This window comes from Mauremys mutica, chromosome 10 (assembly GCF_020497125.1).
Source record: "Mauremys mutica isolate MM-2020 ecotype Southern chromosome 10, ASM2049712v1, whole genome shotgun sequence".
NCBI classification, from domain to species: domain Eukaryota; kingdom Metazoa; phylum Chordata; order Testudines; family Geoemydidae; genus Mauremys; species Mauremys mutica.
The window spans coordinates 82,807,095-82,876,986 of NC_059081.1; the positions used below are offsets into that span (position 1 = coordinate 82,807,095).

Below are 69,892 nucleotides of genomic sequence, written 5' to 3' on the forward strand. Positions count from 1 at the left end.
TCTGCACGCTGCTCTGGATCCCCTGTGATAACTGACTTGGCTCGCGGGAGCAGTGAGGCCACCAGGCCAGCGCCATAGACATCTTGTGCAGAACAGGGCCTGAGACGCTGTGCAGGGCTGTGCAGCCCCATGGTGTCCTAGACGCAATGTTTGTCTGGAGAGCACAGAATCCTAGACCCCTAGAAGATGAGGGGAGAGGGAGGGAAGGCTGCTGGAGACCGGTCTGGGGAAGGGGAGGAGCGGCTGCTGGAGCCTTTCAGGGAGGTGCTGCTACAAAACACAGCAGTTCTTTTGCTCCTCGGTGCCCCTGAGAGCTGGGCCATTCCCGACCCACCTCTTTCCTGCTGGGAATCTCCACCGCTTTGGGGGCCGGTGTTCTCCAGACAGCTGGTCGTCTGCCCAGTGCCAGGCCCCTCTCCCCCAGGCCAGGCTGCAGCAGGGGCTGGGAGCATGGCGCTGAGGCTGAGGTTTGCGGAGAAGAGCTCTGACAGGGAGGTGGCTGAGCAGGAGATTCCCCACCCATGGCAGGGGCACCCCTTGGCTGCTCCATGGCAGGGCTGAGGGGTGGGAGACAAGGGGATGGGGAGAGCGAGACAAGGGCACCAGAGAGAGGCGGAGGGGGGGGCACTGGGGTTCTCCTGTGTTTCCCAGCCTTACGTCATCAATGAAGGGACGAAGGCTGACTGCAATGTCCTGGGAGATGGAGCCAAGCCCCTCCCCATTCAGGAGGTAGATGATGTGTCCAGCTTGATGCATGGCCCCCATGACACGCACTCTATCCGTGTCACAGAACATGTCCATGATCGCTGGCAGCTGGGCCCGTAACGATTGCACCTGCAGCAATGGAGAAGGCAGCTCATTACCATCCTGGATGACAGCCTGGGGCATATGCTGGCCCATCCCACTCCCACCTATGAGACACCACGGCTGGCATAGCCGCCCAACGGGGCACAAAGTCATTCTCCTGTCACTCTCTGCCAGCTGCTCACTGTAACCTTTGTCTTTGCTCACCCGCCTCCCCCATTGCATCACATCTGCAATCAGGGGTCAGCTCACGGGAGCAGGGACCACGTCGTGCCTTGATTTGCTCAGTAAAGCACCTCCAACATTCGAGTGCTGTGTGTTAAACAACAACAAGGCTTGGGTGGGGATCTCGCTCTCATTTCTGAGCGATTCGATAGACATCGGCTTCCTTGGTCCCCCGGGCAATCCACGCTTCTTACCCTTTCTGGCTGGAGCACAATACTGCCAAGGCCTCGCAGACTGAGCTGACGTACAATGGGATTTTTGTCTTGGGTCCATTCCATGAGCTGCGCCTGGAGCTCTGATTTTGTCATTATTGTCTCAATGGAAGGACTCTGGAGAAACTGGAAAGAGCCAAATCAACATCGGGTTGAGGAGCAGAGGTCTTCCTGTGGGGTCTGTTCCCTGGACACTCATCTTTACCAAAAGGCCACTTACTCCCATACAACGTCTCCGGTGTGTAGGGAGCCAGGTGCTGCTCTTTCAGTTGGTTCATTCCCAGAACTTAGACTAATGCACAAGTCACAAATAAACCCCCAGGGAAAGGGAAATCTCCAGGCCCCACTGAGTGCCATGGAGCGACCCCTGGGGCAGAAGAAAAGCAGAACCCCAGGAAAAGGTGAGGAGAGAAGCATGGCCTTGGGGCACCGGAGAAACATCTCCTCTTGTCACATGATCCCACCTAGGCACATCCAGCCAGGAGCGATCTCACCCTGTCTCTCCCTCCCTCTCTGTGCCGTGCCCCACCACCATCCATGTGCGGAGAGGAGCTAGCTGGCTGGAAGGCTGCTGAGCTGCTGACAATGTGCCCACAGCTTACTGGCCTCAGCTGCTTTCCAGAAAGCCCACTTGTGCCTGTCAAGTAAAGAATCTCACCTCAGTGCAGAAAGTCATGGCGATATTTCTCTGCTCCTCCTCCTTCTCCCTTTGAACAGTGGTGACGGCCTCTCTGAAAACGGCAGGGAGCTGAGGGTTCTCAAACTCGATCATGGCTCTGGAACATGGAGCAGAAAGTCCCTTGTGGTTATCAAGGGGGAGAGAGAGTTCCTCTCTAGTTGCTGGGCTGAGATGGCAGCCTGGAACAGAGGAACATTTCACACGGAAATCCCATTCCCAAGAGAGACCCACTGAAGAGGAACCTTTGGGCTCCTACCTTGCAATCACGCCAACACCTTGCGAATAGTAATATCGTGAAGATATCATGTCCCAACCCTGATGAAATTGGATGCTGGCAAATTCCTTCCAGTATCCGGGCATGGAAAAAAGAGTCTTCACAGCCTCCACCGACGTGCTAAAGACAAAAAATACCAGTGTCAGGTAAAGAGATCAGCCCCGAGCATGGCAAATCTGCACACGCCCTGGCACACACAGCATGGACAGCAGGAGCTAGCCTCCCCGAGGATAGATCCAGTGTGATATCATGGTGCTTCCCTGCCCAATGGGCCCTGTCGACACTGCAGTTCCATTGAGTTTGTAACCAGTTAGTGACACTGTAGCTTCTGAAGATGGTTGGTGTCATCACTCAATGCGGTTGAATACTTGATTCTTTACTGTGACAGGTAACAGGCTCAAGCGGGCATGTGGGGCCAGATCCTTAGTTGGTGTAAGCGAGCCTGGGCTAACTATAGCACCCGAACCAATGATGGCCATGAACAGCCCACATGTGTTTAGCAGCAGAACACATCTGTTCTTCCTTTTCCTTTCAGTCATTACCTTAGGGGGTTGAGGCAGCTGGATCCCTCCTTGGGGCTGGATGTCGTGCTGGCCATGTAGGTCCCTGGCAAGTGCAGATCCATCACATACTGCACTTGCCTGACGCAGAGGATGAGCATCTGGGGATACATTTCCAGGATGGCTTCTCGGTATCCCCATAGGAAAAGGACCTCGTAAATGGTCCTCATTGCCTGGAGGGGGGAAAGACTTTCACTCCACTAGCCCAATCTGCCACCTGCCCCCATTGCCACTCGCTATTGTCCTTTTCTCGGGTCTCATTTCCTCCCCAGCCTATTACAAAAGAGGATTGTCTCCTGAGAGGGGAGGAGACATTTGGAGGGTCCTGAACCTTCCCCCATTCCTGGAACGGAAGCAGGATGGAGCCCTACGGAACGGTCAGAAGAGTCTGGATGACGTTATTCCCCATTATTTCGCTTAAAGGTGCAGACTCTGTGCTTTGGGTTTCCAGCCATGACTGGACGGGCTGAAACCATCCTGAGGAGATCTGTTCTCATAGCCCCAGTGTTTCTGGCCCAGTCAAAAGTACCGGACATCTCATGATCCCGTGCTGGGAAGATTTCTAGTCACAATTTAGAGAGCCAAAAACCTGGATACTTCCAAGAGACACCCGAACTGCACCTGCTCACTAAAGGGCCACCTAGAGCAGCAGCAAACAGAGCCAGGGTACCAGCAGATAAACCGCTTCAGATCGGTAACTTTTCCTGGGCGAAGCTTTATTTACACCTCTTTGGTTTGCTAGGAGGTGGCCAGGACACACCAAGGCCTGGTCTGCATTACAGAGTTATGTCAACGCAAGGCCCCCTCACCCAGCATCACCCTGACGATGGAATTTCCTTCCCATCGGCAGAACTGCCCCTTGGTGCCAAATTCATAACTCCACCTCCACAAGTGGCAGAGAATCCAGGTGGATGCAGTTAGGTCGATACAGTGTCAGTGTAGACACAACGTCGCGTACGTCAACTGGCTTTCAGGAGCCTTCCCACAATGCCCCACCCTGATCGTACAATCGAGACGAGCGCTTCTGGTGAGGACGGGCACTGCCGACACAAGCAGCAAAGTGCAGACACACACAAGGGGTGGAATTGCTGTGGCGGCTGTATGCCGAGGTTACGCAGGTCGGCTTCATTGTGTAGTGGAGCCGTGGCCTGAAGCTAAGAAGGGGTGAAGCTCCCCCCCACACACAGATGCACCATCCTCCCTGCGGTGGCGGGTTCTCAAAGTGACATCTCAAATCTCACTTACAGCCAGAGACACGTTGCCGCTCTTCTCCTCCCGGCGTCTCTGCTGGAGCTTGTCCAGCAGCTGCTGCAGCACCTCCCTGGGGAGCTGTGGTTCTTCCCCCAAGGCCTTCCACAGCTCAATGGCACATCTGCAGATTCAGAAAGAGAAGTCAGACCTTCCCTGCTTGGCCACCTCTTGCCCTCCCCAGGGAGAGGCTTGGAAAGCGGGCAGGAAAGGTGTCTCTGAGAGGAGACACCGATTGGTGCAGGGAAGCTGAGGCAGGGCATGTCCCGTCAGAGAAGATTGTATTTATTCCTTTCCCCTAATGGGTTATTGTTCCTGAAGCTAGCACCGCTGTTTCCAGGACAGTGACCATGATCTGACCACGAGTGACCACCACCGTGTGACCACCAGACTGTGCAACATTCTGCTCTGTTACGCTAGGGTCAGTCCCGAGGAACTTGCCTGACCTCACTGGAGTTACTCTGGCTATTTGGGGGTGTAACTGAGACCCAGCATTTGGCCAAGTGTCTCTTAGCAGCTGAATCCTACTGCAGTGTGGTGGACGGGGTCAGACACTGACTCAGAACATGCCCTGATAGGAGAGGATTCAGGAGCTTGGAAAGGGAGATTGTACTGCCCAGTGTGACAGAGCTGGAAGGAAACTAGTACTGAAATCCCCCTCCTCTCTTCTCTCCATTGTTGCTGATCTAACCGCTCCTGGTCACCCCAGGCATCTGCCGAGGAAGACTGCAGACAGATCCAAAAGGCTTCCAGTCATTTGACTTCCAAGTTTGGTGAGGAAGGTCGGACATGGTGGTCAAGCCCTGGGGACACTGAGAACAAGAGCAAATGGCCTGGATTTAAGGTCTTCAGGAAGCTTGACTGAAATTCTGTGCCAACGCTGCCGAGTTTCTATAGATTCTGAGCACAGGCCCTGGAAAGCACTGGGGCTGCTTCAAGGAATTCAAATCTGAAAGGTTTACAAATCAAACATTCAAATCAATATGAAAACCAACACTGTATTCCTCTGGTAACTGAACTGGGTAAGAAATTCAGTGTCTTTCATGCTGCTCTTCAATTCTCTCTCCCATGTGACACAGATTTGTCTATGGTCAGTGCAGAACTGCATTGCAGAGGATGCTGAGGAAAGATGGAGTTTTGACCTCTGGCGAGGGTCCAGCTGGGTTTCACGGCCCCTAGGCACATGCAGTGGTGAGCTCCAGCCGGTTCGCAGCGGTTCGCACGAACCAGTTGTTAAATTTAGAAGCCTTTTTAAAACCGGTTGTTCCAGGACAACCAGGTTCTAAAAAGTTTTTAAATTTAACAAAGCTCGGGCAGCTGTCCACCCGGCCCCGGCCCCAGCTCACCTCCCCCTCTCCCCTGAACGCTCTGCCCTCCTTCTCCTCCCCCTCCCCTGCTTCCCGCGAATCAGATGTTCATGCAGGAAGCCTGAAACAAGCAGCGGCAGGTAAGCCGGGTGGGGCGGACGGCACGTGTGGCCCAGTCCAGCTCCACTTTGAGCGGCTCCCCCTGGCCCCAGCCAAGCTCCTCAGCCCGGTCTGGTCCCGGCTGAGCGGCTCCGACACGGCCCAGCTCGGGACCCGCGGCACCGGCTCCGGTGCCGGCCCGGGGAGTCGGGCCCCACGGCTCCGGCCCCGCTGCCGGCCGAGCGGCTCCAGCCCGACCCGGCCCGGAGAGTCGGGTCCTGCGGCTCCAGCCGAGCGGCTCGGCCCCGGCCCGGCCCGGGGAGTCGGGCCCCGCGGTTCCGGCCAAGTGGCTCGGCCCCGGCCCTGCCCGGGGAGTCGGGTCCCGCGGCTCCAGCCGAGCAGCTCCGGCTCCGGTGCCAGCCCGGGGAGTCGGGCCCCACGGGTCCGGCCCCGCTGCCGGGCGAGTGGCTCCGGCCCCGGTGCCAGCCCGGGGCGTCGGGTCCCGCGGTTCTGGCCGAGCGGCTCGGCCCCGGCCCCGGCCTGGGGAGTCGGGTCCCGCGGCTCCAGCCGAGCAGCTCCGGCTCCGGTGCCAGCCCGGGGAGTCGGGCCCCACGGGTCCGGCCCCGCTGCCGGGCGAGTGGCTCCGGCCCCGGTGCCAGCCCGGGGCGTCGGGTCCCGCGGTTCTGGCCGAGCGGCTCTGGCCCCGGTGCCGGCCCGGGGAGTTGGGCCCCGCTGCCGGCCGAGCGGCTCCAGCCAGACCCGGCCTGGAGAGTCGGGCCCGCGGTTCCAGCCGAGCGGCTCCAGCCCCGGTGCCGGCCCGGGGAGTCGGGCCCCGCGGTTCCGGCCGAGCGGCTCGGCCCCGGTGCCGGCCTGGGGAGTCGGGCCCCGCGGCGCCGGTTGTGGTCCTGGCGGAGTGGACCCGGTCCGGCTCCAGGCAGTGTGGTAAGGGGGCGGGGGGGGGTTGGATAAGGGTCAGGGCGGTCAGAGGGCAGGGAACAGGGTGAATGAATGGGGGCAAAGGTCCCGTGGAGCAGTCAGGAAAGAGCAGGGTTGGATGAGGTGGTGGGGGCACTCAGGGACAGAGAGAAGGGGTGGTTGGATGGGGTAGGGATCCTGGGGGGCCATCGAGAATGAGAGGCGGGGTTGGGTGGGTGGCAAGGGGCAGTCAGGGGACAGGGAAGGGGGGGATGGGTCAGAGGTCCTGGGGGGGGGTGTCAAGGAACATGAGGGGTTGGATGGAGCACGACCCCCCCGGGGGGGGAGGAGGGAACTGGTTGTTAATATTTTGGCAGCTCATCACTGGGCACATGGGGACTGTGTTATAAACACCTCAGCTGGATGGCTCTGCAAAGTGATCGGCAATAACCAGCAGGACTCAGAGTTCACAACGTATTGAGATGAAAAGAGGCACTCACCCCTCTCAGAGCTGTTATTGCCAGCTGTCTGCAGACTCAGGCAGGCTGCACTGCATTTACGCTATGGTCACGTGTGGATCATTTATTTATTTTGCAACAATTAGGTCTTGAACTTTCTGTCTTAAGAGATTTACCTCTGCTGTGCAGCTCCATAAGGATGAGTGTGTTTTTTCACCACTTCCTCAGCCACGGAATAACTAGGGATCTGACTACAGGTAACAATCCTGCACTGGTCCCCAGAGGACAGACAGATGGACCTCATGGGCCTTTTCCATCTCTGCCTTCTCTCACACAATAGGGAGCAGCCAGACCTCATGAGCCAGGGATGTGGAGTGAGCCCCAAAGTCATTTATTGGCCCTGTACTGGATGGGAGAGGAAGTGGGGTGACCCATAGAAATCAGGACAGTGCTGGAATTCTTCAGAAAACTGGCACGTCTCCATCCTGGGGAGTGCAGGAGGAGGGTTGGCTCCTCAGTGGTTGGGCCTGGGCATCTCCTCTTAGTGAGCATGGACAGCTCTCTGCACAGCAGGAAACTCCCTCCAACTGCATGAGCCCGACGGACCCTTCCCGGACTGTGGCCTGTCAGTAGGAGCAGGAAGAGAAATAATGGCCTGAGGTGATAACAGAGCAGCTCCCTACCTGTCCGAGGACAGCGTGTGCGCCACACAGCTCAGAACCACGTCCTGGGGGTGGGAATGAGCCAGCAAGGCCGTGGCCCTCAGCGCTGCTTTTCTGGCTCTGGGATCACAGACGTTGTCCAGCCAGGTTAAGATACGTCCCACGATGTCTCCAACCTGGAAGAATGCCAGAAAGTTGAGGGATGGATTTATCCATGAGTGGCCTTCTCCCAGGTAACCCCTCCTGGCAGCCCTGCAAGCCGCCTCTCACCTCGGTTGCCCATCTCGGCTCCTCCATAATGTCAAGAAAGAGGCTTTGACAAGTCCAGGAACCCCAGCCTTCCTGAGGTCTGGTTTAGCACCTTAAAGCTCAGAAACACACACAAAAGCCTTCCCCAAAACCTTACTGTGGGCACAGCCCAAACTCCCCTGCTGTCCCAGGGCCTTCCCTGCCTTAGCAAACTGCTCTCAGCCCTGCTCTCAAGGGCTTCCCTGCAGGAGCCTTTCCTCCATCTCTGCAACTTCCTGCTGATCTCTCTAGCACAATCAGTTCCTCCAGGCCCGTGCTTCTCAAGCCAGTTTCCATTGTGGGCCCCATATGTCTTGTGTGGGGCACGTCCAATACCCCCTGTTTGGCCCTGAGGATGTCCCAGGTAGAGAAGCGCTGCTCCAGACCCAGCTGGTTCCACTGATGTACCCCAGAGCCCATCCCAGAGATGGCAGGCAGGGCTAGTTGGACGGGGCTAGCCAGCTCCAGGCCCCAGCCCTAAGGAGAACCTCTGCACTGCGGGATGTTAAAACCTGCCGTAACCAATCTCAAAGCCGGGTCTCTAACCTCGGGCTCAGGCGATGGCACTGGGAACAGCAGTGCAGACCTGGAGACTTGGGCTGGAGCCCAGGCTCTGGAGCCCCCTCCTCCCCAGGCTTCAGAGCTCCAGTTCCAGCCCAAGCCCAGAAGAGGCTGCGTTGCCGTTTGGCCCCACAGTGCCAGCCCTGGGAGCCCACGTCCGTAGGGCCAGGCTTTCCGGCTCCTGCTGCAGGGTTTGCAGCACGGGGTAGACAGACCCGAAAGGGACAAGCCGCCCCCTCGGGCTCTTCCATGAGGAACTGGCCATTGCTCTTTCCTCTCTCCAACAAGGAGCAGGAGCTACAACCCGGGTGGCTGGATTCTGGTGCCCTGTTCTGCTAGCAGGAGTTAGAGCCCTGCACAAATCAATCTGCTGATTGCGGGCCATTTGTTAACTTCCCGCTGGGACCTGCTGGAAACAGGGAACTCGGCCAGAGACAGGGACGACCTGCAGGAAACCCCAGGAACAGGCAGGTTTGGGGAGGAAGCTCAGGCTCAGGAGTCTGTTCGTTTATGAGTCTCCGAGTTTCCAGGAAAGCCAAAGCCCAGGAAGGGAATAAGTCTGCACTTAGGCGCCATGGGCAGGCGGTATCTGGGGAAGGGCAGGAATGTCACCTATTTCCAGGCCGAGCGATTGAAGGCAACGTTTAAAGGACTGTAGGGAACGTGAACCCTGATTCCTTTCTGGATAACCCCACCTGCGCAGGCTTGGGCAAATCAAGGAGCTCTCTGGGCTTCAGTTTCCCCAGGTGTCAAACGGGTTGAATTCCTACCTCCCAGGAGGGCGGTGGAGCTTCATTAATCAGGGGGAATAATGACTCTGAGAGCCTCCTACCCAGGGGATGTCGAAATGAAGTCTGCCAGAAACCTCCCTAGGCCAGTCTAACTCACGGGGGAGGCACTCAGAACCTGTGGGGATGGGCAACAGGATCAGAGCTTGGGAGAGACAGAGAGAAAAGTGCAAAGCCAAATTCCTCCTGATCCTTCACCTGGAAAAACAAGGCCCCGCAGCATGTCTGAGGAAACCAGTGTGGAGGCCCATGGGCAGACTAGGTAAGTGCTGCGCTGCCAGGGCCGGGGCTATCACTCGCCTTCAGTGGGGCTGGGCTGTCCTCAGGGACGTGTCAGAGCTCCAGCGGGCAGAGAACACGTCAAACACCGGACGTCGCGGATCCCCGCGGCCAAGCGATGAAGGGAAAGGGGCTCAGCCACCCTTCACAGCACCATGCCCGTGTGTCCCAGGAACGGTTTCCTAGGAGAGGAAATTCTCCCCTCCCCCTCTCTGCGCAGCATCCCCCTGCCCCACGGCGGGAGTCTCTTACTCTCTCCATCTTGTCTCCATGTAGAGATACGATGGTCCTCAGCTCTTCCTCGGCGGCTTGAAATTGCTCCAGGGTGGGTGTCGTCAGACCCTTCACGGCTCTCATCAGCACAGCTTGGAGCTGGGCTGAGGGAAGCTGCTCCCCGGGGGTCTGCAATGAAGAGGGACAGAGCCTGTCGGGACTGAGTATTTCCATTGCTCAGCTGCCCTGGAACAGTCTGTCCCGGCGGGAGGCTGGCAGCGCCCAGTGAGCGTGGAGACTCCGGCTGAGCCCTTTTCTTGACAAACCTCAACAGGTGCCGAGGTTTCCTCGGTCTTTCATACGCTTCCCCCTCCCCCTCTGCCTGAGCAGAGATGGGAGCCTCTCAGCCGGTGCTGGGACCCCAAGGGCACCCCATTTCCTCCCTCTAGCCCCTCCCCCCAGGAAGCCCAGCTTTTGCTGAGAAAGCCTCATTGGCCTGCAAAGCCCAGTCAAGTTGCTTGTTGAGTGCAGCCGAGGGGTCACTGCAGAACCTGCCCCGTGTCCCATCCCACCCCGAGCGCCGGAGCAGATTGGCTCAGCAACTCTAGCAGCCCACAGTGTCTGCGAGGAAAGGACTGAGAACAGGGCCCAAACGGAAATGCCTCTTCCTTCCCCACCCTGCAGCGTGTGGTGCTGCCACAAAACAGGCAGGAGTCGCCGGCAGGACAGAAAGTAGCTTCGACTGAAGGAGCAAGTCTGCCTGGCTGAGGAGAATCCCAAACTGTGGGTCTCTGGGGCCAGCCCCCCATGGGTCAGAACTCACTGGGCACAATGTTACTGCAGGGGGGCTGGTTCCAGGGTCACCTAAACCCAGGGCCTGGGGTGCTGGAGGCCTTTGCCCTGGTGTCTCAGGCACCTCCTGAGTGTTACTGCAGCTGGCCTGCGCGGCTGGATTAGCCCCATCTGTCCTGGACGCCAGCAGCTGAGGATGCAGTAGAGCACACCAGAGCGACACACTCGCATAGATACTCCTGGCACAGGGGATCCAACCTGGGACCTCGGGAGCTTAGTGCAGGAGCCTCTCCCGCAGGAGCTAAAACCCAACCGGCTGTTAGCTAAGGCTCTAGAGCAGACTCCTTTGATCTCTGTCTCTAAGTGGTCCTGGTGCCCCTAGACGGGCCAGAACACCACCCCCAGCAGGTGTGTGGGTTACCCCTACAAGTGCAGGGAGGGGCCTGGTAGGATTTTCAGCAGTGCCTGTGTCCCATGGAGACTGCATCAGAATCAGGCACCTGAGTCAGGCACTTCTGCGAATCCCACCAAGCACCTCTGAACTTCCTGAGGTGCCTGAACCCCTTTGTCAACCTGGGCCTCGTTCAAGCAACCCAGAGAAACTCGTAAAGACTGGCTGGAGTCGATCACACTTGAAGAGTGTTTCCTTTCAGCTCCCTGAGCCAGGGGCAGGTAGGTCTCCTGTCAGAGATCCCAGCTCCGGGAGATATTAATACACCCAGCAGGGGAGGCTTTCCAATAGCACAGTCACAAAGCGTCATTACCATGGTCATATGGGAGCTGCTTGGTAATGAGGGGGTGGGAGTGCGCTCTTCTTCCTGCTCTTCTGGGCTCCCTTCTTCTTCCCACTTCCCCTGCGACTCCGACGCCTCCTTCTTCGTCCCTGGAGCAGAAAGAAACATTCGTAACATTTCCCTTTTCCATGTAGTATCCCTGCTTTACAGAGGATGGAAGTCGGGCCCAGAGCCCTGAAGCCACTTGCCCAGGGTCAGACTGAAGGTTGTTGGCAGCTAAGCAGAGAACTCCGATCTCATGGCTCTTCGCTGGGGGTTTTACCACACGAGGCTTCCTTGGACCTAGGGGCCTTTTTCTTTTCCATGGTGTTTTCTACTTGTCCCCTCCCCTTGCACACCTTTCCTGTCAGTGATGGGCAACAGGCCTCATTTGCCTTTAACCCCCCAAGAAGTAATGGCTCAGCTCTGCTACGGTTCCCAGCTGGGACCTGCTGAGACCTCTGGAGCATTTTACTGATGAAACGGACCCGATCCAGGAGGAAAGAAATGATTTCCTACAACGTCCAGCCTCTCTGTTCTCCTTACAGCCGGAGCAATGTTAGTACTCCTCACCCCACAGTGCCAGACCCCCAGAGGGGGGTGACCTGACACACACAGCTCTCCCCACCTCAGCGATGGACCTTGGCCACCCTCGCCAAGAGGATCTGGCACTAAATGGATTCCAGAGTCTGAGGTACCCATCAGGGCCGGCTCCAGGCACCAGCCGAGCAAGCTGGTGCTTGGGGCGGCAGATTCCAAGGGGCGGCTTCCGCCCAATCCCATTTGGGGGGGGGGGGGGCTTTGCTGCTTCCGCCGCCTCGGCAGGTTTTTTTCTTTTTGGTTTGCTGCTCCGGCGGCCCTGTAGGGGGCGGCAGCGCGGAGGAGGGGAGCTGCTGGGAGCGGTGCCAGGGCTGCAGCCAGCCCGGCACGGCAGCCCGCCCACCGGAGTGGCGTGGAGCCCTCCCAGCAGGCGGCGCGAGCACCCCGCCTAAGGAAGCCCTGGCCGCCCCCCTTGTCTCCACCCCCCGCGCTAGCTGGAGTGTGCACTCCGCTGCCCGGGGGCTGCAGGGCTCGGAGTCCCCCTGCACCCGCGCTCCCCTCGCCCCGCAGGGATTTTTTTTTCTTTTTGGTTTTTTATTTTTTCTTCCCTTCGGTGCTCCGGCCGGGTGGGCGGTTTGTTTCACGCCCCCCCTCCCCCCCCCCGCTGCTCCGACTGGCTGGTAGGTTTCCTGCTGCCCCCTCCTTTGCTGCTATGGCCGGCAGGTTGGTTTCCCGCCCCCCCCACTTCGCTGCTCCGGCCGGCCGGTTTGTTTTGCGCCCCCCCCTTGTTGCTCCGACCGGACGGCAGGTTTCCCGACCCCCCCCCTTTGATGCTCCGGCCGGCTGGCTGGCAGGTTGGTTTCCCCCCTTTGCTGTTTCCGCTGGCTGGCAGGTTTGTCCCCCACACCCCATCGCCACTTCGGCCCCTGCACAATTTTTTTTTTTTTTTTTGCTTGGGTGGCAAAAAAGCCAGAGCCGGCCCTGGTACCCATCGCTGTCCCGTGAGAAGGCCCTGATGTGTAAGGCTTGTAGGGTGACTGGTGTGAGTATTCCTCACATGCTCCTCGCTAACCACGTGGATTGAATCCTCACCTGTAGGATCCAGTTCAACTTTCTCTGTATCCTCCTGCAGCTTCACCTCCTCTGACTCCACCTGGTTCTCAGCTGCTATCTTCTTCCGGGACAAGTGCCTCCACCTTCTTTGTGAGGAAATTGTTCTCTCCTCATCCCTGTCTGCCATCGAGGTGTCAGATTGGCTACAGACACAGAGTCTTTTCATGCCTGACAGGATGGACCATGAACATTTCCTTCTCTGGGGCTTCTCTGGCAAGGCCTGTTCTTGCTGGCTAAAGTCAGAGCATGCCCCCATTGCTACAGGTTGGACAAGCACTTTGTGCACATGGATCTCTCTGTGCTCCCTAGAGGCGAGTCTTTGGAAAAAGGAACGAAGCCTGGAATAGAAAGAAGGAGGAAATGGGTTTTTCTGTCATTCTCTAAAGGAAGGGAATTAGTTTGCCCAGGATTCACAGGTCCAGGAGACCGGTCTTTTGAAGCCATCTGCTCCTCTAATAGCCAGGACTGGTTCATACAACCGAGAACATAAGCAACCCAAGACTGCCCATCCTGGGTCCAACCAAAGGTCCATCTAGCCCAGTATCCTGTGTTCAGACAGTAGCCAGTGCCCCAGAGGGAATGAACAATACACCTACATTAGACAATCATTACATGAGACAAAAGGTTTCTATTCACAACGGGAAGGCAAGGAGTGCATTGGGGCAACTCCAGAGGAAATACTATTTATGGAGATATCAGTCTAAATTCTACACCAGTTTTGTTATCTTCCCTTTAGGTGATACCCTGGAAATTCACCCCCACTCGTCTGCTGCAAGAGAAAACAGTGGAAATCTGCCTCCAGAGAAGGTGAAAGGCTGGCGCAGGAGGGAGCTGAAAGATTCCGATGTTCAAATCAAAACGGAACGTTGAGACCTGACTGTTGCAACCCTGGCCCCCACCAGTCCCTAGGACGTGGGTGGCCGACCTGACCCTGAGAAGGAGCCAGAATTTACCAATGAACATTGCCAAAGAGCCACAGTAATATGTCAGCAGTCCCCCATCCGCTACCGCCCCAGCCCCCAGCATCTCCCTCCCACTGGCAGCCCCCCCCAATCAGCGCCTCCCCCTCCCTCCCCACTCCTCCCGCCCGCTGCAATCAGCTGTTTCGCAGTGAGCAGGAGGCTGTGGTGGGGAGGGGGGAGGATCGAGGGCATGGCAGGCTCGGGGGAAGGGGCAGGGGCCTTGGGGGAAGGGGTGGGGTGGTGGCAGGAGCTGGGGCAGAGCAGGGGGTTGAGCAGTGAGCACCCCACAGCATATTGGAAAGTTAGCATCTGTAGCTACAGCCTGGGAGTCAGCGCCTATGCAAGGAGCTGCATAGTAACCTCTGAAGAGCCACATGCGGCTCCGGAGCCACAGGTTGGCCACCCCTGGGCTAGGAGAAGGAGGCACCAACCTGTCACGTGCGATCTAAGGAGCAGGAAAAGAATCTGGGAATTACCTTCTGTAAAAACTCATCTTCTTTCGAACACCTGTGGAAATAGCTGATTCAAGAAGTTGTTGAGAGATGGCTAGTACGCGTCTATCAGCAGCTCCTTGGGTCACCAGCCGTTGTCAACCAAGCCAGTTGGCAGACTGAAGGCAGGGCAAGAATGCTGAAGCAGAACATTCTTTGCTGTTGGGATATGTGACATCACAATAAATTTAACCATAAACAGCCCTGGACACTCACCCAGAGAGACACACACACAGAAAAGTTTGTAACATTAACAACACTGATAGACTCACCAGAAATCTCTATGAATTTTGATTTTGGGAAGGAGGATTATAGACTCCAATTGCACGGGTGCTCTGGGCGTGAAGCACCCACAAGGAAAAATTAGTGGGTGCTTAGCACCCAGTGACAGCCAAGCTCTGCCCTGCCTGCAGTGCATCTCGCATGCAAGTGGCCCCAGTGAGCAACTCCTCCCGCTCCCTCCCAGCACTTCCTGCCCACCACAAAACAGCTCTTTCATGGAATTCAGGATGCTCCAGGAGGGTCGGGGCGGAGGGGGACATGGCATACTTGGAGGAGGAGATGGGGAAGAGGCGGGGTGGGGGTTGTGGGAAGGGGTGGGATAGAAGTGGGGCGAGGGTGGAACAGGGTTAGGAAGAGAGGGGGCAGGGGTTTAGAGGAAGGGGTTGATTTGGGGGTGTGGCGGGGCAGACCAGGGAAAAGGTGGGGCGGTGCTTTGGGGAAGAGGTGGAGGGGGGAGGGGCCTGGGGCGGAGCGGAGTTGAGCACCACTGGCCAGAGGGGAAGTTGGTGCCTACTGAGGGGATGGACAAAGGACTGATAGACGGGATCTCAGGAGGTCATCCAGTCCAACCCCCTGCTCATGGCAGGACCAAAAATCATCCCAGCCAGGGCTTTGTCAAGCTGGGCCTTAAAAACCTCTAAGGATGGAGATTCCACCACCTCCCTAGGGAACCCATTCCAGTGCTTCACCACCCTCCTAGTGAAATAGTGTTTCCTAATATCCAACCTAGACCTCCCCCACTGCAACTTGAGACCATTGCTCCTTGTTCTGTCATCTGCCACCACTGAGAACAGCCTAGCTCCATTCTCTTTGGACGCCTCCCTCAGGTAGTTGAAGGCTGCTATCAAATCCCGCCTCACACTTCTCTTCTGTAAACTAAATAAGCCCAGTTCCCTCAGCCTCTCCTCATACATCATCTGCCCCAGCCCCCTGATCATTTTCCTTGACCTCTGCTGGACTGTCTCCAATTTTTCCACATCGTTTCTGTACGGGGGGGGGGGCCCAAAACAGACACAATACTCCAGATTTGGCCTCATCAGTGTTGAATAGAGGGGAAAAATCACCTCCCTCGATCTGCTGGCAATGCTCCTGCTAATGCAGCCCAATATGCCGTTAGCCTTCTTGGCAACAAGGGCACACTGAGAAGCTTGATAAGCGTTAGCATCCACTGTAATCCTCACGACACTTTCCACAGAACTGCCGCTTAGCCGGTTGGTCCCCAGCCTGTAGCGGTGCCTGGGATTCTTCCGTCCTAAGTGCAGGACTCTGCACTTGTCCTTCTTGAACCTCATTAGATTTTTTTTTGGCCCAATCCTGTAATTTGTGTAGGTCACTCTGGACTTTATCCCTAGCCTCCAGAGTATCTACCCCTCCCCCCAGCTTAGTGTCATCTGCGAACTTGCTGAGGGTGCAGTCCACACCATCCTCCAGATCGTTAATGAAGATGTTGAATAAATCGGCCCCAGGACTGACCCAGCGGGGGAGGGGGTGGAGGAGAGGCGGCACACAGTGAGCAGCGGGGACCCCAGAGAGGGGGTGCAGCGGAGGAGAGGGGGAACACGGCCAGGCAGTGGTGGGCAGATGGGGCTGGGAGAAGTGGGGAAGCAGATACAGGAAGAGATGGAGCACAGGCTGGGCACCAGGACCCAGGCATCCGGGGCCTGGTTGGCAGCGGCTGTGCCAGGGGAGGCTTAGCCTCCCCGCCTATTATACCCACCGCCTGTGCTTCCACTGAGGGGTCTCTGGAGTCTCAATGTTCCCCGGAGCTCGCCTTCCCTGACAGGCCTGAGCAACCAGAGCTTGTCACTAGACCACTCCCAGCCTCCCCGCGGGGAGCGTATGGACCCAAACAGGCTGGAGACAAGTTGGCACAGAAATCACTGGGGACTCGGGGAGCATCTTCAGCTGTGGAGGGTGACACACCCCACAGGAGCTGAATTTCTGACTCGGGGCTGAGCAGTGCAGGGTGGATGCGCAGCACAGCTGTGAGGCTGTTTGCTGCGATCGATGCACCAGGGTCGATTTAGTGGGGGTCTAGTGGGATGGACACAGCCTGAGGCCTGAGTCTCCACTGCCGTCTGGATGCTCAAACCCCGGCCTGGCAACACAAGTCACCAAGCCCAGGCCACACAGAGACAGGCTCAGTGTGCAGTGTGGACACCCCCTCAGACAAGCCCAGGAGTGTCACATGAGGAAATCAGTCCTTTCGTTGGACTTGCTGGTAGAAGAGCCCAGTGATGGTGGAGCTCCCCGAGCGTCAGTGACAAACGCAGCGCTCCAGCAACTGAGCTCTAGGGCTCGCTGCTGAAAGAAAAGCATCACGAGTGACAAAAGGCAAAGGGAGGTGCTGGTCTTTGGCCAAGGGCAGGGAGCTCCACCCTCCAACACAGACCATTTCCCTCGTTGTCTGTCTGTGCTGGGGCAGGAGCAATAACACGGCCTCCTGCTTTTGCTATTGCAGAGAGTCGGTTATGATGGTCTCCTCAAACACAGGGTGCGAAACAGGCCTCAGAGCTGACTGGGTGTAAAGAAGAACTATGCAGCTAGACTGAGCCAGCTGGGAATTCAGATGTGCCCCTTTCCTGGAGGGATGGACTGACCTGTGTGGGGCTGAAACCGGAGCTACCAATGTTTAACTTGCACTCGTTCAGCATCTTTCCTCCGAGTGCCGTCACTGTAGGTTAAATACTCCAGCCCCGGGCTCCCCGCCAGCTCTGGGCCTGACAAGCTTTCCTTGTGATTGAATTCTGTACAGCAGGGGTGCAGGGAACCAGCAGGTGCATCTGATTCCTTGGTGAGGTTTTGCGTGCAAGGTGTGTGTGTGAGTCTTTGTGTGTCGGAAGCAATGAGTGTGGCACTCGCACCGAACCGACAGAGGGCGAGGGTCATCGGAGAGAGACAGTGGAAGAATAAAGGGGCAACGATGGGCATAACGATGATGATTGTGTTGTGTTTCATTCCTTAGATCTGGTGCTACTGCCCGTCCCTTTAGCCTTGTAGTTTACCAAGAATGAAACAAAATATCTGTTCACATACAAGGGAGTGTCTGTGTCCATTCCTGCTAGTTGCACAGGGGTTTGATGTTGCTGCTTTCAATCCTCCGGCTCTGCCAGGATAAGGAACAATTGAAGCCATCACTGAACTGAAGGAGGGAGATGATTTTCTGACAGGGAGGGACGGCTCCTCTTAAAGGTGTTTGGCAGGCAGCCTCCTTCCCAGGTCTGTCCCGACAACACCCAGTTGAAAAGGGCCCCTCCCCAGCCCTCCTCAGCCCGGTGAAAACGAGCGAGTGAGTGAGCGGGGGGAGAGCGAGCGACGGAGGGAGATGGAGTGAGCGAGCCAGGACCTCGGCGAAGGGGCGGGATGAGGGTGTTCGGTTTTGTTGGGTCAGAAAGTTGGCAACCCCAGATCCAGGGGGAACAAGTCAAACACCCAACGAGTCTGGCCAGGGCAGGACCTCAGCTTTGAGGGGAGGGGTGGGTGTGGCAGTGACATCACAAAGGCCTTTTGCAGGAACTCGGCCTATTGGGCAAAGGTGGTGGGGAGGGGGTGACCTCACAGAGAGACCCCGACATCAGCCGGGCAGGACCGAGGTGCAGGGCCAGGCCAGTCTCTGAGACCCCCTGCCCCCCCCGGCTTTGCTGCCGCAAGTCTCCTTCGCGAGGTCTCTCCTCGAGGGCTGAGAGAGAATTAGGTTTCACGGCTGTGAGCATGAGGAGGAACCTCTGTGGAGTTTTCTCCTTTCCTGCCACTGACTGTGCTGAAAACAAACTTCCCTTTGAGAAGGTAAGAGGCTCAGAGAGGGTTGGAACCTGTTCAGTCTGATCCACCTGGTGCAGGCAGCGTTCTAGGCCCAGGAAACACTGGCTTCAGGTGGCAGAATTTGATTCCCTACCTAGGGTTTGATGGTTGGAATCCCTGGGGACATTGGGGTTTGTCCTTTTTGGTTTCCCTTTTCCTCTTTCCTCCCTCCTTTCGCCTCTTCTCTTGCTTCTTTCCCCCCTTTCCCCAGCTTCCCTCCCTCTACCAAGGAGGGACGTGTGTGAGTGTGGGCGGGGGAGGGGGATTGCTCTCCTTGCAGAGGTCCTCACCAAGAGGTGGGGCTGGGTCTGAGAGTGATCCCCTCTGGTGGTGGCCTGGGCCGTCCTTTGGGACATCTGGTGAGACCCCTCAGCCTCCCGCCCCTCAGAGGGGCTCAGAGCTGGAGCAAAGGGTTGGGGTGCAGGGGTGTGAGGGCTCCAGCTAGGGATGCGGGCTCTGGGGTGGGGCTGGGAATGAGGAGATTGGGGAGCAGGTTGCCCCAGGGAGAGAGGACTCCCCCCCAGCTCTCTCTCCCCATAGCAGATCAGGGCCAGGTGAGAGGGCACCTGTCTCCTGGCCACAGCAGCTCTGCAGGGGCTGGGCTGGGTTGGGGTTGGGGCAGGGGGAGGGAACAGGATTTATTTTTCCTAAGTCAAAAGGGGGATGGGAAGGAGTTATGCGTCAGTGTTTACCTCATAAACTTAAGTCCTGTCTAATCTGCAAGACGCTCTGGGAAGAAGACACCATGTCATGTGGTGACATCACAAGAGCAGAGGGTGTGAGAACTGCAGCAACGGAGATGGCAGGGGGGTTAGAATCAGATTGTTTCAAATGCTGCATCCGTCGGCTGACATTTAACAGCAACGCTTAGCTAACACAATGGAGAAAGGAATTCTCTGCTAAAGATTCGACCTGCTCCTTTGGCCAACTCCGCCCCTTCCCTGACTGGAGTGTGCTCAGAACAGCCCCCCCCACACCCGCCACAAGCCCACAGCTGGGCCCCCAGCACAAAGCAAGGGAGGGGGTTGCTTGGCTTGTTTTACTTTTTACTTTGCCAAAGGATTTTTAAAAAGCATTTTCTGCCCCTGTTCCCCATGGTGAGGAAGCGGATGGTTGTGGGGAAGGGACCCTGCGAGTGGTGGAGTCGGGAACTTGGGGAGAGGCAGAGGGAGGGGAGTGTGTGTGCGGGGGGGGTCAGGTGAGGCAGCTGGGTGAGGGGTTTGGGGGGAGGCTGAAGGGGGCAGTTGGACGTAGGGGGGGAGTGAAAGGGCAGCTGGGAAGGAGCCTGGGGGGCAGGGGAAAGCTGAGGGGGGCAATGAGGGGAAGGGGACCGGGGCAGTTGGGGGAGGCTGAAGGGTACGATGGGGCAGTTGGGGGAGGCTGAAGGGGGCGATGGGGGCAGTAGTGGGAGGCTGAAGGGGGCGATGGGGGCAGTTGTGGGAGGCAGAAGGGGGCCATGGGGGCAGTTGGGGGAGGCTGAAGGGGGCGATGGGGGAAGTTGGGGGAGGCTGAAGGGTACGATGGGGCAGTTGGGGGAGGCTGAAGGGGGCGATGGGGGCAGTTGGGGGAGCCAGAAGGGGGCGATGGGGGCAGTTGGGGGAGGCAGAAGGGGGCGATGGGGGCAGTGGTGGGAGGCTGAAGGTCGCAAGGGGGCAGTTGGGGGAGGCTGAAGGGGGCGATGGGGGAAGTTGGGGGAGGCTGAAGGGTACGATGGGGCAGTTGGGGGAGGCTGAAGGGTACGATGGGGCAGTTGGGGGAGGCTGAAGGGGGCGATGGGGGCAGTTGGGGGAGGCTGAAGGGGGCGATGGGGGCAGTTGGGGGAGGCTGAAGGGGGCGATGGGGGCAGTTGGGGGAGGCTGAAGGGGGCGATGGGGGCAGTTGTGGGAGGCAGAAGGGGGCCATGGGGGCAGTTGGGGGAGGCTGAAGGGGGCGATGGGGGCAGTTGTGGGAGGCAGAAGGGGGCCATGGGGGCAGTTGGGGGAGGCTGAAGGGGGCAATGGGGGAAGTTGGGGGAGGCTGAAGGGGGCGATGGGGGCAGTTGGGGGAGGCTGAAGGGGGCAATGGGGGAAGTTGGGGGAGGCTGAAGGGGGCGATGGGGGCAGTTGGGGGAGGCTGAAGGGGGTGATGGGGGCAGTTGGGGGAGGCTGAAGGGGGCGATGGGGGCAGTTGGGGGAGGCTGAAGGGGCGATGGGGGCAGTTGGGGGAGGCAGAAGGGGGCCATGGAGCAGTTGGGGGAGGCTGAAGGGGGCCATGGGGGCAGTTGGGGGAGGCTGAAGGGGGCGATGGGGGCAGTTGGGGGAGGCTGAAGGGGGCGATGGGGGAAGTTGGGGGAGGCTGAAGGGGGCGATGGGGGCAGTTGGGGGAGGCTGAAGGGGGCGATGGGGGAAGTTAGGGGAGGCTGAAGGGTACGATGGGGCAGTTGGGGGAGGCTGAAGGGGGCCATGGGGGCAGTTGTGGGAGGCTGAAGGGGGCGATGGGGGCAGTTGTGGGAGGCAGAAGGGGGCCAAGGGGCAGTTGGGGGAGGCTGAAGGGGGCGATGGGGGCAGTTGGGGGAGGCAGAAGGGGGCCATGGGGCAGTTGGGGGAGGCTGAAGGGGGCGATGGGGGCAGTTGGGGGAGGCTGAAGGGGGCAATGGGGGAAGTTGGGGGAGGCTGAAGGGGGCGATGGGGGCAGTTGGGGGAGGCTGAAGGGGGCCATGGGGGCAGTTGGGGGAGGCTGAAGGGGGCAATGGGGGCAGTTGGGGGAGGCTGAAAGGGGCGATGGGGGCAGTTGGGGGAGGCTGAAGGGGGCAATGGGGGAAGTTGGGGGAGGCTGAAGGGGGCGATGGGGGCAGTTGGGGGAGGCAGAAGGGGGCCATGGGGGCAGTTGGGGGAGGCTGAAGGGGGCTATGGGGGAAGTTGGGGGAGGCTGAAGGGTACGATGGGGCAGTTGGGGGAGGCTGAAGGGGGCGATGGGGGCAGTTCGGGGAGGCTGAAGGGGGCGATGGGGGCAGTTGGGCTAGGCTGAAGGGGGCGATGGGGGCAGTTGGGGGAGGCAGAAGGGGGCCATGGGGGGAGTTGTGGGAGGCAGAAGGGGGCCATGGGGGCAGTTGGGGGAGGCTGAAGGGGGCGATGGGGGAAGTTGGGGGAGGCTGAAGGGGGCGATGGGGGCAGTTGGGGGAGGCTGAAGGGTACGATGGGGCAGTTGGGGGAGGCTGAAGGGGGCGATGGGGGCAGTTGGGGGAGGCTGAAGGGGGCGATGGGGGCAGTTGGGGGAGGCTGAAGGGTACGATGGGGCAGTTGGGGGAGGCTGAAGGGGGCGATGGGGGCAGTTGGGGGAGGCTGAAGGGGGCAATGGGGGAAGTTGGGGGAGGCTGAATGGGGCGATGGGGGCAGTTGGGGGAGGCTGAAGGGGGCGATGGGGGCAGTTGGGGGAGGCAGAAGGGGGCCATGGGGGCAGTTGGGGGAGGCTGAAGGGGGCTATGGGGGAATTTGGGGGAGGCTGAAGGGTACGATGGGGCAGTTGGGGGAGGCTGAAGGGGGCGATGGGGGCAGTTGGGGGAGGCTGAAGGGGGCGATGGGGGCAGTTGGGGGAGGCAGAAGGGGGCCATGGGGGCAGTTGGGGGAGGCAGAAGGGGGCGATGGGGGCAGTTGGGGGAGGCTGAAGGGTACGATGGGGCAGTTGGGGGAGGCTGAAGGGGGCGATGGGGGCAGTTGGGGGAGGCTGAAGGGGGCGATGGGGGCAGTTGGGGGAGGCTGAAGGGTACGATGGGGCAGTTGGGGGAGGCTGAAGGGGGCGATGGGGGCAGTTGGGGGAGGCTGAAGGGGGCCATGGGGGCAGTTGGGGGAGGCTGAAGGGTACGATGGGGCAGTTGGGGGAGGCTGAAGGGGGCGATGGGGGCAGTTGGGGGAGGCTGAAGGGGGCGATGGGGGCAGTTGTGGGAGGCAGAAGGGGGCCATGGGGGCAGTTGGGGGAGGCTGAAGGGGGCGATGGGGGCAGTTGGGGGAGGCTGAAGGGGGCCATGGGGGCAGTTGTGGGAGGCTGAAGGGGGCGATGGGGGCAGTTGTGGGAGGCAGAAGGGGGCCATGGGGGCAGTTGGGGGAGGCTGAAGGGGGCGATGGGGGCAGTTGGGGGAGGCAGAAGGGGGCCATGGGGCAGTTGGGGGAGGCTGAAGGGGGCGATGGGGGCAGTTGGGGGAGGCTGAAGGGGACGATGGGGCAGTTGGGGGAGGCTGAAGGGGGCGATGGGGGCAGTTGGGGGAGGCTGAAGGGGACGATGGGGCAGTTGGGGGAGGCTGAAGGGGGCGATGGGGGCAGTTGGGGGAGGCTGAAGGGGACGATGGGGCAGTTGGGGGAGGCTGAAGGGGGCAATGGGGAAAGGGGGCCAGTGGCAGGGAGGCAGTTGAGGGGCTGCTCATCCCCACGGGAGGGGAGGAGGAAGAGGAGCTGCCCTTCTTTCACAAGCTGTTTCCTGTTAGAACTTGCAACTTCTCTGTTCCTGAGCAGGGTCCTGTGATCAAAAGGGAACTAGAGAGATTCGTGGTCCTGCTTTCAGCAGGGGGTTAGGCTGGATGAGCTCCTGAGGTCTCTTCCAACCCTCATTTTCTAGGATTCTGTCTCTCTATGGAGGACAGGTCCATCAATGGCTGTTGGCCAGGGTGGGCAGGGATGGTGTTCCTGGGATTTTCTAGCTGCCCAAAACCAGGTCCTGTGACGCTCAGCACTGCCACGCCTCACTCCCGTCACAGGGTGTAGCCAGTCCGGTCTCTGCAGAGCCCAGCTGAGCAATGCCTGATTGACATGGGTGTGCACAGGACAAGAGACAGAGCACAGGCTGGAAAGTGACACATCTCAGCAAAGCCCAAACGCTCCTCCTAGGGGTACGATATTCCCTGTGGGTGCTGGGGGGACACGCTGTGATGGGATCCGCTGTGCCCCCTGAACCCTCTCCAGCCTGGGCTGTCTCCCACAATGCCCTGCTAGTGACCAGCAGCAACCCCTCCAGGCGCTGTTATCCCGCAGCACAACGGCATGTGGAGCGGCTTGATTGCATGGATGCTCCCGGAGCCACTCGTGAATCCCATAGTGTGGCGCCAGCCAGATCCCCCCAGATCCCAGCACTGCACCTCAGGAATATGCCGTGTGGATTAGTAATTGGTTCACCACTTCACCACTGGAAAGTGGAGCTACACCAGCCTTTGATAACTGGGCAATTTACCAGTCACTTGGTAAAGTTAAACAGGACAACAAGTTTATTGGCTACAAAACATAGATTTTAATTGGTATTAAGTGACAGGCAAAAAGTCCGAGTTAGTTACCAAAAGAACTAAAACATGAGCCCGCGGTCTAAACTCTCATCCCTGATAGATCGGGCGACAACTCGACTAAGCAGTTTTTCTCCCCCTCCTGGATTTTTCAGTCCGTAGCATCCAGATTTCTCCCTTGAAATCTGGGCCAGTCCCCTCAGCTGGAGTCTCAAGTCTTCAGTGTCCTTGTTGCTGGCAGTGGAGGTGGGTGAAGGAGAAAGGCCAAGCCTGGGCCCTGGGTTTGGTTTTGGTTTTGATACCTTCCATCCATGTGCTTGGGAAGCACCATTCCAGGCATGTCGGGAGGGAGGGGGGCATTGCTGAATCTCCCAGCGAGGCTGAGCAGTTCCCTTGCTGTGGCCTCATGCAGGTGACTCATTGAATGGTGGCTTCCTTGCTGGATAATGGCTGGTGATAGGTTGTTTCACACCCGGCCCGGGTGCTGGTTACCTTCCTTGCTGTTACCTCTGGGGAAGCTCATATTTGGCTGATTCCGCAACTTACAGCATGTTTCCATGAAAACCAGCCAATCCTTGTAATTTCACGTGCACTGATGATACACATAGCTAGGCAGAGAGAACAATGACTTTTGGCAGCTCCTAACCTTTCCCCTGATACCTTACAGGGCATGGTTCACACGTAGCATCACAATTCTATACAAGATGAGGAATATGGGGGTTACTGGGCACTTACAGTAGTAGGATTTTATGTTTGCATTTTGCATAATGAAGGATAAGGGATATGTGACGGTGCTGCCCGTGGGAGCCAACTGAGGTCACTCAATTAGGGTGAACTGCAACCAAAACGGGGCAGACAAACCCCAAATGCTGGTGGATATTCCAATACTTAAGTTTACCAAGCCAGCACAGAACAGCTTCTGTAGTACCTCACTGGTTACTCAGAAGTTTAAACAATGCAATTCCCTTAAGGTACCCAGTCTCAGGCCTCTATCCAGACACACATGTCAGATATGATGATGATTACTGAAAATCTTATCTCATCATATAAAAGAAAAGGTTCTCCTGATCCCAAAGGACCAAGCCCCAGACCCAGGTCAAATGATAACTTAGATTTTACCCAGAATACATGCTTATAGCCAATTCTTATTAACTAAACTAAAATTTATTAAAAAAGAAAAGAGAGAGAGTGTTGGTTAAAAGATCAATATACATACAGACAAATTCAATTCTTGAGGTTCAGTGACATAGCAGTGATGAGCTTGTAGTTGCCAAAAGTCCTTTTAGATAAAGTCCATAGGTTATAGTCCAATGTCCATATTCAGGGTGACTCCAGTCAGTGGCTTAAGGTTTCCCCCTCTTGAAACCCAAAGCAGCTCTGAGATGAAGAAGGATCGTGTCCCAGGGTTCTTATACATTTCCAGCAGCCTTTCGGCCTAAGAAAACAATAGGCTTAACTCTCCTTCTCCCAACCATCCTGGCAATTAGCACAGGGTAATTTAATCATTAAACCCTTCAGATACAGGTTACCACAATCTCCAAAGAGACACAGAGACAATAATACTATTTCACTCAAGTATCTTCCTAAATGTTACTTTTTGATCTTTGAATCAAAGCTATAGCAATAGACAAGACTTGTTTGCTTACATCACAAGACCTGAGCAAACATCTCCCCTTCTACCTCTAACAATGCAGGCTGCATTTCAAAGCTCTGTTCATTTCCAGATCTTCCTGAGCAGTCTCTAAAGTTTGGCCATGGGTCGGGTCAGTCTGTGAGTTAATTACCTCTTTCTGGCCCTGTCACCTTTCAGTGAGATATTAGATCACACTCATAATGTCACAGGATAATCATGTATTAAATGTATTGAAGTCTGATAGGATTTGACCATATTCTGCCAGCCCCCCTTTCTGAAAGCAGGAAGCACGTGTCTCGGGCCCTCCCAGACCCGCCCTATTGTGCTTCTTTCCCCATGAATAGTGGGGCTGTGGCTGGGGCAGCAGGCACTGAGTGGGGGGCACTGACCTAACGGACATGCTAATTCATCCCCGTCCCTCCAGCTGTCACAGGGGCAGGAGCAGTGTCTTAGCCTCTCTGTGTTAATTCTCACTCACACACAGCATCTCTGCCCACCTCCCTTCCTGGGACTGGCTCCAGGTGTGGGGAGAGCTCTGGGGGTTCAGACACAGGCAGGGGTTTAGCACCAGAGCTGTGTGTGCCTCAGCAAGTCCCCCAGAGCTCACAGACCCTGAACACTCCCGGTAATGCTGTGAGAACTTCCCGTTCCCTCCAGACATCAGCCTGTGCCACGGGGGCTCAGTGACCACGTTCCCATCTGCTCACATCCCACAACTCCCCAGCAAACCCTGGGCTCAGGTTAAACTCAAGACGCGCCCTTTGTGACAAATACTGCCCCAGTCCTCAGGGCACTGTGCTCGTACCTGATTTCACCCCCTGAGCAGGACTCCCCATTCCCAAACCTGCCCTGATCGCCCAGCTGGAAGCAAGGGAAGAGCCGTGGGTCCTGGCTCCAGCGTTTTTGCCACCCCAAGCGGTGGGTGGGGGGGGAGCCGTGATCGGTGGCACTTCGGCAGCAGCTCTACCACCACCGCTGTAGTCAGTGACACTGACACAGAAACTATCTGGCAAATGAAGGGGAAATCTGAAAATCCCCCAAATGTGCTATAAGCCCCCTTCAGTGATTGCATTGTGTTTTCCCCCTTTGCTACTCCCTTTGTGTCCTTTCTACCCTCCCAGGCACTGACTCCTGCCTGGATTCCCTCTCTCTCCCCCAGCAGGTGAGGAGACAATGAGTGAGAACGAGGAGGGGAATCCACAGCAGGAAGGTCCTGAGGAAGTGGAACTGCGGGGGAGGTTTCTGAGAGGAGCTGAAGGGAATTTTTCCCAGTGCTGGGAACAGAAAAAAGCCTGGAGTCATCGGCACAGGTCAGAGAGGAAGCTGGGAAACAGCCCATGGAAGAAAGTGGATGAATCCATTGAATGTGGGAGAGGAGGCAATGGTCCCCAGGAAACCACAGCCCAGCAGACAAATCACAAAGAAAAGAAACCCTAGAAATGCTTGGAGTGTGGGAAAAGCTTCAGTCGGCAGTCTGGCCTTTTTAAAGCCTGGGAGGAGAATCCACACTGGAGAGAGACCTTATGAATGCGTAAATTGTAGGAAAACCTTCAGTCAGCTCTCAGGCCGTATTTGCCACAGGAGAATCCACACAGGCGAGAGGCCATATAAGTGCTTTTATTGTGGGGAAAAGTTTCAGTGCAGCATCAGCCCTTATTGTACATCAGAGAATCCACACAGGAGAGAAACCCTCTAAATGCTCGGACTGCGGGAAAAGTTTTAGTCATAGCTCTGGCCTTCTTAGCCATGGGAAAATCCACACTAGAGAGCGACCATATAAATGCTCAGACTGTAGGAAAAGCTGCAGTCAGCGCTCAGCCTTATTAAGCATAAAAGAATCCACACAGGGGAGAAACTCTTGAAATGTTTGGACTGTGGGAAAAGTTTCAGTGAGAGCAAGCCTTATTAGGCATGGGGGAATCCACACAGGACAGTGACCATATCAATGCCTTGAGTGTGGGAAAAGCTTTGGTCAGCTCTCAGGCCTTATTTGCCACAGGAGAATCCACACGGGAAAGAAACCCTATAAATACTTGGACTGTGGGAACAGTTTCAGTCAGCGCTCAAGCCTCATTAAGCATGGGAGAATCCACACAAGAGAGAGACCTCATAAATGCTTGTGTAAGCAGAGTCAGGATGAGCTCTACCTTGACATCTGGTGGTGAATTATAGTGAGTATGGAAAAGAATTTCAGGGGCTGATCTTGTTTGCATAGGCACACCCACCCCGCCTAGCATGAGTCCACGGCAGCCCAAACTGGTCACTTTGACGGCTGTGGGATCCCCAATTTCTCTGTTATTGGCGCAGGAGGAATAAAGTGTTGTAACCCTGATTATGTGAATGAGGAACTATGAAACTCTTTTATGACAGAGGGTCTCACCATCACCTAAGTAGCACTTGCTAGACAAGGGACATGGGTTCCAAAACCTAGTGAATTGAGAGAGGTTGGGGGCAGGTATGTGTACTTGATGGTATGGGCTTTCCTTCTTGAGGGCCTGGAACACCAATTGCACCTTTTTCTCTTTTCACTGTTGAAGAGCAGAGCTAGTTTTGATTCTATTAGGAATCCATCTAGAGGCTGCTGAGCTGAATTCATTTTGTGCCAATGGTGCACCAGCACTGGGGCTCCACTACTACAAGCTGAAATCACTAAAAGAGCTAAACTTACTGTGCTGAGTTCAGTGAGTGCTGTGTCACCTAGTGGGGGAGCCTGAAGATATATCACTAAGTGGCTGGCAGAGCTGAGCAGTTTGCAGGTTAGTTTGAGTGGCCCACAGAATAGCGAGCGAGCAGAGTGGAGCAGTTTGTGGGGACATCTGGAGCGGCTGGTGGAGTGGAGCCATTCGTGGTGAAGGCTGCAGCAGAACTCCACGGAGAGGCGGGGCAGTCAGCCTTGGACCACGTAAGGTGTCCCTTAACACCCTGTGTGCCCCGCACCCATTTGCACCCAGGCTGGCAGGGGGGTGGTAAAACTCTGCAGATGAACTTTTGAACTCTGGGGCAGCACTGACCAGGGACAGGCTTTTGGGTTGTTGGACTTTGGGGTGATTGGACTTAAGACCCTGAGGGGAAAAGGGGAAAAGGACACTGCCAAAACTTAATTGGTGGGTCTTTTGCTCATGGTTTGTGTTATGAATCCTGTTTGTGGTGTTTCCATTGTTTCCCTCCTTTATTAAAAGGGTTTTGCGACACTCAGACTCTGTGCTTGCGAGAGGGGAAGTGTTGCGTCCTAGAGGCGCCCGGGGGTCGTATGTAATTGTACCAGGTCACTGGGTGGGGGCTCGAGCCGGTTTTGCATTGTGTTATTAAAACGGAACCCCTGGATACTGAACCCGGCCCTTGTTGCTGCCAACTCAGAGGGGCAGAAGGGTTACACTTGGATGAAAGGAAAAGCTTCAGTCCCAGCTCATAACTTCGTAAACATCAAAGTTTCATTTGAAGATCAAACCTTGCTTGACACCAGATAGTCTGCACAAGAGAGAACCTTCAATAAGTGCAGGAAAAGATTCAATCTGAGCTCACACATTATTCCCCATCAGGTAATTCAGAGGAGAAGGAGCTTGAATGTGTTAGAAGCTTCATTTGGTGCTCACATGGCATCAAGCCTCAGCAGATCCACACAGGGAAGAGCCTCTCAGATGTCCTTAGCATGGAAAATGCTTCCGTTGGAGCTAACACTACACTGGATATCAGAGACTCCTCCACACAGGAGGGAAATTCTCTCAGTGCCCTGACTAGGGCTGGCCATAGTAAAATGTCCATTTCCTAATTCCCACGACCAGCAGGGGCATTTGGTTCCCAAGTATCCAGTTGTCCATGTCTGGGAGCAGGTTCCAGCAGCAGCTGACCCGGAGCTGATGAGTGACCCTCTGGTTTTGCCTGATCCTCAGCAAAGGCCAGGCAGAGGAGAAGTCCTGGTCAGCCCCTCCTCCCTGCCACAGCCCTGGCTGCTGAACTGCTGGGTCTTCCTGCCGACCTGCTGGGGGAAGGGAGAGAGAACCTGCTTTTGACACCACACCCCAGATCTGTCATCATGATGATGCACTTTGTACAAGATGGGTCGTGTAAGGTGTGTGATAGACCCAGGCCAGCTGGGTACAGCAGAATAGCAGAAGGCAGATACACTGGCCACTGGATTAACAGTTTTCTGTTCCCTGACTGACCAGAGCAGGGGCTGCTCCAGGCTAATGAGAACACCTGACTCTAATTAACCTGTAAAGAGTCAGGTGAGGCCATTCAGTTAATGTGACCACCTGACTCTAATTAAGGCCCTGCTGATACTATAAAAGGGCTCTCTCCAGTCAGGCAGGGGGTCAGGGAGCCAGAGGAGAGGAAGTGTGGCTGAAGGGCTGGTCACTGAAGACACCCTCAAACCATCGTTAAGGGAGCCCTAAGGTAAGGGTGAAGAAGAGAGAAGCAGGAGAGCTGTGGGGAAGTGGCCCAGGGAAATGTAGCAACTCTGGCAGTGAAAGGTTGGCTGCCAACAACTGCTACCATTAGGGTCCCTGGGCTGGAACCCGGAGTAGAGGGCGGGCCCGGGTTCCCCCCAACCCACCACTACAGGAACAGCTCCTGGAAGGGGAAGTCAGGTCCCTGTCAGGACAGGAGGCTGAACAGAGACTGTGGGAGTTCTCTCCCCAACCTCCTTGCAGCCTGTGATGAAAAGGGCTCAGTAGACTGTAACCCTGGCCCTAGAGAGAGAAGGGCTACGTGGAGGGTCACAGTGAGCCACTGAGGCAGCATAAACAGCCTAGAAGCACACGAACCATGGGAGCAAGGTCAGAGCTCTGCCACAGGTGTCACTGGAAAAGTTCTGATTTGCTGAATATGAGTATCCTGTTCGTATGCATGTATCAGTTTGGTAGCTGAAGTTATGAATATTGACTCTGTATCTTTATTTCAAATGTAGTTACACCTGGTGACAGCCACTAGGAAAGATGCTTCTAGTGTAGACAGCTGGTTGGGAAGGGCCAGCAGGGGAAACAATAGGCCTTAGGAGAATCTTATCCCCGACCTGGTGAGCCTGCTGGAGAATGCTCCAGGCAGCCTCTGAGCAATGGGCTTGGCAAGGTGGGCAAGGGCATGTGACCAGACCACATGACACTGAGCTCCATTTTGGGTACCCGTGTTTCTCCACAAACTGGGCTGGGAGCCAAGTTTGGAAGAACGAGTATCGGCCACATGGAACAGCTCTCTAAGGCAGGGAGTGACATCATCGGTTGTTCGTTGCTCTCCCGTTGCTGAACACCTGAGAGAAGCTCCGAAAGAAAATGACTTGGCGCGGGGGTGGGGAGCCCAAGCTGGAAAGCGAGTGCAGCTTGTGTCTTCAGCATCTGCAAGCCTGTGTGGGTCATCAGTCAGGGTGAGCACTTGCTAAATCAGACCCAATCTTCCTAGGCTTTTAGGCTTTGTTTGCAGTTTTGTTTATTTACTAGGTAATCTGCTTGGATCTGTTTGATATCACTTCACTTCTGGTTTCTGTAGTTAGTAATCTTGGTTCATGTTTTAATCTGAACTCGTGTGCTTTGGAGTCAAGTGTCTGGGGAAATCTGCAGCCAGAACCTGGGATGGGAGGAGAAGGGGACAGACGGACAAACGTGCACAGAATGTTTCTGACCCTTCCCCCAGTCACCAGGTCAGTCTGTGCAGAGTCAGGTGATAATGGTGATGTCACCAGTCCTTGATATGTCCTTCACGGTGTAACCGTGGTGGCTTTGTGGGACACAACTGAGGGTGCCAAATTCAGGCTGAACTGCTGAGAAGTAGGGCAGACGCCCTGAGGCTGGTGGCTAATCCTCCCTAGGATTTACCAAACCAGCAACAAAAGCAACTTCTGCTTCACCCTACTGGCTAACAAGAAGTCATCAAAGCAGTTTCGCCAGGCATTCCAGTTTCTATATCACCACCAAAACCACTGGGTTCAGAGACAAGTGATTCTTTACAACCAATCTCATCTGAAAAAAAGTTCTTCTGATCCCAAAGCTCAAACCGCACACCCAGGTCAATGTAGAACTTAGATCTTATCCCAGAATCATGCTGATGCCAGTCTTTTAGTGTCGGAAAGCTAAAGGTTTGTTCACAATAAAAAAATAACATGAGAACTAAAATTGGTTAAAGGAATCAAATACGTACAATAATTGCAGTGTCTGTGTGTCTGTGTGTGTGTGTGTGTCCATCCCCATTACCCCAGCCCTTTCTGCCTCTGCCCACCCACTGCCTCTGTGCTCTCTCCTTTTGTAGCAGAGCTTGGCTCCCTTACTGGTTGCAGCTGTTATAGGGGCCGATGCCCGTTCTGGCCCGGGGGTGCTCGGTCCCTACCCCTCCCCACAAGGTCCTGCCCCATTCCACTCCCTTCCCCAAGTCCCTTCTCCCATCCTGCCTTTTTCTGCCCCTGCTCTGCCCTCATCCGTATTCCACCCCCTTCCCAAATCCCCGCCCCGCCTCTTCCCTGCCTCCTCCCCCCAAGTGCGCTGCATCCCCCCTCCCAGAGCATCCTAAGTGCCGCGACACCAGGCCTGGAGCTCCAGCTGTGGTGAGAGTGGAGCGCGTGCCAGGGATGTGGCTGGTTACATGGGCAGCCCTACAGCTGGGTGCAATGTGGCAGAGATTTAATGCATTTTGCACTGGGGAATTCGTATGTTCTTGCAGCTGGATGGTGGGGGTTGGGGAGGGTTCGGACTTTTTGCAGTGGCTGGAGCCAGCCCGTGAGATGGAGCCTTCCTGTGAGGGGAGAGACCTGGGGGAAAGGGCTGGGGCTGAGCAGGAAAGTGAGTCTGGAGCTTCAGCTCTCACAGCCCCAGGGAGACACCTGCCCTCAGCTCTGGGCCAGATCTGTCGCTGGGGCCAAAGCAGAGGGTTCTTTTGGTTCAGTTCTTGGGTAACCTGCATTGCGCTGTACGCTCATTGCTTACAATCACTTCAAGCCTCTTTGCGTAGTTACTAACTGTGTGTTCTATTTCCCCCTAAAGCCCTGTGTTTTGCTAGATGTGCTTGGGGCACCTGCTCAGGACCAGAGACTGGTGCATGATCCTCTCCACTTGGAGGGAGGGGCAGACTGGGGAATAAACTGATCCCGTCAGGCTTTTGGCCAGGGCAAAACACTGCAGCGCCGGGGACCTAGGCTGGGGAGCTGGGGAGAAGCTTCATAGTCCCTGCAGCTGGGTGTGTCCCTGCCTGGGCAAAGGTTTGTGTGAGTGCAGGGCCGGGAGTGATCTGCATTTTCTCCCAGCAGCTGTGTGAGAGGGAGCCCAGGCTGGGGAGACAGACGGCTCAGTGGTACCCCAGCTCTAGGTTGCACCCCAGGGGGTCCCCTCACTATAACAAATAAAGTAGTGCATCTCTCCCCAAACTAGTTCTAGAAGCACAAAGAACACCATGGAGACCAGGCCTTTACACGTTAGGAACCATCAGAGTTAAGGTGACGTGTACAAACTTTGTGCAGTGCTGTTGTGCATGCGTGTTATGATACAGACTCCCAAGCGTGGCCTTGGGGTGAATTCCCTGCCCCTGACAGCATCAATTTCCTCCAGACCACCAAGGGAAGTGGTGCTTTCTCCATCCCTTGAGGAGGTGCCTTTCTGGAGTCTGCTTTGGTCCAAAACTCGCTACTGCACCATACAGGAGGCCTGTGATGTGCAGACGGGTCAGATGAGATGCTCTAACCGTCTCTTCTGGCCTTAGTCTCCAAATCTCTGCAAAACTGATTGTGGCACATTGAGAGCCTCTGAGGTTTCCATGTGCTGCCTGCTTGATCCCCAGCACTAACCCTGAGTGCGTGGGGGTGTCACAGGGAAAGCAGCTCAAACATGCAAAGGGACTGGCCAGGGGCAGGACATTAGCCCTGCAGGGCAGGGGTGGGTGTGGTGGTGAACTCACAAGGGCCTTTTGCAGCACCTCAGCTGATTGGTCAAAGGAGGTTGGGAGGCGGTGACCTCACAGAGCGTCCATGACAACGGCCAGGTAGGACAGGCTGCAGGGCTGGGGCGATCTCAGAGACCCCCGGGGCTTTGCTGCGGAGAGTCTCCTTCTGTAGGTCTCTCCTTGAGGACTGAGAGAGGATTCTGGGTCAGGCCTGTGAGCGCGAGGAGGAGCCTCCTTGGGGTTTTCCCCTTTCCCACTGCTAATTGAGCGAGAAGACAGACGTCCCTGTGGAGCAGGTAAGAGCCCCAGAGAGGTTTGGTTCCTAGGCAGCCTGACCCACCTGGTGCTGGCCAAATTCAAGGCGTGGAAAACACTAAGTTAAGATGGGAGAATTTTTTTATCACCTAGGCCTTTGTCCATTAGAGTCAGGGGGACATTGGGGTTCATCATTTTTGGTTTCCCTTTTTCCTACTTCCCTCCCTCGACTGGCGAGGAGGGGGCTGCTCTTTAGCCCTCGTGGAGGGAGGCCGTCCCAAAGAGATGGGACAGGAAGACTGCTCTGAGAGCGATCCTCACTGGTGACCTGAGCCATCCCTGGGCCGTCTGGGGAACCCTCAGCCTCCGCCAGAGTCTCAGTGCTGATTGGCTGAGCAGGGGATCTAGTGACAGGGAGGAGACTCAGGACTTTGTTGTTCTCTTTTAAGGCCCAGCAAATAAGCCAGAACCAATCATCTGCTTGGTGAATTGTTCTCCTTCCTTCTCGCCATTGGCTGTCTCTGAGGCGTTCCTGGTTCTCTCGGATGGTCTAGTGCAGGGGCGGGCAAACTTTTTGGCCTGAGGGCCGCATCGGGTTTCGTAAATTGTATGGAGGGCCGGTTAGGGGAGGGGGTCATGGCCCAGCCCCCACCTCCTATCTACCACCCCCCCCCCCCGGCCAGGACTCCTGCCCCATCCAACTGCCCCATTCCCTGATGGTCCCTCTGGGACCCCTGCCCCATCCACACACACCTGCTCCCTGTCCCCTGACTGCCCCTGGGCCCCTGCCGCCCCATCCAACCCCTCCTCTCATTCCTGACGGCCCTCCCGGGACCCCTGCCCCATCCACACCCCTTCTCCCTGTCCCCGACTGCCCCCAGAACCCCTGCCCCTCACTGCCCCCTGCCACCCCACCCAACCCCCCTCCTTCCTGAACTACCCCCGGGACCCCTGCCCCATCCACCCACCCCTTCTCCCTGTCCCCGACTGCCCCCAGAACCCCTGCCCCTCACTGCCCCCTGCCACCCCATCCAACCCCCCTCCTTCCTGACTATCCCCCGGGACCCCTGCCCCCATTCAACCCCCTGTTCCCCCCAACCCCTATCCACACCCCCGCCCCCTGACCACCACCCCGGACTCTCCTGCCCTCTATCCAACCCACCCTGCTCCCTGCCTCCTTACCGTGCTGCCTGGAGCACCAGTGGCTGGCAGTGTTACAGCCGCGCCACCCGGCTGGAGCCGGGACATGCCACCACCGCCACCGCGCAGAGCACTGGGTCAGGCCGGGCTCTGCAGCTGCACTGCCCAAGGAGCTCACAGCAGAGCCTTGTGCCGGCTCCGGCAGTGGAGCGAGCGAGCGAGCTGAGGCTGTGGGCGAGGGGGAACAGTGTGGGAGGGGCCGGGGGCGAGCGTCTCGGGCTAGAAGCTCGGGGGCTCAGCAGGACGGTCCCGCGGGTCGGATGTGGCCTGCAGGCCATAGTTTGCCCACCCCTGTTCTACACTCACTTGCTATCTTGCGTTTCTTCGGTGCTGCCATTTCTGGTGACTCGTGGTAACTATTTTTCTTTGCTTAATTTTGTTTAGTGGAGAAGCACCTTTTCTGTGACTGGCTCCATCTAGTGTTGAAACTGAGAAGTGCAACAGAGTTGAGCTCAAGCGCCATGTGCGGGCCATATTCAATTATATTTTCAGAATTTGCTGCGGGCCAATAAAAACTGACCCGCGGGCCGCAGTTGGCCCGCGGGCCGTAGTTTGGACACCCCTGGTCTAGTGCTTCTACAACACGTGCTGAATAATCAGTGTGAATGGTGGTTGGTCTGTAGCTCGTTCGAGGTCACTTTGTTCTGATCATTCAGTGTGTGAAACTCCAGACTGATGGTTAGTTTGACAGTCAGGACACCCGGGTCCTGTTCCCAACTCTGTGCAAACAGGCTCTGGGATGTAAGACAAGGCCCTTCGCCTTTCTCAGCCTTCGTTTCTCCCTCTGTCGGTTAGGGATAACAAGCCTCTCACAGCTGCCTCCTGGTGGGGGAAGGCTGGGGAGCTGTGGGGACCTGTCTGAGTGGTCACTAGTAGCAGCGTAGCACAGGAGGTGTCCTATCGGGTTGAGTCATTGCAGATTATGATGTAGTGCAGCAGACCCCCGTTTTGCCAACCTTGCATTATGCAGCTTTCCACGTTAACCGAACCACCAGTGCACACAGGTGCAGCAGCCGGCGATTTGTCCCGTGGCCGCTAGGTGGCGCTGCAGCCTCGCACTGTCCGGTTCCCCCGGGTATCCGAATGTTTGATAGGGTGACCTGGCCCCACCCGGCCCCGGTTAGAAGCCGTCAGTGGGGTCTGCTGTGTAAGGGCTGAAAGAGTCAATTTTACTGGTATTTTATCATCTTTCAATCAGTAAGGGGAGCAACTACGTACCCTGACTGACGCATCTTATCTCGTTTCTAAATCAAAGCGTCTCCTCTTTGTGGGCGAAGAGACAGTTTAAGGGGACGCCACAAACGGGAGATGCTTTTGGTTTGGAAAACAAAACATTTTTGCAAAGAATTTTCATCCAAATTGATTCATGATTCCACAAACCAAACTTGTTTAATGTTCATGGGATTTTCTAACAGAAATCTGTGTCGATGAAAATCCGCCCTCCCCCGCCAAATTGATGGGCTCTGTCCCTCCCCCGGGGGGCTTGTTGTCTGCTGATGACAGCGAGAGTGAGAGCTGTTGGCTTTTCTCTCTAGCTCTGCCATGGCTTTGCCGTGTGACCTGGGGTAGGTCATTTCCTCTCTCTGTACCTCAGCATCCCCATCTGTGCAATGGGAAGAGAGACACGTCTGTAATGGCTGGCAGGAGTGAGGCTGGGATAGAGAACGGGCATTAAAGCACTTTGGGGAGGAGAAAGAAAAGCTACGTTCAGGACTGGTAACTAGCCAGCACCTGTAGAACATTTGCTGTGAATGGGTATAGGTATTAGCTATTGGTTATAGATCAAATTATCATAATAAACGTGGCATCTTTGCCTTGTCCCCAGAAATGATCCTGTGTAGTTTTGTCTGCATAACACTTAAAGTGACAGGAGGAAAATAATTTCCCCTCTCAACTGATTAAGAGCCAGATTTCTAAAGGTATTTAGCTGCCTAATGACATGGAAAGATGCCTAGATTTTCAGAAGTGTCTAGGTGTCTAACTCCTATTGATTGGCATCTTTAGGTGCCAAATCTATCTTTTAGATACTACATTGGTTGCAATTAGCACAACAACAACAACGTCTGAGATACAATAAAGTTTCATTTGCCACATTTCTTGGATGTTATAAACCTACCAGTTCTCCTATTGTCCACAGAGTCTTTTAGAAAAATTTGGGATTTTAAGACAATTTTTAATTTTTAAAGAAGAGCACAATATCTCCTAGGCCTCTTTTATTGGTCAGAAAAAGGCAAGAATGGTCACAAAAAAAGTCATCTGTAAGTCACCCTTGTAAATCCTGGATGCATCATTTCACAGCCTGAAACTCAGCCCCTGTGAGTATTAACTTGAAGGCAGCAGGGTTTGGCTTTAAGTTTGACACTAGAGACCGAGTGGCTAGCCAGCAGTTCTGCAGAAAAGGACCTAGGGGTTACAGTGGACGAGAAGCTGGATATGAGGCGACAGTGTGCCCTTGTTGCCAAGAAGGCTAACAGCATTTTGGGCTGTATAAGTAGGGGCATTGCCAGCAGATTGAGGGACGAGATCATTCCCCTCTATTTGACATTGGTGAGTCCTCATCTGGAGTAGTGTGTCCAGTTTTGGGCCCCACACTACAAGAAGGATGTGGAAAAATTGGAAAGAGTCCAGCGGAGGGCAACAAAAATGATTAGGGGGCTGGAGCACATGACTTATGAGGAGAGGCTGAAGGAACTGGGATTGTTTAGTCTGCAGAAGAGAAGAATGAGGGGGGATTTGATAGCTGCTTTCAACTACCTGAAAGGGGGTTCCAAAGAGGATGGATCTAGACTGTTCTCAGCAGTACCAGATGACAGAACAAGGAGCAATGGTCTCCAGTTGCAGTGGGGGAGGTTTAGGCTGGATATTAGGAAACACTATTTCACTAGGAGGGTGGTGAAGCACTGGAATGGGTTCCCTAGGGAGGTGGTGGAATCTCCTTTCTTAGAGGTTTCTAAGATCAGGCTCGACAAAGCCCTGGCTGGGATGATGTAGCTGGGAATTGGTCCTGCTTTGAGCAGGGGATGGGACTAGATACCTCCTGAGGTCCCTTCCAACCCTGATATTCTATGATTGTATGACTGAAGGATAACAGAACTGTACTTGGCATTTTCCAGTTGAGGGACTCACCCTCAACAGAACAGCACTCACTAGGCATGGGACATGGGTACTCTGTCAACATGAGCACAAGAAATTGGGCTCTGGGGACAGCCATAGCCTGTTTTGGAACATGTGGCTATTCTGTGCCAGCAACAGGGCATAGCTGGGTCACAGGACGGGATGGGAAGAGCTATATGTGTCCCCCACTGAGAGTGCCCAGCCCTGGTTTGCCTAGTCCCAACTCAGCTCTCCATCCTTAGCTGCTAATCACCACTTTTCCCCACAGCTGCTCCCTCCAGCTGCCTCTCTGTCTCTGTTAATGCAAAGTCACCCAGGGCTCTCTGCTGCCCATGGCAATGGCAAGGCTAGGGGGACTAGTTATGTATTCAATATTTATTTAAAAAACTCCCCATACTCGTTTCTGGGCTATGGTGACTTCTCTACTGCTGACCTCACACTGGGGCTATGGAAGATGACAGGGGAGGGCCTGACGCACACACAACTGAATCTGTCCCTTTTTCATCCCAATTCAGCTCTTTGGTCGGCATGTGGGCCAGAAATTACAGCCAGAGAAACAGGAAGCACAAAATAATGGGGTTGTCAACGACACCTTTATTGGGTCTATGAAATCACAGGGGTTAACGCCATGCTCAGCATCCACATCTTAGCACATAAGCATGGGCGGTGAGTTGTATGGGCCAATGGTGGCCACGCTCCACCAATATTTAGAGCACGGGACCTAACTCCACCAAAGTTCAGGGCTGGGTCTCTCCCCCAGACCCGCCTCCTGCCACCCCTGCGCCTCCCCAGTGTGATTTTTCACTGCCACCATTGGCAGTGCAGTGGGGCTAAAGCGGCTTCCTACTCGCCTGCTCCGTGCCTGAGTCATACAGGGCCCTGCCGGTGCCTCTCTCTTGTGATCTGGGCTCTTCCCTTCCTGCTGCTGCAGCCCCCTCTCCACCCCACCCTTGGCCACAGCATCCACCCCTGGCATTACACCCACACGTCCCCCTCTGTCCCTGCACCCTCACAACCCAGCAGCCTGCTCCCCACACACCCGTCTCTTCCCCCTCCCCCACCCAGTACACAGGCCTGAGACTGGGAACTGGGGGGGGGCAGGTGATGCCCTTTGTGCCATCCCCATAGAACAGACCTGGGGGCTGGTCAGCGCTGGGAGGGGACAGTCTCTGCCACGGGTGTCACTCTCAGGGACAGAGATTCCCTTTGGCCTGAGCTGGGACAGGGAAGATTATTAGGGGAGCAGTGTTTTTACCCTCCTCTTTGTAACCAACATAAAAATAGGGGCGGAGTGTCCCTGAGAAGGTGTCAGTGAAAGTGGAGAGATGGGACCTGTCAGTCACATTGTAAAATGAGACCTCGCCCCCCTCATAGTCCAGGAAAACCCCCACCCGGCTGGGCCTGACGCTCACAGAGATGGGGGTCCTTGGGGAGGAGGTGCAGGCCTTGTATTTCCCATCCCTCAGCCACACTGTCCAGTATCCATTCCCAGGAGTGAGTCTGACCTTCCCTGTCCTGATCACAGATTCCCTACAAACCCCCACAGTCCAACTCGTTTTGTCCCCCACCTCCACCTCCCAGTAAAACCTCCCGCCCGTGAATCTGTTTGTGCCCAGGACAGTGGGAAAAGTATTAAATCTCTCAGGGTTGTCAGGCAGATCCTGTCGTCTTTCATCGTATGTCACAGTTTTCTGATCCTCAGAGAGAATGAGGTTAGGATGAGCCGTGTCGGGATCCAGAGTCATGTCCACTGGGGAGAGAGTCACAGAGTCAGTGCTGGGGGCAGGGGCTGGTCACTGGGATCAAAGGGAAATTAACCCGCGTCCCCGTTAATCGCTGTGACATGGGGTTCGTCACCCTTAAGGGGAGTCAGGAGCTCAGCTAATGCCAGGGGGACGGGGCAGGGGGAGGGTGGTGGGGAGCAGGAGTGGAAGGGAAGGAAGGGGGAGAGCTCCAGGGGGGAGCAGGGGTGCACGAGGCCGGCACCAAGGCATCAGAGGGGGATGAAAAGGTGGTGTGGGCACCAAAGGGGTGGAGGGGAGGGGAGGGGCGGGTGCCAGGGGGTCAGGTCAAGGGGAAGGACATGGAGGTGGGCAAGGGATGGAGAGGAGACGGGGAGGGTGTGTTGAGGGGGCTGAGGGTGGGTTGCACTAGGGGAGCAGAGAGGAGGGGCAATGCCATGGGTCTCGGAGGAGGGGACTAGTGGGGACAGAAGAGTAGAGAGGGGAAGGGACTGGCACAGGCAGAGGAAGGTATCAGGGAGGCAAAGGGGGAGGGGCAGGCTGTATGCACACGGGTGGGAGGGGAGGGGAGAGGAGACGGGCAGGCACGGGCAGTGGATAGCGCCCCTGGTGCAGCCACTGCCAGCCTGTCCCCAGACACCTAGGCCATGGTGGTCCCGCCTGCGCTCTGCCCCTCCCCGAGGCCCCCACTGCCTGCTGCTACCGGGTGAGTGAGCCCGTCCTCTCTTCCCCCTCCTCCGCTCCTGAGCTCCCTGCCCCCCTGTTGCTCTCTTCTCCTCCCCCCTCCTCCCCCATGAGACCCCTCTGCCTGCCACTCACCGTGTCCCTCATCCCCGCAGCGGGCGGGGGTGCCTGGGCTGAGGGGAGACAGGGAGCTAGCCTCCCCCAAGGTAAGCTTCACCCCCTGCTCCTGAGGGCAGGTGCCAAGGGGCAGAGGGCAGGTGCTCAGAGGTGGGGCAGGAGGCAGACATTGGGGGCAGCAAAGGAATGGGAGGGACAGGTACTGTGGGAGCTGCAGTGGGGCTTAGAGGCCACTCAAGCTGGTTCCCCATTGTGCTGGTTGCGACACAGGCAGAGCGGGATCTGCACCTGGATCTGAGTGACTGAGGGGCACAGATCCTAGTGACTGTCAATAGGACGTGGGCTCCAGAGTCCCATAGTGCTGCACAAAAGTTACTCCTGGCCTAAATCCCTGGCTTCAGCTTCACTGTGATGAATAAACCTCCTGCTGACCCCAGAGGTGCCAAAACTCACTCACCGTCTAAGTTTGTGCAGTAAATTTTCCTTCAGTGCTTGTTTCTCCCCCTGGCTGTGACCATGGCTGCCTCCTCCAGGCGCCTGGACGCCTGTTCCCCTGCCTGGGCCCAGCGAGCTCCCCAGACTGGGGGCAGAGAGGTGTCCAGCCATCCCAGGCCCAGTTTGGTAGGTGAGCTCAGGGGCTTGCTCGGATTGGGACCCTCAGGCGAGCTCACACACAACAGCTGGTGGGGACGGGCTTCCCTCGGAAACTTTAGCTCAGTGGCTACAGCATTCCCCTCGGATGTGGGGGCTCTCGGTTTAAGCTCCCCCTCTGCCCAAGGGGGAGGAGGGATTGGAATAGGGCTCTGACGCTCTCAGGAGAGAGCTCTAACCGCTAGGCTATGCTGACGTGGGGGGCTCCTGCACTCTCTCCTGTTGAGGACTGTCCATGGTGGATAAATAATTAAAGGCCCATTGGAGCAGGGGGCTAGACCCTGGCTCTCTCACCTCGCAGGGGGGTGCTCTAACCACCCAGCTGTAGAGCCAGTCGCATACTCACTCCCTCTGGCCCAATCACAGGTGCTGACTCCGTGGGTGCTCCGGGACTAGAGCACCCTCAGAAATTAAAAAAGAAAAGAAAAGTGGGTGCTCACCAGCCACCCTCCAATCAGCTGTTCGGTGGGCCCTGCTGATCAGCTGTTTGGCAGTGGGTGGGAGGGGCTGGGGGAGGGGGCAGAGTGGGGGCAGGAAGGAGTAGAGCAAGGGTGGGGCCTTGGGGGAAGGGGCAGAGCGGGGCCTCGGGGTGGGGATGGAGCACCCACCCAGAAAGAAGAAAGTCGGCATCTGTGCCCAATGACCTTTAATTATTCAGTCCATAGTGGAACAGCTTCCAGAGAGAGGAAGTCTCAGAACAGAGTATCTTATACCCCAGGGGTAAGGGCCCTCCCCTGAGAGACAGAAAACCCCTTGGGCAGAAGGGGGCATTGAAACAGGGTCTCCCATGTGATGGCTTTAACTACGGGGCTAAAAGTCATTGCCAGCTCCTCCACCCCTGGCTGGTTTGTGTGGAGTGAAGAAGGTGTCCAATTCATTCCCATAAGATATGCCGTAGGTGCTAAGCTGCCCGACTCCAAGAAAGGGGGGCCCCTCTGTAGATCACTAAGCAGAGACAGGTGCCTATCTCCACGAGAGAGGCAGGGCCTAGCACACACCACTGTCATCAGCATCTCCTATTGTCTAGCTTAGGCATCTCCTCACCTCATGTCTTGGCTTTTGTGAATCACAGTCTCAGGGCAGGTCTTCCCGTAAAATCCTGCACCGATGCAGATGTGCCACTGTAGCACTTTCGTGAAGATGCTCTACACTGACAGGAAGGCGCTTTTCCCATCAGTTCAGGTAATCCACCCCTCCCTCCCAGCTCAGTGCATTCAGATACCTGGCATGCGAGGAGCCCTGGCTATGGTGCTGCAATGTGTGTGCACATCCACTGGGCTCTCTGATCCCTGCTGGAGCTGCCAGCCTCTCCCGGCCTGCACCAACACATACCCATGGTCAGGCTGGGTGCAAACACACACACAGAGCCACTGCTGTGGACAGAAAAGCTGCTGTGTGGGCACGATTTGTTGCAACTGGGTCAGGAGACTGTCACAAACTGGTTATAAAAACCTGCCTGTCCTTGTAGTGGGGACAGGGCCTGCCTCACCCCAGAGCCAGGGAGACAGTGAACAGCTCTTGTCTGGTCCTGTTACACTAGAAGGACATTGTGGCTAGATCTCGGTCTGAGCATGGAAATCCTGCCATTGGGAAGAGCGAGTTTTGCAGTTCAGTGCCAATTATGGGCCGATAAGAATGTCCATTGTGCATAACCCAGGTATGGCCCTGGAAAGGTGACACTGGGGGCAGCATTCCCTCACCGATCAGCCCTTTCCCAAAGAGTGTGTGTCCCTGTGCTAGGCAATAGATCTGCATTTCGTCTGCCCCCCCGTGATATTGCTGTTTTTAGCCTATTGAATTTCATAGGAAAATGCTCTGTGCAGGGAAAGGAGCAGACAGCTCCCAGGGCAGGTGGGTCTCACCATAGATAAAATACCAGCGGTAAGTACAGTACCTGCGTAGATCTGGGAGTTTCTCCACCCTGCAACCAAACACAGACAGAGGGGTGAGAACGCCCCTGGACACAAACACACTGAGCAGGAGACAATGTCACACAAAGGTTGTACTGGGGGGAATGGAACTTACTGAGCTCAGCCTGGAGTTTGTCTGAAAATAAAACACAGAGAAATGAGTCAGTGTAACATTATTGTGCAGAAGAGAAGCAAGTGAAAAAGACCTTAAAGCAAGGAAGCCCCCTGGGCAACAAAGGATGCTGGAAAGGAAGAAATACAGTACAGGGAGCTCATCTGGTCAGGTGCAACCAAACACAGACAGAGGGGTGAGAACACCCCTGGACACAGACACACTGAGCAGGAGACAATGTCACACAAAGGTCGTACTGGGGGGAATGGAACTTACTGAGCTCAGCCTGGAGTTTATCTGAAAATAAAACATAGAGAAATGAGTCAATGTCGCATTATCGTGCAGAAGGGAAGTGAGTCAAAATGGCCTTAAAGCACGGAAGCCCCCTGGGTAACAAAGGAAACTGGAAAGAAAGAAATACAGTACAAGGAGCTCATCTGGTCAGGTGCAAGAGGTTGTTAGAGCCAAAGAGGGAACCTTCTTTGGGGGTTACTTGCTGTGTGCTGAGCTTGTGTTTGTCAGTTTGTTTGTTTGTTTGGTTGTTTGAAGGATCATGTGCCGTGGCTGGCAGTTGGAGGCCGTGAGCTTCAAAGGGAGGTTTGAAAGCTCGAAGCCTCTGGTAATTGGTTGAGTCTTAATCAGTGGGCGGGGCATTCACCCAGGGCTTTATAAAGCTGCGCACAAGCGACCAGGGAGCTTTGCGTACAGGGGCTGCTAACAGGGAGTTTCGCAAGGGAGTTTGGAAGGGCAGTGGGAAGGGAGCGGGAGTCCCTAGTCGTTCCTAACCCTTCCCCTGTAGTCCCCTTAAAACCTATAAACCAAACCACATTTCAAACCCCCTTTCTGTAAACCACCCTTTCACTAACTAGGAGACAATGCAGGCAGAAGCCCAGCAGCAGAGTGGGGGCTATCCAGTGTATTGCACTGAGTGTTGCATGTATGATTACCTGCCCTGTGGGCGGGTGACGTATGTGTGCAGTCGGTGCAAGGAGCTTCTGGCCCTCAGAGACCATGTACGGACTTTGGAGGCCAGGGTGGCAGAACTGGAGGAGCTAAGGGAGGCAGAGAGGTATGTTGATGAGGCTTTCCGGGACACTGTAGAATTGTCCCACCTCCGCTCAGACAGCCCCGTGCTGTTGAGGAGGAAGAAAGGCCCAGGGAAGCAGAGCAGTCAGTGGGAGCAGCGGGAAACCTTCCCGTAGTTGGGACCCTCCTTCCAGATGGTGCTGGGGTTGCCTCTCGCACTGAGGTTGCCTCTCCGAGGGAGGGAACTCCAGTTTCTAGGAAAAGGCAGGTGTTAGTAATGGGAGAGTCGATCATTAGAAACGTAGATAGCTGGGTCTGTGATGACCGGGAGAACCGTATGGTGACTTGCCTGCCTGGTGCGAAGGTTGCGGATCTCTCGAGGCATCTAGACAGACTTATGTGTAATGCTGGGGAGGAGCCAGTGGTCGTGGTACATGTAGGTACCAATGACATAGGGAAGGGTAGGAGAGATGTCCTGGAAGCCAAATTTAGGCTGCTAGGTAAGAGACTGAAATCCAGGACCTCTATGGTGGCATTCTCAGAAATGCTCCCAGTTCCACGCGCAGGGCCAGGTAGGCAGGCAGAGCTTCAGAGTCTCAATGCGTGGATGAGACGATGGTGTAGAGAGGAGGGGTTTACGTTCATTAGGAACTGGGGAAACTTTTGGGATGGGGGGAGCCTATACAGGAGAGATGGGCTCCACCTAAACCAAAGTTGAACCAGACTGCTGGCACTAAACATTAAAAAAGTTGTAGAGCAGTTTTTAAACTAGGAGATGGGGGAGAGCCGACTGCTGCAGAGGAGCGTGTGGATCGGACACAGACGTCTCTTAGGGGAGAGTCTGATGATAGAGAATCTCTAGGGTATAGTCAGGAGCAGAGGACAGAAGAATATAATGTAAAGGCCGGATCAGATGATAAACAGTCACATAAAAAAGAAATTGGCACATCAGAAAATGGCAGACAAATAAACAGGGACAAGTTTTTAAAGTGCTTGTACACAAATGCTAGAAGTCTAAATAATAAGATGGGTGAACTAGAGTGCCTTGTGATAAAGGAGGATATTGATATAATAGGCATCACAGAAACCTGGTGGACTGAGAGCAATCAATGGGACACAATCATTCCAGGGTATAAAATATATCGGAAGGACAGAACAGGTCGTGCGGGGTTGGGGGGGGGGGAGTGGCACTATATGTGAAAGAAAATGTAGATTCAAATGAAGTAAAAATCTTAAGTGAATCCACATGTTCCATAAAATCTCTGTTGATAGAAATTTCATGCTCTAGTAAAAATATAACATTAGGGATCTATTATCGACCACCTGACCAGGACAGTAATAGTGATGATGAAATGCTAAGGGAAATTAGAGAGGCTATCAAAATTAAGAACCCAATAATAGTGGGGGATTTCAATTACCCCATATTGACTGGGAACATTTCACTTCAGGACGAAATGCAGAGATAAAATTTCTTGATACTTTAAATGACTGCTTCATGGAACAGCTGGTACGGGAACCCACAAGGGGAGAGGTGACTCTAGATTTAATCCTGAGTGGCGCGCAGGAGCTGGTCCAAGAGATAACTATAGCAGGACCGCTTGGAAATAGTGACCATAATACAATAGCATTCAACATCCCTGTGGTGAGAAGAACACCTCAACAGCCCAACACTATGGCATTTAATTTCAAAAGGGGGAACTATGCAAAAATGAGGGGGTTAGTTAAATAAAAGTTAAAAGGTACAGGGACTAAAGTGAAATCCCTGCAAGCTGCATGGGTGCTTTTTAAAGACACCATAATAGAGGCCCAACTTTAATATATACCCCAAATTAAGAAACACAGTAAAAGAACTAAAAAAGAGCCACCGTGGCTTAACAACCATGTAAAAGAAGCAGTGAGAGATAAAAAGACTTCCTTTAAAAAGTGGAAGTCAAATCCTAGTGAGGCAAATAGAAAAGAGCATAAACACTGCCAAATTAAGTGCAAGAGTGTAATAAGAAAAGCCAAAGAGGAGTTTGAAGAACGGCTAGCCAAAAACTCCAAAGGTAATAACAAAATGTTTTTTAAGTACATCAGAAGCAGGAAGCCTGCTAAGCAACCAGTGGGGCCCCTTGATGATCGAGATACAAAAGGAGCACTTAAAGACGATAAAGTCATTGCAGAGAAACTAAATGGATTCTTTGCTTCAGTCTTCACGGCTGAGGATGTTAGGAGGATGTTAGGAGATTCCCAAACCTGAGCTGGCTTTTGTAGGTGACAAATCTGAGGAACTGTCAAATGTGAAGTTGCGGAACTATTAACTAAGGTTTGTATCCTGTCCTTTAAATCGGCTTTGGTACCCAATGACTGGAAGTTAGCTAATGTAATGCCAATATTTAAAAAAGGGCTCTAGAGATGATCCCGGCCATTACAGACCAGTAAGTCTAACGTCGGTACTGGGCAAATTAGTCGAAACAATAGTTAAGAATAAAATTGTCAGACGCATAGAAAAACAAACTGTTGAGCAATAGTCAACATGGTTTCTGTAGGGGGAAATTGTGTCTTACTAGTCTATTGGAGTTCTTTGAGGGGATCGACAAGCATGTGGACAGGGGGGATCCGGTGGACATAGTGTACTTGGATTTCCAGAGAGCCTTTGACAAGGTCCCTCACCAAAGGCTCTTACGTAAATTGGGTTGTCATGGGATGGGGGGGGAAGGTCCTTTCATGGATTGAGAACTGGTTGAGAGACGGGGAACATAGGGTAGGAATAAATGGTCAATTCTCAGAATGGAGAGCGGTAACTAGTGGTGTTCCCCAAGGGTCAGTCCTCGGACCAATCCTATTCAATTTATTCATAAATGATCTGGAGAAAGGGGTAAACAGTGAGGTGGCAAAGTTTGCAGATGATACTAAACTGCTCAAGATAGTTAAGACCAAAGCAGATTGTGAAGAACTTCAAAAAGATCTCACAATACTGACTGATTGGGCAACAAAATGGCAAATGAAATTTAATGTGGATAAATATAAAGTAATGCACACTGGAAAAAATAATCCCAACTATACATACAATATGATGGGGGCTAATTTAGCTACAACGAGTCAGGAAAAAGATCTTGGAGTCATCGTGGATAGTTCTCTGAAGATGTCCACGCAGTGTGCAGAGGTGATCAAAAAAGCAAACAGGATGTTAGGAATCATTAAAAAGGGGATAGAGAATAAGACTGAGACTATATTATTGCCCTTATATAAATCCATGGTACGTCCACATCTCGAATACTGTGTACAGATGTGGTCTCCTCACCTCAAAAAAGATATTCTAGCACTGGAAAAGGTTCAGAAAAGAGCAACTAAAATGATTAGGGGTTTGGAGAGGGTCCCATATGAGGAAAGATTAAAGAGGCTAGGACTCTTCATCTTGGAAAAGAGAAGACTAAGGGGGGACATGATAGAGGTATATAAAATCATGAGTGATGTTGAGAAAGTGGATAAGGAAAAGTTATTTACTTATTCCCATAATACAAGAACTAGGGGTCACCAAATGAAATTAATAGGCAGTAGGTTTAAAACAAATAAAAGGAAGTTCTACTTCATGCAGCGCACAGTCAACTTGTGGAACTCCTTACCTGAGGAGGTTGTGAAGGCTAGGACTATAACAGCGTTTAAAAGAGAACTGGATAAATTCATGGTGGTTAAGCCCATAAATGGCTATTAGCCAGGATGGGTAAGGAATGGTGTCCCTAGCCTCTGTTCGTCAGAGGATGGAGATGGATGGCAGGAGAGAGATCACTTGATCATTGCCTGTAAGGTTCACTCCCTCTGGGGCACCTGGCATTGGCCACTGTCGGTAGACAGATACTGGGCTAGATGGACCTGACCCGGTACGGCCGTTCTTATGTTCTTATGTTCTTCAGCAAATGGAAAATATTAATGCTGTGAGGCCAGTAGAAAGCCGCGTTAAATACATAGGGTGAAGCAAATGATAGGAATTAGGGGGTTAAAATGGAATTAGAAGAGGGAATAGCCAAAGATATAAAACAAATAAAGGGAGGTAACGACAATGCTGAGAGTGATTTCTTTGCAACAGTTTTTACCATACTGAGTGTGTTGGGAAGAGACCAGCCCTGCAGCTGCTCTTTTCAAGAAAAAAACATCAGGGATTGAGGTGTGCGGCAGAGATAGTAGAACAGACTGATGAATGAAAAAGCCAGAAGTCACCCAGACCAGAGGAGATCCTTGCCAGGCTGCAAATGCCCAATAGTTGTGAAATGACCTAAAAGCGATATGGCTGAGTTGTTAACAATAATATGCATCTCATTAAAATCAGCTACTCTTCTGGAGAATCGAAATGTTGTACCCAGCTTTTCAAATTTTGGTAGGACTTGTCCTGAGAATTACAGCCCAGTGAGCCTTACTTCAGTACCTGGTAAACTGGTTGAAACAATAACTAGAATAGAATTCTAAAACAGTTGTATGAGCATGATATACTAAGGTCTAACCAGTTTCTGCAAAGGAAAATGAGGTCTCATGATGGTAAAAATCAGAAAACGAGAAATGCCTGATTTTAGTGGAAATCAAGCTTCTTCTTCAATTAGATGCAGCCATGACTGTGCGTGTGCCCAGAATACCGGTGCCTGGACATTTGGCTTCACACTTCCCATAGAGGGGTGGTGCTCACGCCATGTGGCCTTAGCCCCTCCCTTGGCTGTATGAGGTGGCACTGCCCCAACCTTCCACAGTTCCTCCTTACTTCCCATGGCTGGAGTCAGAGCTCTGTGTTGTCTTGAGCTGGCAACCTCTCAACCTCTTCTCTTCTTGTATATAGTTAGTAGTAACTTTAGTGTTAGTTAGATTATTCATAGGTGCCGATTCTGTGGGTGTTCTGGGGCTGAAGCACCCACAGGAAAAAATTAGTGGGTGCTTTGCACCCACTGGCAACCAAGCTCCCCTCCCTCCTTGCCCTATCTCCTCTTCCTCCTCCCTCCATCCCTGAGTGTGCTGCCTCCCCGTCCTTCCGCCTACCTCCTAGCGCTTCCCCCCGGCCACCTCCAAACAGCTGTTTGGCCGTGTGCTGGGAGGGAGGGAGAGGAACGGGAATGTGGTGCGCTCAGGGGAGGAGGCAGGGCTGGGGCGGGGATTTGGGGAAGGGATTGGAATGGGGGCGGGGCAGGGGTGGGGCCGCATGGAAGGGGCAGAGTGGAGGCAGGTCCAGGGGCGGGGGGGGGCCAAGCACACAGGGGAAAGCAGGGCAGTCGGCGCCTATGGTGGTATTAGTTATGTTTTCCTCGGTGATGCCCTCATCAGGGACAAACACTGTCATTCATGTCGGAGAGCAGTCCCCAGCGGTGATCCTCTCACACGGTGCTTGTTGTGCCCGTGCGAGGCCCACATTAAAGAAATGTTGCTCAATCATGAAATGGACTCAAGCGGCTCGAGACCTTTGCCTAAAGCAGCACCTGCTTGAACAGGCTATGTGACCTGCTTTGGTTTTGAGGCCCTTGTCTGATTGGAAGTGGCCCTTGGGCTCTGAGAGCACTGCTGCTTTGCAGTCCAGAGCAGGTGACCCTCTCAAGAAACGGAGGAGCCGTTCCCCATTGCATGCACCGAGGAAAAGGTCTCATAAGACCAACTGAGACCACACCAGGTCTCAAGGAGACTCTTTCACCTTGCACAGTGTTGGTGCTCGTGTGCGATATGGCATGGGTGCCTCTAACCTTTCCCTGGTACCATGTAGAGAGATTAGAGACCTGGCATTATGGGCTCTGGTTCTGGACCCAGGGCATCTGTTGAGTCTGCTACCAAAGAGCATGATGGTGGCACTGACTGTCTCCATGTCAGCAGCATACCAGGCAGCTACAGACCTCCTTTGCCTTTCACCCTAACTTCTCCTCTGGTCCAGGACTTAGCCAGGGCTATGCCATCTATAGCCCCATTCGCTAAACAGGCTGTTCAATCCTTGGATCTCTCTGCACTGCACCCCCATGTTCCCTTCCACAGGCTGTTGAATCAGGGCCAGTATCGGGACTGGTGTGGGAGACCTCAACAGCTTTCACCATCCTTGGCTTCGGCACTGTCAGCCAGTCCAGTACAAGAAGTGGAAGATTGGACAAATGACCAGGGAGGAGTATAAAAATATTTCTCAGGCATGCAGGAGTGAAATCAGGAAGGCCAAATCACACTTGGAGTTGCAGCTAGCAAGAGATGTTAAATGTAACAAGAAGGGTTTCTTCAGGTATGTTAGATACAAGAAGAAAGTCAATGAAAGTGTGGGACCCTTACTGAATGAGGGAGGTAACCTAGTGACAGAGGATGTGGAAAAAGCTAATGTACTCAATTTTTTTGCCTCTGTCTTCACAAACAAGGTCAGCTCCCAGACTGCTGCACTGGGCAGCACAGCATGGGGAGGAGGTGACCAGCCCTCTGTGGAGAAAGAAGTAGTTCGGGACTATTTAGAAAAGCTGGACGAGCACAAGTCCATGGGGCCGGATGCGCTGCATCCGAGGGTGCTAAAGGAGTTGGCGGATGTGATTGCAGAGCCATTGGCCATTATCTCTGTAAACTCATGGCGATCAGGGGAGGTTCCGGCTGACTGGGAAAAGGCTAATGTAGTGCCCATCTTAAAAAAGGGAAGAAGGAGGATCCGGGGAACTACAGGCCAGTCAGCCTCACCTCAGTCCCTGGAAAAATCATGGAGCAGGTCCTCAAGGAATCAATTCTGAAGCACTTAGAGGAGAGGAAAGTGATCAGGAACAGTCAGCATGGATTCACCAAGGGCAAGTCATGCCTGACTAACCTAATTGCCTTCTATGACGAGATAACCGGCTCTGTGGATGAGGGGAAAGCAGTGGATGTGTTATTCCTTGACTTTAGCAAAGCTTTTGATACCGTCTCCCACAGTATTCTTGCCAGCAAGTTAAAGAAGTCTGGGCTGGATGAATGGACGGTAAGGTGGATAGAAAGCTGGCTAGATCGTCGGGCCCAATGGGTAGTGATCAATGGTTCCATGTCTAGTTGGCAGCCGGTATCAAGTGGAGCGCCCCAAGGGTCGGTGCTGGGGCCAGTTCCGTTCAATATCTTCATTAATGATCTGGAGGATGGCATGGACTGCACTCTCAGCAAGTTTGCAGATGACACTAAACTGGGAGGAGTGGTTGATACGCTGGAGGGTAGGGATAGGATACAGAGGGACCTAGAAAAATTAGAGGACTGGGCCAAAAGAAATATGATGAGGTTCAACAAGGACAAGTGCAGAGTCCTGCACTTAGGACGGAAGAATCCCATGCACTGCTACAGACTAGGGACCGAATGGCTGGGCAGCAGTTCTACAGAAAAGGACCTAGGGGTTTCAGTGGATGAGAAGCTGGATATGAGTTGACAGTGTGCCCTTGTTGCCAAGAAGGCTAACGGCATTTTGGGCTGTATAAGTAGGGGCATTGCCAGCAGATCGAGGGGCGTGATCATTCCCCTCTATTCGACATTGGTGTGGCCTCATCTGGAGTACTGTGTCCAGTTTTGGGCCCCACACTACAAGAAGGATGTGGAAAAATTGGGAAGAGTCCAGCGGAGGGCAACAAAAATGATTAGGGGGCTGGAGCACATGACTTATGAGGAGAGGCTGAGGGAACTGGAATTGTTTAGTCTGCAGAAGAGAAGAGTGAGGGGGGATTTGATAGCTGCTTTCAACTACCTGAAAGGGGGTTCCAAAGAGGATGGATCTAGACTGTTCTCAGCAGTACCAGATGACAGAACAAGGAGCAATGGTCTCCAGTTGCAGTGGAGAAGGTCTAGGTTGGATATTAGGAAAAACTTTTTCACTAGGAGGGAGGTGAATCACTGGAATGGGTTACCTAGGGAGGTGGTGGAATCTCCTTCCTTGGAGGTTTCCAAGGTCAGGCTTGACAAAGCCCTGGCTCGGATGATTTAGTTGGTGTTGGTCCTGCCATGAATAGGGGGTGGGACTAGATACCTCCTGAGGTCCCTTCCAACCCTGATATTCTATGATTCTATGACTGCTGTGAATGACAGAGCCCAGCAGGGCAGGTTTAAGTCCACTCTGAAGGACAAGTTCTCCAAAAGGATGGATTAAATGGGCAGGAAGATTTACACTTGTTCTTCTCTGCAAATGGGGATTGTATGCCAGCAGGCATTATTGTCCAATTATGACTTCATAAATTGGACAGTGATGCCTAAGTTTGCAAACATTTCAGGAATCTGATTTTGGACAAAATCTACAGGGTTCTGACCAGTGTGCGGGGTGAGGGGCTAAGACTACATAAGCAATGAAGTATGCAACCCTCTAGTTTAAAAAAAAGCCACATGATTTTGCTCCATGATCTAAATTTTCACTGTGAGATTCTGTGCTCGGAACCTGCAGCATCAGTGCACGTAAGAGCTAAGTTATGGACAAATTTAGCATTCCTGGCATCCGCCTGATCCTGGGCTGCTCTGGTGCCAAAGCAGCCCCTGAATTAAGTCAGGGCTAGTCCCCATGGGTGTTGCAGTGAAGTCATCTCCAGAGCACTGTCTTCTAGCATAGGGGTACTTGCAGGCACACCACCCTCATTTCTATCCTGGGGCTCCCTATGGTTTTTTTTTTATAGTCCAAAGCACATACAATAAATTTCCCCTTCTGGGGGGTTCTGATACATTATAAATTAATTATTTATTCATTTTCTTCCCTCTTGTCACTTTACGTTTCGCTCTGTGTTGCCTCCAGAAGCAGTAACCGGCCAGGACAATGAGAACAGCCAGGAGAGGCAGGATCAGACCCAGAGCCACCCTCCAGGGATTGACTCTTGGGAAAAACAGCTCTGCAAGAGAAAGTGCCATTGACTTGGGAACAAATATGTACTTAAGAACACAAGAACGTCCATACTGGGTCAAACAAATGTTCCATGTAGCCCAGTATCCTGTCTTCTGACAGTGGCCAAAGCCAGATGCTGCAGAAGGAATGAACAGAACAGGGCAATAATCAAGTGATCCATCCCCAGTTGCCTGGCAGTTAGAGGTTGAAGGACACCCAGAGCATGGGACCACATCCCTGCCCATCTTGGCTAGTAGCCATTGATAGATCTATCCTCCATGAACACACCTGATTCTTTTTTGAACCCAGTTATACTTTTGGCCTCCACTAGATCCCCTGGCAATGGGTTCCACAGGTTGACTGTGCATTGTGTGAAGAAATACTTCCTTTTGTTTGCTTTAAACCTGTTGTCTATTAATTTCATTCCTTGGTTCTTGTATTATGTGAAGGTGTAAATAACATTTAATGGTTCACTTTCTCCATACCAGTCACAATGTTATGGACCTCTATAATATCCCCACCTAGTTGTCTCTTTTCCAAGCTGAAAAGTCCCATTCATTTTAATCCCTCCTCAGAGTTAAGCTGTTCCATATCCTTAAACATTTTTGTTGCCATTCTCTGTAGCTTTCCATTTCTAATATATCTTTTTTGAGATGGGGCAATCAGAACTTCCTACAGTAGTCAAGATGTGAGTGTGCCATGGGTTTATATATATTTATTATGATATTTACTGTCTTATTGTCCACCCCTTTCTAATAGCTCCTAACATTCTATTAGCTTTTATTAATACCACTGCACATGGAACAGATGTTTTCAGAGAACTATCCACAATGACTCCGAGATCTCTTTCTTGAGTAGTAACAGGTAAGTAAGACCTGATCATTTTATATGTATAGTGGGGATTATGTTTTCAAATGTGCATTACTTTGCATTTATCAACATTGAATTTCATCTGCCATTTTGTTGCCCAGTCACCCAGTTTTTTGAGATCCCTTCATAATTCTTCACAGTCTGTTTTGGACTTAATTATCTCGAGTAATTTTGTATCATCTGCAAGTTTTAACATCTCATTGTTTACCCCTTTTTCAGACCTTTTATAAATATGTTGAACAACACTGGTCCCAGTACAGATTCCTGAAGGACATCACAATTTACCTCTCTTCTTTCTGAAAACTGACCATTTATTCCTACACTTTGTGTCCTGTCTTTTAAGCAGGTACTTGTTAGGATATAGATATTCAGGCCTGTCTGCAAAGGCCTGTACTTTAAGAATTTAGGTGTATTCTTATCACTTAGCTAGTTATAGAGGTATAAAAGAAAGAATAAAAAATCACTGTCTGTGTAGTGGCCTTCTCTTACTGTGACAGTCTGAGGCCTGGTTCTTTAGCAGCCATAAACTGGGAAATGTATGGTCACGTCCTCACATTCCAAACTAGTCATATTAAAATAAGGCAATCTGGGGCTGTTAGGAAGGTGATTCAGTCTATCACCTCCAGAGAAAGGAAAGAGCCTAGAAATTTAGTTTGATAGTTTTCTCTCTGGTAAGAACTCACTTATCAATAGACACAGCTGCAGAACCCTTCTGTCTGTATAGATGTAGTTGTGAAATCCTCACTTCTGTTTATATGTTTTGTATGTTTATTTGCATGGTCTCTGTCTGGTTCTGTCATTGTTTCTGACTGCTGTATAATTAATTTTGCTAGGTGTAAACTAATTAAGGTGGTGGGATATAATTGGTTAGCTAATCATGTTACAATACGTTAGGATTGGTTAGGTAAATTGTAGTAGAATGATCGGTTAAGGTACAGCTGAAAATATTACTATATAAATTAGGGGCAAACAGGAAGTAAGTTGGGATTCGAAAATAAGGAAAAGGAACTTGAATTTAAGCTTGCTGGAAGTTCACCCTGATAAACATCGAATTGTTTGCACCTTCGGACTTCGGGTATTATTGCTCTCAGTTCATGCGAGAAGACCAGGGAAGGGTGAGAGTGAAGGAATAAGCTCTCTAACAGTACTGATCCATGAAAACACCTTCCCTCTTTTCTCATAACAGCTTACTTTACTTAAGAGTCTTTGGTGAGGGGCCTTGTGTGACGTTATGAGTGTGATATAATATCACATTGAAAGATGACAGGGCCAGAAAGAGTTAATTAACTCACAGACTGACCTGACCCATGGCCAAACTTTAGAGACTGGTTAGGAAGATCTGGAAATGAACAGAGCTTTGAAATGCAAGTCTGCATTGTTAGAGGTAGAAGGGTAGATGTTTGCTCAGGTCTTGTGATGTAAGCAAACAAATCTTGTCTATTGCTATAGCTTTGATTCAAAGACCAAAAAGTAACATTTAGGAAGATACTTGAGTGAAATAGTATTATTGTCTATGTGTCTCTTTGAAGGTTGTGGTAACCTGTATCTGAAGGGTTTAATGGATAAATTACCGTGTGCTAATTGCCAGGATGTTTGGGAAAAGGAGAGTTAAGACTATTGTTTTCTCAGGCCAAAAGGCTGCAGGAAATAAGAACCCTGGGACACGATCCTTCTTCATCTCAGAGCTGCTTTGGGTTTCAAGAAGGGGAAACCTTAAGCCATAAGGATTGAGATCGGCAGTCACTGACTGGAGCCGCCCTGAATATGGACACTGGACTATAACCTATGGACTATTTCTAAAAGGACTTTTGGCAACTACAAACTCATCTCTACTATGTATCTGAACCTTAAGAATTAAATTCTAGTCTGTATGTATATGGATCTTTTAACTAACACTCTCTCTCTCTTTTCTTTTTAAATACATTTTAGTTTAGTTAATAAGAATTGTCTATAGCGTTTATTTTGGGTAAGTTCTAAGTTATAATTGGACCTGGGTATGTGGCTGATCCTTTGGGATTGGAAGAATCTTTTCTTTATATGATGAGACAAGATTTTCAGTAATCATCATAATATCTGATACCCATGTCTGGATGGAGGCCTGAGACTGGGCACTTTAAGGGAACTGCGGTATTTGAACTTCTAAGTAACCAGTGAGGTACTGTAGAAGCTGTTTTGTGCTGGCTTGGTAGATCTAAGTATTAGAATAACCACCAGCATTTGGGGTTTGTCTGCCCTGTTTTGTTTGCAGTTCACCCTAATTGAGTGACCTCAGCTGGTTCCCACGGGCAGCACTGTCATTCCTTGTCAAAGGCTTTCTGAAAGTCAGGTACCGTACATGCACTGGATCACCCTTCTCCACATGTTTGTTGACCCCCTTCAAAAAATTCTAATAGATTAATGAAGCATGATTTCCCTCTACAAATGCCACGTTGACTTTCCCCCCAACAAATCATGTTCACCTATGTGTCTGGTAATTCTGTTCTTTACTATAGTATCAACCAATTTGTCTGGTACTGAAATTAGGCTGTAACTGCCAAGCTTGCTTCTGGAGCCTTTTTGTCTTTAAATAAGAATTCTCCTCATATCCCCATGGAGAACTGTGATGTTCCAGCACATAGAGAGAGACGTCAGATATAAATACTCTTGCTTGAAAATTGCAGCGTAACACAATTTTGTTTCTTAGAATCCAGAATTTTAACACACAAGAACCCAAAACAGGGGGGGGGGCAGCTCCCTAAGGCAGCAGGCACAATAATAATAATACTACTAATAATAATAACTCCCACCTTAAAGGGTCCTAGAGCTTGGTCTCTCGTCCAAGCCCAAATGTCTACACTGCGATTTAACAGCCCCTTAGCCCAAGCTCCACAAGCCTGAATCAGTTGGTATGGGCCAGCCGTGGGTTTTGAATTGCAGTGTAGACATATCGAAACAGAACTAAGCTTATTCGGAAGTTACTAAGAAGTGCTCAACATGTTGAAGGGCCAGGCCAATACACAGGAAACACAACGATAAATACTCTCTGCCCACATCGGCAGCGTCTCAGTCCATCCAGGTGTGGCACAGACAGGCACTGACCTGCTATGGAAATCACTGACTCTCTCTCCTGGTTGAGTTGGGGGTTCCTGATACAGCAGGACACTTTCTGGCTGGACTCTTCTCTTAGAACCATGGCAATCTCTGTCTGAAACAGGCCACCAGCCTCTTGGAATATGTTTTCAGAGGCTGATGGTAAGAGCTGCCCCTGGAGATCTCTCCACTGAGCCTCAGGCTTTGGGTACCATCCGGATGATCGACACACCACTCTGATCCCTCCGTCCTGATGTCCCTCCACAGAGATGTCAGGATCAGAGCCCAAACCTACAGAAGAAATAAATAAATTTGTGATAATCCTACAGTGCCCAGCAATGATCCAAAAGCTTTACTATACTGTTATCAAAAGCCATTTCCTATCAAACTAATAATTGAATATGAGAAGGGTAGCCATGTTAGTCTGGATCTGTAAAAGCAGCAAAGAGTCCTGTGGCATGTTATAGACTAACAGACATTTTGGAGTTTAAGCTTTCGTGGGTGACACATGCATCTGAAAAAGTGGGTATTCACCCACGAAAGCTCATACTCCAATATGTTTGTTAGTCTATAACGTGCCACAGGACTTTTGTCGTTTTTTAATAATTGAATGTGAGTCCACGAGTGCAGCTGGTCATCTAATTTGGCCAGATTCCTATTTGATATAGGGTAGAATTCATGTTATTGTCAGGGCTGTTCTATGCACACACTTTCTCCAGTTTAGTTAAACTGGTTTAGTTAATTAAGTGCAAATCCCTGTGTGTACACTCTTAAATCAAGACTTAAACTAAATCAATATAAGCCATTTCCAAACTCATTTAAAAGGTTCTACCTCAATGTTTGCACTAGTTCAGCAGTTCTCAAATTTTAGGAACCCAAGGACTCCCATTTTTATTTCAAATTTTTAGCAAACCCAGCACCAGGCCCTGCTTTCACTCCACCCCTTCCCCCAAGACCCCATCCTTGCCCAACCTCTTCCTGCCCCTGCTCTGCCCTTCCTTTTCCCCACCTCTTTCTAGCCCCTCCCCTGAGCACACCCCGTCTCTGCTCTGCCCCCTCGCGCCCAGCGCCTTGTGCACAGCACTGAACAGCTGTTCCCTGGCATGCAGGAAGCACTGGGAGGGTGGGGGAGGAGTTGATCAGTGGAGTGAGAGGCCCCAGACATGATTCCGCCCCCTCTCCCAGGGCGCCCCGTCTCTGCTCTGCTCCCTCACTTCCAGCGCCTTGTGCACAGCACTGAACAGCTGTTCCCTGGCATGCAGGAAGCACTGGGAGGGAGGAAGTGGTGTTGGGGGAGGAAGGGGCAGGAGTTGATCAGTGGCGTCAGTGCACCCCCAGGAATATCTGGAGGTCCACAGACCCCAGTTTGAAAAACGCTTCACTAGTCAATTGAAATCAGTGCACATTATGTGAAAACAAGATTTAAATAATTCACTAATAAAAAAAGTCTTTATAGGGGGATTCAGGTTGCCTTGGCAGGACCTTGTATCCTTCCAGAATGCCAAAATGGGTAGCAGAAAACTGATACCCCTTAGAGCCAGGAAATACACTCACCAGAACAGAAACACAAACCAGGGGCAGCAGGAATCAGAGGCAGGGGAAAGCTAAGCCTCCCCAAACAGCCAGGATGTGGCCTGTCCACACTCCGCCCCTTCTCCCCTTCCTGCTTCTCACTCTGCAGGTGTCCGGCTCTTCCATAGCTGTCAGCCTCCGGGGCCGGGGGAGCTGGGGCTGCTCTGCCTGGCTTCCAGGTCCTGGCACTCTGGGGCCGGGAGGGCTGGGGCCGTGCTGCCCGGCAGCCCAGTGATTTGGAGACAGGAGGGCTGCAGCCACGCTGTCTGGCCTCCTCTGCTCCAGGGCTGTGTGGTGCTCCATGGCTGGGAGGGCTGGGGCCATACTGCTCGACAGCCTGGTGCTTTGGGGCCAGGAGGGCTGCGGTCACGCTGCCCGGCGTAATGGCAAAAACACAGCCTGAAAATTTTCCTACCCCTGCGCTCCAGCCCTCTGGGCCCCAGAGCACCAGGGGGAGGAGAATTTGCTGGCTGCTGTTTTTGCCATTATATTGGCACTCCAGCTTGGAAAGGCTGGAGCTGTGCACTGCTTGGCCTCCTGGTTCTCGGGGGGGGGGGGGGGGGGGCGGCGGGTGGTGTCACTAGGCATGACTCTAGGTAACTCAGGAGGGTGGAAAACCACAGTGTCAATGAAGCCTTCCTGTACCAGGCCTGAATGAACCAAAGTTATTCTATGATTGCCCAAAGCGCTTCCATGTTTAAACTCTAATCGACCTGACAGGCCAGCAGCAGAGAATGGAATGTGTAGCAGCTGGGTATCAGTGCGACACGGGTACCAGGAGGCAATAATGAAGCCTGCTTGCTCCTGGCTAAGGAGGGCAGGATAACGAATCAAAGGGAGTAAGACAAGATAACGGTTCAAGAAAAAGTTACTAACGAGCTAGACAGTTTGCCGCCAAGTATGATTTAACCTGCTTAATGTAATTGCTACTGCAAAGTGTATCTGCTACATGGGAATGTAAGGGGGGGGAGGGGAGTAGTGGGGTGGGGGTGTAATAGAGACAGCTTAGCTGAAGTTGTGTATAAAAAGAGAAAAGCTGCTTGTAGCTGGGTGCTTGATCTGAGACGTGTCTGTCTCCGGGCACCGCTTTGAGATCTCAAATAAACTTTGTCTGCTTCTCCACCTTGGTGTGTTCATTGGAGCGAAGCACACCGGGCAACGAACCGCTGTTGCTGTCCTCGGGCCTCTGTGCCGGCAACACTGCTAACCTGGGGCAGAGACCAGTGGCTACAATGGAAGGAGCCTGGGGGCACAGGCCAGTGGCCACAATGTGGGCTGGGCTCTGTTGGGCAGGGGGTAGCTCAGGGTGCAGGGAGGGGGTAGCTAGGGGCTCTGTTGGGCAGGGGGTAGCTCAGGGTGCAGGGGGGTAGCTGGGGGCTGTGTGAGGGCAGGGGGTAGCTCAGGGTGCGGGGGGGTAGCTGGGGGCTGTGTGCAGGCAGGGGGTCGCTAGGGGCTGTGTGGGGGCAGGGGGTAGCTCAGGGTGCAGGGAGGGGGTCGCTAGGGGCTGTGTGGGGGCAGGGGGTAGCTCAGGGTGCAGGGAGGGGGTCGCTAGGGGCTGTGTGAGGGCAGGGGGTAGCTCAGGGTGCGGGGGGGTAGCTGGGGGCTGTGTGCAGGCAGGGGGTCGCTAGGGGCTGTGTGGGGGCAGGGGGCAGCTCAGGGTGCAGGGAGGGGGTCGCTAGGGGCTGTGTGGGGGCAGGGGGTAGCTCAGGGTGCAGGGAGGGGGTCGCTAGGGGCTGTGTGGGGGCAGGGGGTAGCTCAGGGTGCAGGGGGGTCGCTAGGGGCTGTGTGCAGAGAGGGGGTGGCTCAGGGTACAGGGAGGGGGTCGCTAGGGGCTGTGTGCAGGGAGGGGGCAGCTCAGGGTGCAGGGAGGGGGTAGTTGGGGCTGTGTGGGGGCAAGGGGTAGCTCAGGGTGCAGGGGGGTCGCTAGGGGCTGTGTGTGCAGGGAGGGGGCAGCTCAGGGTACAGGGAGGGGGTCGCTAGGGGCTGTGTGTGCAGGGAGGGGGCAGCTCAGGGTACAGGGAGGGGGTAGCTAGAGGCTCTGGGGGGGGCAGGGGGTAGCTCAGGGGGCAGGGGGTGGGGAGAGGAGGAGGAGGGGGGTGGGTCTGGAACTGCCCCAGGACTGCCCTGCTCTTGCACTGTAGTTTGGGGGAGGTGTAACACCCCTGGGTACCCCCCTGGGCTCAGGGCTTCTGCCCCGTGGGGAGCACTGGGGCTCGGGGCTCCAGAATTGAGCCCTGCTGCTCCCGGCTTCAGCCCTGTGGGGGACCCCAGGGATCGGGGGTTCAGCCCTGCGGGAGGTGCTGGGGTTCAGGCTCTGGATTTTAGCCACAGGGCCCTGTGGCCCCCCTGAAAGGGTTCATGGACCCCCAGTGGGCCACAAACCACCTGTTGAGAACCACTGGTCTAGAAAACATGAGCTATGAGGGAAGACTGAAAGAATTGGGTTTGTTTAGTCTGGAGAAGAGAAGACTGAGAGGGGACATGACAACAGTTTTCAAGTACCTAAAAGGTTGTTACAAGGAGGAGGAGAAAATTTGTTCTTCTTAACCTCTGAGGACAGGACAAGAAGCAATGGGCTTAAATTGCAGCAAGGGAGGTTTAGGTTGGACATTAGGAAAAACTTCCTGCCAGCAAAGTTAAGCACAGGAACAAATTGCCTGGGGAGGTTGTGGAATCTCTGTCATTGTAGGTTCCTAGCGGGCTAGACAGTCACCTCTCGGGGATAGGGTAGATGAGTCAATTACTTTTTGTCAAGGTCCAAATTCTTCATCCATGTATAGTCAGGGGCCAGACTGCAGAGAAGCATAAAACCGATTTAACGCTGCACCCGTCCACACCAAGAGGCCCTTTATATCGATATAAAGGGCTCTTTAAACCGGTTTCTGTACTCCTCCCTAACGAGAGGAGTAGCGCTAGTATCAGAATTGCCATATCGGATTAGGGTTGGTGTGGCCGCAAATCGACGGTATTGGCCTCCGGGAGCTATCCCACAGTGCACCAGTGACCGCTCTGGACCACAATCTGAACTCGGATGCAGTGGCCAGGTAGACAGGAAAAGCCCCGCGAACTTTTGAATATTTCCTGTTTGCCCAGCGTGGAGCTCCGATCAGCACGGGTGGCGATGCAGTCCCAAATCAAAATAAAAAAAGAGCTCCAGCACGGACCATGCGGATGTGATCGCAGTAAGGGCAGGCAAATCCGTTCTATCAGCACTCCGTTATAGAAGACGAAATTTTTAAAAATTCTCCAGACAGATGCCATAGCAGGGACTCAGCGCACTGCAGCATGACAAGCGTAACGGAAAGCCAAAGAATCAAATGGACGCTCATGGACTGGAGGACTCAAGCTATCCCACAGTTCCTGCAGTCTCCGAAAAGTATTTGCATTCTTGGCTGAGCTCCAAGTGCCTCTAGGGTCAAACAAACAGTGTCCATGGTGGTTCAGGGCATAGCTCGGCAATGTACACCCCCCCCCCCCACCCCAGAAGTAAAAGGGAAAAAATCCTCTCGTGACTATTTAACATGTCACCCTATCTTTACTGAATGCTGCAGATAGACGCAATGCTGCAGCAGTCAACACCAACATCCTTGCTCCCACCTCCCCTGCTATGGGTGGCTGATGGTGCAATATGACTGGTATCCGTCCTCATCATCATGAGCTTTTTGGCACGTGGTGCAGTGCAAAAGGACTGGTAACCATGCTGACTAGCATCTGTCAGGTCCCCCAATGCCATGTGCACCTAATTTTTCCTGGTAGATGGTGCAGTATGGTTGATAACCGTCTTCATCATAGCAACAGGGGGCTGAGCTTCATCAGCCCCCACCCTTCATGTGTAAAGAAAAGATTCAATTGCCCCTGGACTAGCAGCAGGAAACTGGGCTCCTCTCCTCCACACTCCTTAATGTCCTGTCTCGACTATCATAGCAGCTGGAGGCTGCCTTCCACTCATTTATCACTAACAAGTCACTGTGTCTTATTCCTGCATTCTTTATTACTTCCTCACACAAGTGGGGGGACACTGCTATGGTAGCCCAGGAAGGCTGGGGGAAGAACGGAATCAACAGGTGGGGTTGTTGCAGGAGCACCCCCTGTGAATAGCATACAGCTCATCATTCCTGCAGGATCTGACACAGAGCAGCTGTGCTCTCTGGTTCTATGATACAGTGGTTCTCTAGGACACTTGCCCATATTCTAGGCAGGACTGATTCTGTTTTTTGATACCATAAAGGAGGGATTGACTCTGGGAGTCATTCCCAATTTTGGCTTTTGCGCCCCTGGCTAAGAGCAGCCAGGGGCACTTATGACAGCAACAGATGGCGCAGTGCAAAAGGACTGGTAGCCACCATCATCTTATTACCAATTTATGGATTGGTAGATGGTACAGTATGGTTGGTAACCATCTCTGCTGTCATGCAAAAGCAAAAGCATGCTGCTGTGTAGCGCTGCTGAATCGCCTCTGTCAGCGGCATCTAGTACACATACGGTGACAGTCACAAAAGGCAAAACAGGCTCCATGATTGCCATGCTATGGCATCTGCCAGGGCAATCCAGGGAAAAAAGCCGCAAAATGCTTGTCTGCCGTTGCTTTCCCAGCGGAAGGAGTGACTGACGACATTTACCCAGAACCACCCGCAACAATGATTTTTGCCCCATCAGGCACTGGGATCTCAACCTGGAAATAAGGCTGCGGGAACTGTGGGATAGCTAGGGAATAGCTACCCACAGTGCAACGCTCCAGAAATCGACGCTAGCCTCGGACCGCGGACGCACACCACCGAATTAATGTGCTTAGTGTGGCTGCGCGCACTCGATTTTATAAAATCTGTTTTACAAAACCGGTTTATGCAAATTCGGAATAGTCCCGTAGTGTAGATGTACCTTAGGACCTCTCTCCGTTCAGCCAGTTATTACTAGACAACGTTGCCTCCCCTAATTATCAAAAGCTTCACTACTGAGCAGACTGTCGTTATTGGCAGTAACATTCTAATGAATATCTACTCCATTGAACTGTATGGTGATTGCCCAACCACTGTCTAACTCTTGCTTTGGTACAACTCGCATAGTAAAGGGATGATAAACAATTTATTTCTGAATACTGCCTTTAGCCTGATCAGCTAGTCCCCTTGTGAGAGGAATGCAAGGATCCAGTTTTATAAACCAGACTTGTGTCTTTCATTCCTGTAACACTAGAAACAATTTTGTTTTTTAAACAGGAGAATAAACCATCCCTCATTCAGACCAGTCCAGAAGCAACCCTGCAGTCCCACCTCCTTGTATTTGAGGCTGAGAAATCCAGAAAAGAAAACCGTGTTGTGTTTTTAGAAACTAGAAAGGAACTCTTCCCGAAGCCTACATACAAATTTAAATTAGCTCCTTTTATATTTGAAGGGACGGAATAAAAACTGGTCCCAGTTACCAGGGAAATCATGTCTTGTTTATACTAATCTGGAATATATCTGGGGTTGGGCACTTTATAAAATCAAATTTTGCATACTACAAATCTGTAAAATGTAAAGAATTTATAGAATTTTATATATTGTTTCATTAATTTTGTTGGATAAAGAAAATATTAAAAATCATCTTCAGTATTTTTTTCTATCCTGGTTTCCTTTAAAGGACACGAAGCTTCTTCTGACAGCAGCATTTCACTTAACCCTTAAGTACACGCTTCCCTGAGAAACCAGCAGTTAGGAGATACAATGGCGAAGGTTTTGGCAGCATGGAAGTGAGTTTAAATCAGCAGTTCTCACATGCGGCCACCAGGGGCTTTTCGTGCAGTTGTAACAGCCTCCTGGGCAGTGATGGAGAAGCCAAAGCATCAGCCCCCCCCCCCCCGGTTGCTCCTGCATGAGCCGCCGTGCACCACCTCTGGAGACAGATGGGGCGCAATGCTGCAGGGTCAAGGGGAGTTCCTGAGCCACCTGTGGGGTGGGCAGGGCACGCTGGGGCTTCGGCTACAGCCCTGGGTGAAAACAGGCCACAGGGTTTCAGCTGCATGGTTTGAGCCCCGGGCTCTGGCCACGCAGCAGGGGGCGCTGACCCCTGGCTCCGGCCATGTGCCCTGGGCGCTAACCCGTGGCCGTGTAGCAACAAGCGCTGGCTCCGGGCTCTGGTTGTGCGGTGGCAGTTGCTGGCCTCGGGCACCGACCCCCAGCCCCAGGGTGGTGGGTGTTGATCCACAGCTCGGGCCGCACAGCTCCAACCCCCAGCTCCGGCCATACGGCAGCAGGGATCACCCGCTGCCTCCCCCGGCCCCCATGTATCACCCCCAGCCCCCACTGCACTGTGAAACAATAGAATACCAAGTGAAATGTATTAAATATTTTTGGATATTTTCCTACATTTTCAAATATATTGATTTCAATTACAACACAGAATACGAAGTGCACACTGCTCATTTTATATTATTTTTATTACAAATATTTGCACTGTAAAAATGATAAAAGAAATAGTATTTTTCAATTCACCTCATACAAGTACTGTAATGCAATCTCTATCATGAAAGTGCAACTTAAAAATGCAGTGGGTTTGGTTTTTTACATAACTGCACTCAAAACCAAAACAATGCAAAACTTTAGAGCCTACAAGTCCACTCAGTCCTACTTCTTGTTCAGCCAGTCGCTAAGACAAACAGGTTTATTTACATTTATGGAAGATAATGCTGCTGGATTCTTATTTGCAATGTCATTTGAAAGTGAGTGAGAACAGGTGTTCACATGGCACTGTTGTATCTGCATTGCAAGGTATTTATGTGCCAGATATGCTAAACATTCGTATGTCCCTTCATGCTTCAGCCTCCATTCCAGAAGACACGCTTCCATGCTGATGACGCTCGTCAAAAAAAATGTGTTAATTAAATTGTGACTGAACTCCTTGCAGGAGAATTGTATGTCTCCTGCTCTGTTTTACTCGCATTCTGTCATATATTTCATGTTATTGCAGTCTCGGATGACAACCCAGCAGATGTTTGATTTAAAAACACTTTCATGGTAGATTTGACAAAACGCAAAGAAGGTACCAATGTGAGGTTTCTAAAGATAGCTACAGCACTTGACCCAAAGTTTAAGAATCTGAAGTGCCTTCCAAAATCTGAGAGGGACGAGGTGTGGCGCATGCTTTCAGAAGTGTTAAAAGAGCATCACTCCAATGCGGAAACTACAGAACCCAAATCACCAAAAAAGAAAATCAACCTTCTGCTGGTGGCATCTGACTCAGATGATGAAAATGAACATGCGTCGGTCCACACTGCTCTGGATTGTTATCGAGCAGAACCCGTTATCAGCATGGACATGTGTCCCCTGGAATGGTGGTTGAAGCATGAAGGGACATATGAATATTTAGTGCATCTGGCATGTAAATATCTTGTGATGCCAGCTATAACAATGCCATGCAAACACCTGTTCTCACTTTCAGGTGACACTGTAAACAAGAGGCAGGCAGCATTATCCCCTGCAAATGTAAACAAACTTGTTTGTCTGAGCGATTGGCTGAACAAGAAATAGGACTGAGTGGACTTATAGGCTCTAAAGTTTTATATTGTTTTGTTTTTGAATGCTGTTATTTTTTGTACATAATTCTACATTTGTGTGTTCAACTTTCATGATAAATAGGTTGCACTACACTAGTGTTAGGTGAACTGAAAAATACTATTTCTTTTGTTTTTTACAGTGCAAATATTTGTAATAAAAATAAATATAAAGTGAGCACTGTACACTTTGTATTCTGTGTTATAATCTGAAAATGTTGAAAACATCAAAACATATTTAAATAAATGGTATTCTGTTATTGTTTAACAGTCCTATTTTAAAGCTGATCAACATAAACTCCATTTGAAATAGAAATAATTAAAGTCTATATTGGGAGTCTATTCTCCTATATGCTACTTTTCTCAATGCTTTTGGAGTGAGGTTTTATTTCAGCACTGCTTAATTACATTAAATAACTTTTCAGAATTAGCCACCATTTCCTATAATACTGATGCAAAAAATACCAAAATTAACCCAGCCCCAAACCACAAAATAATTTGTAGTATTATAATTCTGGTTATCACATAATCAGCCTCTTATTCTGTAATAATTAACTTCAATTTTTTATTCCATTATCACTGGTAACAACATATTCAAAGATTACAAAATCTTATCACATTGGTTAGTTTTCTCTCAATCCTCATTTCTGCCATGAGCCCTGTGTAATGCTCTGTTCCCCACTCACACGGGTGCCTTCCATTTCCGAGAGTTCATTTGTCTCTAGGGTGTGTCTACGCTGAAACATAAGACCGTGATTGAGCCCAGGCTCAAGCCTAAGCCCTTTTGCATCTACACTGCAATTGCACTAACCCAGGGCTTGGACCCAGGGTCCCCGGACCCTGCAGGGCTGGAGGGCCCACGCTCAAGTTAAGCTGAGCCCCATTGCTTTGCAGTGTAGATGCAGCCCTGCTTCACTGGGGTCCCGGGAGTCAGCTGGAAGTATCCCACAATTCTATGGGACAAATTCCTTAGTCCTCTTTACCGCAGGCACCGACTCTGCGGGTGCTCCGGGGCTGGAGCACCCCTGGGGAAAAATTGGTGTGTGCAGCTCCCCGCCCCAGCTCACCTCCGCTCCGCCCCACCTCCTCCCCTGAGCGCACCCCAGCTCCGCATCTCCCCCCTCCCGCCCAGTGCTTCCCGCCACAAAACAGCTGTTTCGTGGTCGCAAGCGCTGGGAGGGAGGGGGAAGAGGGGGAACGTGGTGCACTCGGGGAAGAGGCGGGGCTGGGGCAGGGATTTGGGGAAGGGGTTGGGATGGAGGCAGGGCAGGGGCAGGGTGGGGTGGGGGTGGGGCCGGGGGTGAGCACCCACTGGCACCTGGAAAAGTTGGCTCCTATGCTCAACAATCCCAACAATCTGCAATCCACGCTATTGAATACGGAAGCCATCCCCCCACCCCCCATTACAAATGGCAGCAGCTCAGGTCAGGATTAACCCGTTCTCTTCTGACTACGGCTCTGTAAGCCCGCTATCAGAGAGTCCCCCGGCTGTGCAAAGGAGAGCGAACCAATAAAGCCTTTTGCAAAGCAAGATGCTTCCCAACAACAAGCAGGGTGAGCAGTAAATTTTCCCACAGTGCATCATAGTCCTGGAACTAGAGTGACCCCAATTTGGGGGGGGGAGGGAACAAGAGATTCTAAGATGTTACTTTGACTCGGATCTGTGCACGGCCGTGTGGAGGCCAGAGCCCTAGGTGCCAGCACAGGTTAGAAAAGTCTAACACAGGGTTAAAATACAGTGCAGACACTCAAGCCCAGGATTTCTTCACACAGGTCATCCGACTCAAGTCCCACTAAGCCTGGGATTACATTGAAGGATAGAAATACCTGCTGTCTCCAGTCTAAAGGAGTTGATAAAGGATGGGAATCACCCCAAAGGGTGAGGGGAAAAAGACAGAGGCAGGCAGCTCACGTGGAGCTGAGAGACCACACTGAAGAAAATGGTGCGAACTGTGTGGGAATTCGCTAATGTATTTTACAAAAATCTTTGGGCCCTTGTCAAAACATTTCTGACATTACTCACCTGTGTGGGTTCTCTTACATCTCAGAAAAGCTGAGCTCTGTCTAAAACTCAGGTAGGGTGACCAAATGTCCCGATTTTATAGGGACATTCCCGATATTTGGGGCTTTTTCTTATATGGTCACTTATTACCCTCCACAGTCTGTCCCGACTTTTCATACTTGCTGTCTGGTCAACCTAAGCTCAGGGCATGTGAAGGCTCTACGTGCGTGTGGATTCTCTGACGTGACATAAGGTGTGAGCGCAGGCTGAAGCTTTCCCCACACTTAGCGCACGTGTACGGTCTCTCTCCAGTGTGGACTCTCCGATGAGTCATTAGGTTTGACCTGTGTTTGAAGCTTTTCCCACACTCAGGGCATGAGAAGGAGCTCGCTCCTGTGCGGATTCTCTGATGTTTGATAAGATGGGAGCGCTGGCTGAGGCTGTTCCCACACTTAGCGCAGTAGAGGGTCTCTCTCCAGTGTGGACTCTCTGATGTGAGATGAGGCTTGAGCCGTGTTTGAAGCTTTTCCTGCACTCAGGGCATGTGAAGGGTCTCTCTCCTGTGTGAATTTTTTGATGTGTGCTGAGGTGTGAGCTCAGACTGAAGCTGTTCCTGCACTCAAAGCATGTGTAGGGTGTCTCCTCAGTGTGGCCTCTTCAATGTGCCATCAGGTGTGAGCTGTGTTTGAAGCTTTTCCCACACTCAGAACATGTGTAGGGTCGCTCTCCTGTGTGGAGTCTCGGATGTGTGATAAGGTGTGTGCTCCGACTGACACTTTTCCTGCACTCTAGACATTTGTAAGGTCTCTCTCTTGTGTTGATTCTTTCATATCTACTAATGTGTGAGCCACTACTGAAGCTTTTCTCTGGCCTGTGCTGACTCTCCCAGGCGTTTGCCTCTCCATAACTCCAGGAAACTTTCTCTTTGGATCTTCCGGCTAATGTCCCACATGGTTCTACTTGCTCAGCATCTTCCTGCGGTGGATTCTCCTCCTCGTTCTCACTCACCAGCCCATCACCTGGAAGGATAGAGAGAGAATCCAGACATAGGTCATTCCCTGTGCTGGGGAGAAAGGAAACCCCAGAGAATAGAATGGGTAAAGGTGGGAACAAATGAAAATAAGTGCTGGAGACATCAAACGAAACAGGATTTGGTTTCCACCCTCTCCCCCACCAAAGCCCTTCCCCAGATGACAAAGAGGTGGGCAGTAAATTTTCCCACAGTGCATCACATTCCTAGGGCTAGATCATCCAGATTGGGGGGCGGTGCACAAGGGACTCTAGGATATGGTTACTTTGACTTGGGTCTGTGCACTGCTGTGTGGAGGCCAGAGAGCTAGGTTGCAGCACAGGTTAGAAAAGTCTAACATAGGATTAAAATAAAATGCAGACACTCAAGCCCAGGGTTGCTTATCATGGGACATCTGACTTGAGTCCCACTATGCCTGAGCTTAAATTGCAGTGGTGGAAGGGCTCTCACACTAGGTGGAAAGATTTGCATCATGAAAAAACACCCTATATTCTATTTGCACATTTTCTAATCTGTCAGAGTAGCAGGAGGTGGAGAAGTGATACAAATGTGTGAGACAGAAGAGCAATTCTAAACAACAAAGCATAGAATCAGGACTCAACATTCCTGTATCCTGCAGTTGGAACTCGGAGTCTGACACATTCAGTCCTTCACTGACCGTCATCACTTGCCCAGCATGGAAGTGCTCCTTGTCTAAAAAGGCCGTCAGATGGGGATCCATGGGGAAGTAATGTCCTCTGAAGGCACCAACTGTTTCTTTCTTTGCCTCATGAAACGCTGGATGCAAAAAGCAAAGGACAATTGCTCTGAATTTAACCATGGCATTCTTTAGCACCAGAATGAATGCCACTGAACTAAGGAGCAGTGTTCTAAAAATAGTTTAGCTGGGCCATAGGTCATCATAGTTTCCATCTGTGGGGTGAAAATCAACCAATGAGTACCTGCTCTTTCTACCTGAGTTCTTGTGTGCTCCTAGGCCTTGGGTGGGGTAGCTTGACACTGCTCTGTGGTAGGATTCTTACCAAACCACAGCAAATGTCAGTAGTGATAGTGAGGAATAGCTGAGCAAACATGCCCAGTTTGTTTATTTAACCTGCTGGCACAGATCTAAGATAGGGACTCGATCCAGGCCGGGGTTAGAATCCCTGTCACCCGTTAAAGGGGAGGTAT

The 69,892-nt window shown here is 52.8% G+C and overlaps 2 protein-coding genes across 2 annotated transcripts in view; both read right to left on the reverse strand.

Moving 5' to 3' along the window:
* The window catches only part of LOC123378579 (maestro heat-like repeat family member 5), a 20,297-nt gene extending 5,913 nt beyond the window's left edge, over positions 1–14,384 (reverse strand). The window contains exons 1-11 of the mRNA XM_045032586.1: positions 14,229–14,384; positions 12,770–13,128; positions 11,129–11,247; positions 9,612–9,761; positions 7,465–7,619; positions 4,000–4,126; positions 2,737–2,927; positions 2,177–2,314; positions 1,900–2,017; positions 1,224–1,367; positions 658–834 (exon numbers count right to left, since the gene is read on the reverse strand). Coding sequence (XP_044888521.1) covers positions 658–834; positions 1,224–1,367; positions 1,900–2,017; positions 2,177–2,314; positions 2,737–2,927; positions 4,000–4,126; positions 7,465–7,619; positions 9,612–9,761; positions 11,129–11,247; positions 12,770–13,128; positions 14,229–14,245 — 1,695 coding nt within the window. The 5' untranslated portion in view covers positions 14,246–14,384. The remainder of the gene's footprint in view (positions 1–657; positions 835–1,223; positions 1,368–1,899; positions 2,018–2,176; positions 2,315–2,736; positions 2,928–3,999; positions 4,127–7,464; positions 7,620–9,611; positions 9,762–11,128; positions 11,248–12,769; positions 13,129–14,228) is intronic.
* Positions 14,385–34,630: 20,246 nt separating this feature from the next.
* Positions 34,631–56,905, reverse strand: LOC123378311 (butyrophilin subfamily 1 member A1-like). The gene is made up of 7 exons (XM_045031904.1): positions 56,603–56,905; positions 52,545–52,661; positions 43,123–43,143; positions 42,850–42,870; positions 42,719–42,745; positions 38,974–39,380; positions 34,631–34,684 (listed from the first exon to the last, which is right to left on the reverse strand). Exons 1-7 carry the CDS (start codon positions 56,694–56,696, stop codon positions 34,631–34,633), a joined length of 741 nt encoding a protein of 246 aa, XP_044887839.1. The 5' UTR covers positions 56,697–56,905.
* Between the last annotated feature and the right edge of the window lie 12,987 nt (positions 56,906–69,892).

What these genes read in the sequence shown, in the direction of transcription:
- LOC123378311 (XM_045031904.1), bottom strand. Translation starts at nt 56,696, where the DNA reads ATGGTTCTAAGAGAAGAGTCCAGCCAGAAAGTGTCCTGCTGTATCAGG. An exon ending in TAAACTCCAGGCTGAGCTCA is followed by an intron (nt 42,871 to 43,122) that starts GTAAGTTCCATT and finishes TTTTATTTTCAG; the next exon opens with ACAAACTCCAGGCTGAGCTC. An exon ending in GCGAGGTCTCATTTTACAAT is followed by an intron (nt 34,685 to 38,973) that starts GTGACTGACAGG and finishes CCTCGCCCACAG; the next exon opens with CCTCAGCTCGCTCGCTCGCT.